The 72089-nt window shown below is 32.9% G+C and overlaps 4 protein-coding genes and 2 pseudogenes across 5 annotated transcripts; 4 read left to right on the top strand and 2 right to left on the bottom strand.

Moving 5' to 3' along the window:
- The first annotated feature begins 30664 nt into the window (after positions 1-30664).
- Positions 30665-32110, top strand: LOC120159920 (ABSCISIC ACID-INSENSITIVE 5-like protein 1). Its single transcript, XM_039170421.1, has 4 exons — positions 30665-31630; positions 31705-31776; positions 31868-31897; positions 32021-32110. The coding sequence occupies exons 1-4, from the start codon at positions 30665-30667 to the stop codon at positions 32108-32110; spliced, it is 1158 nt and encodes a 385-aa protein (XP_039026352.1).
- A 1010-nt stretch (positions 32111-33120) lies between these two features.
- LOC120159928 lies at positions 33121-41739 on the top strand. 2 transcript variants are annotated; one of them, XM_039170425.1, is made up of 16 exons: positions 33121-33217; positions 33997-34316; positions 34728-34968; positions 35277-35548; positions 36147-36314; positions 36480-37232; positions 37314-37408; positions 37858-37923; positions 38053-38141; positions 38233-38298; positions 38461-39042; positions 39209-39280; positions 39520-39588; positions 39663-39722; positions 40611-40878; positions 41074-41739. In XM_039170425.1, the coding sequence occupies exons 2-16, from the start codon at positions 34039-34041 to the stop codon at positions 41646-41648; spliced, it is 3654 nt and encodes a 1217-aa protein (XP_039026356.1). In that variant the 5' UTR covers positions 33121-33217; positions 33997-34038; the 3' UTR covers positions 41649-41739. The 2 variants fall into 2 exon arrangements, with proteins under 2 accessions (XP_039026356.1, XP_039026357.1); XM_039170426.1 differs by having other exon boundaries at positions 33158-33217; positions 33944-34316.
- A 10884-nt stretch (positions 41740-52623) lies between these two features.
- Positions 52624-57881, bottom strand: LOC120159919 (transcription factor TGA9-like). Its single transcript, XM_039170420.1, has 13 exons — positions 57380-57881; positions 57125-57279; positions 56945-57036; positions 56471-56550; positions 56108-56314; positions 55352-55390; positions 55219-55278; positions 55011-55088; positions 54872-54920; positions 54119-54390; positions 53594-53815; positions 52849-52991; positions 52624-52723 (listed from the first exon to the last, which is right to left on the bottom strand). Exons 2-13 carry the CDS (start codon positions 57235-57237, stop codon positions 52639-52641), a joined length of 1440 nt encoding a protein of 479 aa, XP_039026351.1. The 5' UTR covers positions 57238-57279; positions 57380-57881; the 3' UTR covers positions 52624-52638.
- A 5915-nt stretch (positions 57882-63796) lies between these two features.
- On the top strand, positions 63797-65615 carry LOC120159910 (60S ribosomal protein L10a-like). Its single transcript, XM_039170417.1, has 6 exons — positions 63797-63895; positions 63981-64029; positions 64397-64616; positions 64739-64904; positions 65067-65272; positions 65413-65615. Exons 2-6 carry the CDS (start codon positions 64025-64027, stop codon positions 65464-65466), a joined length of 651 nt encoding a protein of 216 aa, XP_039026348.1. The 5' UTR covers positions 63797-63895; positions 63981-64024; the 3' UTR covers positions 65467-65615.
- A 4002-nt stretch (positions 65616-69617) lies between these two features.
- On the top strand, positions 69618-70213 carry LOC120159911 (annotated as a pseudogene).
- A 17-nt stretch (positions 70214-70230) lies between these two features.
- The window catches only part of LOC120159932, a 5352-nt pseudogene continuing 3493 nt past the window's right edge, over positions 70231-72089 (bottom strand).

Here is a 72089-nt window from a genome sequence, read left to right as displayed (position 1 = left end):
ACTCAAGAATGAATACAATTGAGCAAAAATGGTGTTCTTGAAAGCAAAATGAATATTGAATGAAAATAGGCTTGAAAATGCTCAAACGATAAGTTCAAGACTTTCTCTTTGATTCTCTAGCTTCTCTTCTTAATTGTTGTTGATTAATGGGTCCTAAGCTTGTTTAAATACACCTTTAATTGATTCTGAACGTTAGGGATCATTGGTGAAGTCAATAGAGCAGTTATTGTGTAATTATCATTTAAAAATCTGGTTGGGAGCGTGGGTGCATCGGTGCACTCTCAAGGTGCATCAGTACACTGTGTGTAAAATTAAAATATTTTGACCGTTATAAGACCTAGTGCATCGATACACATAGGGTGCATTGGTACACAAAATACATTCGATGTTTCAAAAGAGCCAGGAGTGCATCGATGCATGGTCTGTGCATCGATACATGGTCTGTGCATCGGTACATAAAATGTATTCGATGTTTTAATAAAATCAGGAGTGCATCGATGCATGGCTGTGCATCGGTACACAAAATGCATTCGAATTAGGGTGTGCATCGATACATCAAATAGTGCATCGGTACATCCCTACATAAAATTGATTTTTAGCTCGATTTTGGTTCAAAATACTTTGTAAAAATTGTTTCAAAAATATTTTAAGTTTAAACACACAATTTTACACTTTAGTAAGGATTGAAATTGATATTTGAAAAACTTGGAGTAATATTTTTATATTCAAATAATTTAATCGAATATATTTAAAAATGATTATAAAATCTTAAAATTCAATAACACTTAACTTGTTATATCGAAACATCAAAATGTTTTCAACAATCTCTCCTTTTTTAATATAATAAAACATTTAAGAAATTTAAAAAAAAAAAAAATCATTTTTGAAAATTACTCCCCCTTACATATTCTCCCCCTTTTTGTTAAATCAAAAAGACTCTGAAAAACGTTTTTAAACAAGGTTTTGAAAATATAGCCAATTGATACTTAGATAAAGCTTAAGCTACTAAGATCACAAGCAAGAGAAAGGTTAGCCATTAGTTCCATAAATCAATATTCATAGATAATGTGTAATGGTAATTGGTCATAAATGATCTAAAATGTAAATGATGCAAAATTTAACATAAAAATTCAATTGAAGTTCAAAAGACTAATAATCATTCAAACAAACCAAATATCCAAAATATATTCAAAACAAACAATCCAAACCAAATATTCAAAATATTCAAAACAAACAATTCAAACCATATATTAGCCATATCTCGTGTAAGCGCTTCGAGTCTATCGTCCACGGTATTGAATCGATTATCCATTGCTTCGCGGTTAGCTCGAATCTCTCATTGATTCTCCAATTGTTGAGTCCCCATAACAGTCAAGTGGGACTCTAATAATGCAAACCTCATATCTAATGTCTCCATGAATGAGCTAAAGTATGGAGGCATCAAACTCTCTCTTGATGTGCCGGCTCATCCTCGGGTACGTGATCGTCGATATCTTGAAATAACTTTTGAAGTTCTGGATCATCATCAGCTACCGTTGCTGGAGGAGCTCGTGAAGAACTAGCTCTCGGTGTTTTCTCGATGGATATAACCCATTGGTCCTTTTCCTTCTTCCATCCCGATTTCTTTAAAGATGTGAGATTTATTTGGTTCTGGAGAAGGATAGAAATATCAAGCGAAACCTTAAACCCGAGTTTGATAAATAGATTACTAAGCAGACAACCGTAAACTAAAGTTTTGACATTTTTGGATGGGACAACGTTTACGGTATCTATTAATTCACAAAAAATGATCTATGGAAAATTTATTTTTCTTGTTATGTTGGATAAAATGATTCCACCATAAATCTAAGACTCTAAGGGAGGAGTACCTACCTCTGGATGGTCTAAACCACGAAGAGATCATCAAGTAAAGGAATCGCTCGTGATGACTTCTTAAGGTACTTACACTATCCTTAGCTTTATAGGGTGTAGCCATAAACTCTCTCTCATTATCTAGACCCACGTTATTTAATCCAAAGGCATTAGCGATTGTGTCCGAGTCGATATAAATGAATTCACCTAAGAGATAGGATTGAATCCCTATGGTTGCAGTTTAAAGCTCGTTTTGGACACAGACCACATTGGAGTAGAAAATACGGACTAGTTGATGATAGACAATCGGTTTAAGGTGAAAAAATTTATCAAATTTCTAGGATTTAAGGGTAGGAAGATGTTGAAAATTCATATCAACCATAGCTTGAAGTGAAGGGATACGCTCTTCCCGGATTTTATAAGATTGGAAAGAATTCATGTACCTATGGTAGATATCCTCTCAACGACGACCAGGTTGGTTAAAGCAAGAATTAAGAATGATCATTTTGAGTTCGTTTGGATTTGGATTGGGTAGAGGAATAAGAGATCGGTTTTGAATTGAACGACTCGATGATGGCCTAGGGCGTTTTGGATTAGACATGATTAAAGGTCGGAATGGGTAAGATTACCTGCAAATTTGAAACAAATGTATGCAATACAATCAATCCCAAAACTCAATATGAGTCCACAATATTCAAGGTTCTCTAAACCGAATCCTAATGGGCAAACTTTTGAAAACTATTTTTGAAATCAATGTTTGAAAAATTATGTATAGTTTTCACGAAAAACAACATAATTAAATCAAAAACATCAATTAAAACAAAAAAATTATTTCGAAATTTTCAAAAAATCTTGTGTTTTTGATTAAATTAGTTGTAGAATCTAATTTATAAACACTATATAATCAATGCCCGATATATAGTTTAACCTAGAACTAATCAAAACTAGTCCTAAGTTTAAAAATCAATAAAACATAGGGTTTTTGAAATATTACCTTGAAAATTCAGATTTTGTGAGAATGTGATATTGTTTGCACGGATTTAATGAATGTGACAAGTTTAGGAGTTGAAAATCGAGTAGATTCTGACTTGAAATCATTGAAAATTGATAAGAATAGAGATTTAGGGTTGAGGAAGCATACGACGTGAGATGTTTTGTTTTAGGGGTTTTGAAAGAATGAATAAATTAGGGATTTTAAGCCAAAACCCGATGAGTGTATCGATGCACTGCTTAGTGTATCGATGCAAATTCAAGGAATGCATCGGTGTACCTTCATATTGTATCGATGCATATTCAAGGGATACATCGATACACTTTCATAGTGTATCGATGCACAAAGCAAAAAAAATGCTAAAATCCGTTTTAAACACTTAAAATGCTAAATTTATTAGCTCTAGTGGTATTGGCAACTCAAAGATCAAAAATTAACAATGTTCAATCAATCAAATATATCCTTAAATTTTATTTGAACACATAATTAATTTTCACTAAAGATCATAAACCCCCCTAACTATTAGCAAAGAATGCAATCAAAAATATTATTTTTATAAGAATTTTTCAAAACTAATTAAAAGTGCTACAATTATTTTAAAGTCAAGTTAGGTTTGTTAAACCTAATTCTCTTTTAAGTGTCCAAAATCTTTCTTTATTTAAAGGTTTTGTAAAAATATCCGCTAATTGGTGCAAAGTATCAACATATTCTAGAAATATATCTCCTTTAGTGGCATGGTCTCTAATGAAATGATGTCTAATTTCAATGTGCTTAGTTCTAAAGTGTTGAATGAGATTTTTAGTGAGACAAATAACACTAGTATTGTCACACTTGATAGGTATGGTATCTACTTCAATTCCATAATCTAAAAGTTGTTGTTTTATCTATAAAACTTGTGCACAACAACTACCGGCTGAAATGTATTCCGCTTCAGTGGTAGATAATGTAACACAATTTTATTTCTTTGAAAACCATGAAATCAGCATATTTCCTAGGAATTGGCAAGTATCAGAGGTGCTTTTCCTATCTATTTTGCATCTTCCATAATCCGCATCAGAGAAGGCATGCAAGCTAAAACTAGAGTCTCTAGGATACCAAATTCCTAAACTAGGAGTGTCCTTAAAGTATCTAAAGATTCTCTTAACGGCTAGTATGTATGATTCTTTAGGGCATGATTGAAATCTAGCGCATAAGCAAACACTAAACATAATGTTCGGTCTACTTGCAGTTAGATAAAGCAAAGAGTCAATCATTTACCTATATAATTTAACATTCACACATTTACATCCTTCATCTTTGTCAAGCTTTGTTGATGAGCTCATTAGAGTGGTATGCGGTTTTCCATTTTCCAATCAAATTTCTTGAGAATATCCTTGACATATTTTGCTTGATTGATGAAGATGTCATCTTTCTTTGCTTGATTTGGAGTCCCAAGAAAAAATGAGAGCTCCCCCAAGAAAAATGAGAGCTCCCCCATAATGCTCATCCCGAATTCACTCTGCATTAGCTTAGAAAATCTTGGCAAAAAGTATCATTAGTAGAACCAAATATTATATCATCAACATAAATTTGAACTACTAATAAATATTACCTTTGCTTTTAAAACAATGTAGTGTCAACATTCCCTTTTAAAAACCTTTTTCAATTAAAAAAGTTTGACAATCTTTCATACCAAGCTCTAGGAGCTTGTTTTAAACCATAAAGCGCTTTTTTCAATTTAAAAACATGATCTGGAAATTTTGAATCTTCAAAACCAAGAGGTTGTTCCACATACACTTCTTTTTATAAAACCATTTAAAAATGCACTTTTAACATCCATTTGATATAATTTAAATTCATGAAAACATGCAAATGCTAATAACATTCTAATTGCTTCCATCCTAGCTACGGGAGCGTATGTTTCATCATAGTCTATGCCCTCTTCTTGAGTATAACCTTTAGCAACAAGTCTAGCCTTGTTCCTCACTATATTACCACTTTCATCGAGCTTATTCCTAAACACCCATCTAGTACCTACAATAGATTTATTACTAGGTCTTTCAACTAATGTCCATACTTTAATTCTCTCAAATTGATTTAACTCTTCTTGCATAGTCATTATCCAATTTTCATCATCTAATGCTTCTTTGATATTCTTAGGCTCTATGCATGAGATAAATGCAACATAATTACATATATTTCTAAGAGAATATCAAGTTATTACCCTTTGGATGGATCACTTATAATCTCACCATCCTTGACATAGTTGTACTCTCTTGGGTAAGAGACTTCCCTTTCTTCAATGGTTGGATTCTCAAGAACATCGTGAGTTTCCTCATTTTCGTTTCTTCCTTTGATGATGGTTCTCCAACGTCATGTCTAACATCATTTGTTTTTACAATACCTACGTCATCATCAACACAAGAATCCTTCCTAAGAAAGGGATTATCATCGAAAACAACATGTATAGACTCTTCTACAACTAAAGTTCTTTTATTAAATACTCAATAAGCTTTAGAATTTAAGGAATAACCCAGAAAAATTCATTCATCACTTTTAGCATCAAATTTGCCAAGATTGTTTTTACCGTTGTTTAAAACAAAACATTTACATCCAAAAGATGAAAATAACTAATTTTAGGCTTTTTATTTTTGAAAAGTTAATATGAAGTTTTCTTTAAAATTGACCTAATCATTACTCGGTTTATAACATAACAAGCAGTATTTGTGGCTTCAGCCTAAAAATATTTTAGCAAATTGTTTTCACAAAGCATGGTTCTAACCATTTCTTCTAAAGTTTGATTTTTTCTCTCAACAACCCCATTTTGTTGAGGGGTTCTAGGTTCTGAAAAATTATGGTTAATACCATTAGAATTACAAAAATTAGTAAATCCAAGATTTTCAAATTCAATACCATGATCACTCCTAACACTAGTTATGGAGTAACCTTTTTCTTTTTGGATTACTTTTGAAAACGTGATGAATTTTTCTAATGCTTCATCTTTAGTACTTAAGAATAAAACCCAAGTATATCTAGAATAGTCATCTACCAATACAAAACAATATTATTTTCCACCCAAGCTAACAGTCATAATTGGCCCAAAAATATCTATATGGATCAATTGTAATACTAGTTGATACATCATTAATGGACTTAAATAAAGCTCTTCTATATTTTCCTTTAGCACAAGCATCACAGATTTTATCATTATCAAATTTTAGCTTTGGCAACCCTCTTACTAAATCTCCTTGAATTAGTCTTTGTAAAACACTCATGCTAGTATGTCCTAGTCTCATATGTCATAACCAACTATCATGCTCATCCTTAGCAACTAGGCATAAATTAGTCATATTTATGGAATCTAAATGCACCATGTAAATGTTTTCTATTCTATGACCAACAAGCATAATCCGATTAGATGCAATGTCAATTACTTTACAACCATTAGTTTCAAATAAGACATTGTATCCTTTATCACATAATTGACTAATACACAATAGATTATGCTTTAACCCATTCACATATGACACATTTTTAATTTGTATGGAAGATGTATTACCTATTGTACTTATACCTTCAATGTGACCTTTTGAATTATCACCAAAAGTCACATCTCCTCCATTTTTTTCGTTAAGCTCTATGAACCGGCTCTTGTCTCCGGTCATATGTCTTGAGCATCCGCTATCAAGGTACCATGAGTTTGAACTTGTATTTTACGCCTTGTAGCAATGCTCCTTTTCCTATAAAGATAGATTAATTTTTTATTTTTGGTACCCAAATTCTTTTGGGTCCATATTCATTAGTCTCCAAAATTCTAGTCCACTTGGGTATCCATTTGTGTAGGATATCCTTATCTTTAGTAGCAATGAGTTCTTTAGGAACTCATATACTTCTAACGATTTTTCCATTAGAGGTTCTTCGGGGACCTCTATGATTGTAGTTTTTAAAACTTTTTCTAACAAAGTTAGATTTTGAACTTTCTCCATTTTCAAAACGTTTTGTTCTAACTTTATCAAAAGAAGCTTTAAGATCATCAATTTTATTTTGATGATCATCATTTACTCTTGAAAGTAAATTATGCAATCAGTATTTTTCTTTTCAAACTCATCTAGTTTGATTTACAAATCCTTAATTTTACTTTCAAGATCAACGTTGGTCTTGGATATGAGATTATTTTCATTTTTTAATTTTGAAATATCATTTTTATATTTTAAAAATAATTTCTCATAATCTGAAGTCAACCCTATATATTCCTCTAAAAGCTCATCAAAAAAATTGTAACACCCCCAACCCGTATCCGATCCGGATACGAGTCCGAAGTGTCACATTGACTTTTCAAACATTTATTCGTATAAAATAGTGAGTAATTTAAAAACTTTGATAACATTTAACTTATTCAAAACGTTTACAAAATATATATCAGAGTTCATACAATTTATGTCTTTAGACTACATGCCAACTACACTCTATATACAGTACATATATTTTCTGATCTGACAATTGGGTAAGGAGAATTGACCTGTCTTGCTCCTCTTAGCTCTTTACTCTTCTCACTTCTGTAACCTACGTGTGAAACAATCACACGCTAAGTCGTTGACTTAGTGAGGCATAAAACATATAATAAAACTCTAACTCGTAATCATGCTTGAACAATTTCTACTAACATATCACATACTAGCATCATACCCACATATACATGTAATGATTCCTACTATGCACCTTTCATATATATATATATATATATATACATATCCACGCATACATATAATTATCTTCTTTCCTATCATTATCATATTATCACCTTTCATATTTCTATTCTCTTGTTCATATAATCAATTAAGCTATATATATCTTATAGCATATACAATAATCACTAACACACATATATCATATACAGTACATTCCATGTTATCTCTTATTAGCCCATGTGCACCTGTGAGAACTGTAGATATGTGAGTCTATTGAGGTTGTGCACCACTATGCTGTCACCACAGCTCATATAAATGTCCCGAAGGACCTATCCAGAGGTCACAAAGACCCCGGTAACTGTCCAGAGGTCATAAAGATCCTCGGTAACTGTCCAGAGGTCATAAAGATCCTCGGTAACTGTCCAGAGGTCATAAAGATCCTCGGTAACTGTCCAGAGGTCATAAAGATCCTCGGTAACTGTCCAGAGGTCATAAAGATCCTCGGTAACTGTCCAGAGGTCATAAAGATCCTCGGTAACTGTCCATAGGTCCCGAAGAACCTAGGTAAACTTTCCATATGTCTCGAAAGACATAGGTAAACCCTCGACTCTTGGCATGCCAACTAGACCCCTAGCTCTCATGACACATAACATGGGCGTTATCATTAATTTCATTTCAAATATTCACATAAACTTGTAATTCACTTTCACATATCACGTATCGCATAGCTTCTTTTCATATCATCACATAGTCACATATATCATGTTTTCAGATAATTTCTATCATTTCTCACCCAATCACATTTATTCAGGTAAACATACTTATCATATCTTATTCACATAAAATCATATACTTCATATAACATATAGAAACACCTAGAACACTTTCACGTAGCTTATAGTCATGGGTCTTATCTCATAACATATCCTTGTTTTCACATATATATTTCATATCATTTCTTATACCATCACATAATTCCTTTAACATACATAACATATCATGTAACATTATAATAGAAATACCTATAAGTCATATCATGTAACATATAACACATAACATGTATAGGCTTACGGTTTTATCACCTATCATGTTATTTCACTTATACACTTTTATATCACATAAACTCATACATATAGATCATGTCACATAACTTATCTCATAACTTATTTGATATTCCTATATATTCTCATATTACCCTATATCAACCATACTTTGTTTATCTCACTTTTCATATCATTCATTCAAAAGCATGTTAAACATATAATCATGCATACATACAAATTATGTCATGCATATACATATAAATATATTCATGCATTAAACATAGGAAATAGACTTGTCACAAGTCTGTTTCCATGTAGCACCATAAATGAATTAATATGCACTCACCTGGCCTCACTAGTCCATTTCAATCTCTTATCTTCCCTTTTTATCGATCTTACTTGTCAATGATTCCGGAACTCGTTTAGGCTCTGAATCTACATAATTATACATTTTAAAACAATTATTAGATACCTACACCTTTTAATTGGATACTAGCAACTTAAACGAACTTATTAAACCAATATTAACATTTTCCTTTAGGGGGGAATCGGTTCCCTCCTGTGGGGGTATCGGTTCCCCTCTGGCATTCTGGAATTCTGTCGTTTGAAGGGGTATCGGTTCCCCTTGAATGGGTACCGATTCCCCTTGCCCAGAAATCATATTTCAACCCGAAAATTACTTCATTTTTCTCAAACACTTCATATATCATCCCCTTTTCATTCTTAACTCTAGTACACATACTTAAACCAATCTATATTCATTTATTTCATCTTAAACCTCAAAATCCTATCTTCCATATGAGATTCAAAAATCATACCAAATTTTCTATATGTTCTAAATCCAATTATATCACTCCAAATCTCTTAATTTAACTATTGACAAGTCAAATTTAACTTCAAATTCTACTTATCAATTCCTTTCCAAAATTTCATATAAAAACTCCAAATCTTTAATCTCTCTTAACCCCTCCATCCTTTGTTTTTAAGATGATTTAAGCTTTCCTTAAGCTTAGTTATCATCTAATAATCAAAACCCAACCTTAAAATCAACAATTCATTTACAAACAAAGAAACTTACCTTTGGCTTGCTCTCCCACGTATGAAGAAGAAGAAAGGAGAAGAGCACTCTGGAGAGTTCTCTCCCTTTTCACGTGTATATAATTCCTTGAATGATCAAATGACCATTTAACCCTTAATTTCCTTTAATAATTACTAAATAACCTTCAATATATATTCAAATAATCATTGAATTATTTCATTCTTCTACTTTAGTCATCAAATTCTGAAACTTTATAATTTGATCACTAACCCGGTATTGAGGATGTTACAAAAATAATCTTCGAAATTAAATGAGCTAGAGGTTACCTGAGAATCATCCCCGAAAGCCATCAAGCACAAGTTTGCTACTTCTTGTTCCTATTAATCGGAAGCTTCTTCATCGCTCCATTTAGCCACGTGTTCCTTATGTTTCTTCTTGGATTGACCATTTTTCTTTAATTTTGGGCAATCGTATTTGACATGCCCAGGCTTTTTGCATTCGTATCAAATGATATGGTCCTTCTATTTTGGTTCATTCTTGAAGCCTTCATTACGTTTGAATTTTCTTCCTCTATTAGGCTTCATCAATTTTCTGAACCTTTTGGCAAATAATGCCATTTCCTCGTCATCGTCATCTTCATCAGAATCACTCTTATTTTTTGTGGATTTGAGAGCAACTCCAACGTTTTTATTCTTCTCAGTCTCCTTCTTTGTCTCGTTCATCTTTTTGAGGTCTACCTCATTTTGAAGCATCATTTCATGCGTGAGGAGAGAACCAATTAGCTCATCAAGGGTCAAATATTTTAAGTTTTTAGCCTCGATGATCGTTGTATTATTTGATTGCCAAGATTTTAGAAAAGAGTAAACTAACTTCCTCACAAGCTTCTCGTTTGGAATGATCTCTCCATATGATTTGAGACCATTGACAATCATAGAAAATCTATCCGTCATAGCTTTGATATCTTCATTCGGTTTTATCCTGAAATTTTCATAACTATGAGTTAGAAGACTAATTTTAGATTCTTTTACCCCGTTAGTGCCTTCATGAGTGAATTGTAGTTTATCTCATATCTCATTGGCGGTTGTACAAGATGAAACTCTCTCGTATTCATCTGGTCCAAGAGCACAAAATATAATATGGATAGCCTTTGAGTTGAGCTGGAACATTCTTGTCTCTCCTTCACTCCACAATATTGAATGAGTAGAAGGTATGATGTATACGTCTTCTATGATATTTCATGCTCTCATGTCACTTGCTTGAATGAATTACCTCATTCTATTCTTCCAATAAGCGTAATTAGCTCCATTAAAGAAAGGAGGATTGTTGACGGACATTGAATCAAAACCAAGATCGAAGTTTGAAGTGGAGGCCATTGATGACTTGAATATCTATATAACTCTTCCCGAATCAACTCAAGAGGCAATTAAACCTTCAAATAAGTGAGGCTCTGATACCAATTGTTGAGTTAATCGATCGACGAAATAGCCAAGAGAGAGCTGAATTGGCAATTAAAATTTTAGTGGAAGCTTTTGTAGAAAATAGAAAATAATTTGCACAACGATTTAGAGTGGTTCGACTTTCTCAACCAAAGGCTATGTTCACTACCCTAGCTATCCACACTAAGGATTTTCCAGTAAATTCACTAATTTGTTCTTTCTTTTGTGGACAAAGAGTAACCTTACAACTCCCTCAAGAATTATACCTCAAATTCTTGAGAACACTCTCTCCCAAAGAGAAATACACAAATTTGCAAACTTACAGAAAAAACCTCACTAGGCAATATGTTTGCACAATTTTAGAACAAAGAAAGAATACTCAAGAATGAATACAATTGAGCACAAATGGTGTTCTTGAAAGCAAAATGAATATTGAATGAAAATAGGCTTGAAAATGCTCAAACGATAAGTTCAAGGCTTTCTCTTTGATTCTCTAGCTTCTCTTCTTAATTGTTGTTGATCAATGGCTCCTAAGCTTGTTTAAATGCACCTTCAATTGATTCTAAACGTTGGGGATCACTGGTGAAGTTAATAGAGTCGTTATTATGTAATTATCATTTAAAAATCTGGTTGTGAGCGTGGGTGCATCGGTGCACTCTCAAGGTGCATCGGTACACTATGTGTAAAATTCAAATATTTCGGCCATTATAAGATCTAGTGCATCGGTACACATGGGGTGCATCGGTACACTAAATACATTTGATATTTCAAAAGAGCCAGGAGTGCATCGGTACATAAAATGTATTCGATGTTTCAATAAAATCAAGAGTGCATCGATGCATGGTTGTGCATCGGTACACAAAATGCATTCGAATTAGGGTGTGCATCGATACATCAAATAGTGCATCGGTACATCCCTACATAAAATTGATTTTTGGCTCGATTTTGGCTCAAAATACTTTGTAAAAATTGTTTCAAAAATATTTTTTAAGTTTTAAACACAATTTTACACTTTAGTAAGGATTGAAATTGATCTTTGAAAAACTTGGAGTAATATTTTTTATATTCGAATATATTTAAAAATGATTATAAAATCTTAAAATTCAATAACACTTAATTTGTTATATCGAAACATCAAAATGTTTTCAACACAATACTTATGTTGGACAAAGGGTGGTTGCCACATTGGACCCAAAGACTCCATTGATGCTTTGATCTCAGCTCCGTGATCTGAAATGACACAAATTTTTCCCTCGTGATAACATGTGAACGTAAGTTTCAGAGGAAAAAAACCCAAAAATCTGTATCTTCTCATTCAACAAGGGCAAAAGCAACTGGAAGAATGTTGTGATTACCATCTTGGACAACTGCCAATAGTAAAACGTGTTTGCATTTTCCCTACAAGAAAATTCTGTCGATCTAGACCACATGCTTGCAGTATTTTACAGTATTAATGCACAATGGGTAAGTCTAAAAAACCGGTAAAATTGGCATCGATCGCGAAGAACTCGATCATTATGGTATGCATGGCAAGTTTCGAAGTCCACAATTGTCCCTTGATTCAACCTCCGCACCACCCTAAACAAACTTGGAAGTTCGTTGTAAGATGCATCCCATTCACCGTGAAGTTTTTTAATAACATTCTACTTTTTCTTCCATGCTCTTTTGTATGAGAAATACACATACTGCTATTATATAGCTGAAATCAACACAGCAATAGCTATATGGGAGTTTGCTTTTACCATGGGCATGATGGCTTGGAAGATCACTTCAGAGTCCAAGTTGGGATGATCTTGGTTGATCCCTCCAGCACAACATGTGTGAGGACTGTTGTATACCGTTAGTTCCCATCTATTGTTTTTCCTCTTCCTATTTGATATGCGAATCATCCAATTGCATTCGTTTCCACGTCGAACACAGTGACAGACATAATTTTCTGTCGTAGAGCGGTCGACTCTGGACTGAATAGAATTACATATATTGTAATTTTTTATAGCCATCATCGCTTCTTCTTTGTTTGAAACTCCATGCCTAAATATAACTCACCATTAATTATTGATGAGTAAAATCCATAGTCACCAAAATTAGGCATATCCGTAAATTCTGGCTTGTACATTGCACCATAGTCAGTTTCATACATGTGTGTTGGAGGTTCATTTTGTTCCACATTTGTGGGAACTTCATTTACATCATCATCATCATCGGAGTTATACTGCGGTGATTCTGGGTAAATGAATAGTCCAGTCTCAACACCATCCGCACCTGGCTCACGAAGCGGTTCTTCTAGTGGAGATGATGGTTCCTCCATGCTCTCCACATTTAGGTCGAATAACCTACTACTTGCATGTCTTCCCCTTGAACTATAAGGCATATCGACATTGAGATCGAAAAAGCTCGTAGTAGAATGCCTCCACCTGGAGCTTGAAGCCATCGTGTCAAATGAAAACTGCACAGAATGTTGCATCGAGGTCATCTTCTTATTTAGGTCAAAGAAATTGGTAGATGAATGTATTCCCCTTGAACTGGACGCGATGTTGCCATACAGATTGCTCGTGGACCCACCTTGGTACAGATCGTAAGGAGTTGTTGATAAATGTCTCACAATTGAAGTTGATGGGATTACACCATGATGCAGATTTCCCATTATGGCATTAAAATCATTACACATTATTGTAGTTGTGCTGTCAACTTAATCAGCTTGTTCGGCCAGCCTATAGTGGGAGTTTAATGACAGACCCCGAACAACATGCACTTCAACAAACTTTTCATACATCTCAGTATCGGCGTCTGAATAATTATTTTGAGAATCAACCATCATTTCAACATCATCATTGTTCGATAGTTCGAACGTTGTATAAGTTAACGGAAAAAATAATGTTGGAAATCTGTATTGAAGCGACGACATTCTTCTGGTACTTCCAACATGAACCTTTCTTGAAATCTTCGTTATCAGCTCCTCAAGAGTTATGTTTCTCTTTAAGGATATTTTAACATAATGATTTGATACGAAAACAACGTCGGTTTCATCTTCCTGAATTTCTCCATCATAATAAACAATAGAGTTTGAAAGTGAGACAGCCTTATATCTGCAAAAAAAACTGAAACAAACCTAATTAATTAAATAATATATGAATTAAAATATAACGCAATAAAATTTTTACACATAAATATAAATAATTTAAATAATATAATTTTATATTATTATTGTATCGGTAAAAATATTTCTACGTATGCTCCGGTTTTCCAATTTTACAACTACAAAAATTAATTGAAAACATTTAGTCCAATATTTTTTTCAAATAATCATATATAATTATAAAAAATATTATAAAAAATTACCTTACAACGAAAGATCGAACGAACTTCTGAATCAAAGATAAGAGGATTGTCGGGTGATATTTACGGGTTGAGAGAATTGTCGTGTGATGTTTTCGGTTGAGAGGATTGTTGTGTGAATGTTTACGGGGTGAGAGCGTTTTATTTATAACCGAGAGGAAAAGCTTTAGGGCCGAGAAATACGGATATAATTATACAAGACGCGACCCATGCACTGCGCCTATCTGGCGCGTGTGTCAGACGACAGTAAGGCGCGACCTATGTACCGTGCCTTACCCTACGTGGAATAAGGTGCGACTCATGTACCACGCATTACCCAACGTAGCCCCACGTCAACATAAGACGCGATGTATGGGCCACATCTTTCTACAAAGAATGTTAGATCATAAATATATATAATAGGGTGTATGACAGAAAAATAAAAAAAGGTAAAGGTGATTTTTGGGGAAATTCGCCCCCAAGATAGATGGGAGACAAGTAAGGGTTACAAAGGCAAGATTCCCTGCCAAGAAAGGAAAAACCCGGCTAGACACTCAACAACCATGCGGGTCTAAGGAAGAGAATAGAAGGACAATCCAAAAGGAGTTACCAGCAGAGAAGAAGATATGAAGGGTCAAAGATCACATAACATACGAGGTCATACTGGAAGACAAAAGGTGGCTGGAGATTGAGAAGGGCGAGGAACTTGACATAGGAGACTCTAACATAATGGAATCTGATTATACAATGCCTAGATTCAACATTTCCAAGAGTCAGACCGAATAGATTGCTTTATCCATGGCGGGTATGTTGAAATGTACGTTCGACTTAGATTTCGTTCAGAACGCGCTACGCATAGATGGGATTAGGGTGAAAATGGCAAAATGAGGTAATGTTCCCACGTCGTCATGTATGATCACTTTTGATATGGTGGAGGATAAGGAGATGGTTAGGGTGGTGTTTGTTTTTGCAGAGGTAAAATGTCTACAGTCTGCGAATTACATTTGCAGGCATCTGCAGCATAAGAGGTGGACCAAAAGTCTGCAGTCTGCAAGAAGAAAACTGTTTGTTTTTTAACGTCTGCAGACTGCTAAAATGAACTGAAATATAAATAAACTGATTTTTTAAACTTAAAAGAGTTTTGCAATACTGAGATTTAAATAATTTTAGTTTTACAATACTGAAATTTAAATAATCCATACAACTACAATAATAAATTATTTAAAATAAATCAATCGATATTTTAAAATAAATCAATCCATACTAATAAATTATTTAAAATAAATCAATCCATACAACTACAATAATAAATCAATCCATATTTTAAAATAAATCAATCCATACTAATAAATTATTTAAAATAAATCAATCCATACAACTACAATAATAAACCAATCCATATTTTAAAATAAATCAATCTATACAAATAAATTATTTAAAATAAATCAATCTATACTAATAAATTATTTAAAATAAATCAATTCATATTTTAAAATAAATCAATACATACTAATAAATTATTTAAAATAAATCAATCCATATTTTAAAATAAATCAATCCATACTAATAAATTATTTAAAATAAATCAATACATACAACTACAATAATAAATCAATCCATATTTTAAAATAAATCAATACATACTAATAAATTATTTAAAATAAATCAATCCATACAACTACAATAATAAATCAATCCATATTTTAAAATAAATCAATCCATACAAATAAATTATTTAAATAAATCAATCCATACAAATAAATTATTTAAAACAAATCAATCCATATTTTAAAATAAATCAATCCATATTTTAAAATAAATCAATTCATATTAATAAATTATTTAAAATAAATCAATCCATATTTTAAAATAAATCAATTGATACTAATAAATTATTTAAAATAAATCAATCCATACAACTACAATAATAAATCAATCCATATTTTAAAATAAATCAATCCATACTAATAAATTATTTAAAATAAATCAATCCATATTTTGAAATAAATCAATCCATATTAATAAATTATTTAAAATAAATCAATATATATTTTAAAATAAATCAATCCATACTAATAAATTATTTAAAATAAATAAACTCATACAAATACAATAATAAATCAATCCATATTTTAAAATAAATCAATCCATACTAATAAATTATTTAAAATAAATCAATCCATACTAATAAATTATTTAAAATAAATCAATCCATATTTTAAAATAAATCAATTCATACTAATAAATTATTTAAAATAAATTATTTTAAAATAAATCAATCCATATTTTATAATAATTTATTTTAAAGTAAATTATTTTATACTAAATTATTTTATAATAAATTATTTTAAAATAAATTATTTTAAAATAAATTATTTTATAATAAATTATTTTAAAATAAATAACCTTATTAAATTATTTAAAATTATTTTAATAAATAATTATATTTTATAATTGTTCTTGAAGAGGTTTGAAGACCTTTGAAGACATAAAACCAAGTCTGCATCAAGAAGAGCTCGCACAGACGTTTGAAGAGCTTATGTCTTCTAAAAAACAAACAGTCTGCGAAGTCTAATGTCTTAATGTCTGCGCGTGATCTGCTCGACGCAGACATAGGTGGTTTGAAGAACTTGCACAGTTAAAACAAACACCACCTTAGTCTTTAAAGAAGAAAGATCTACTTTATTGGTTCGATCATATTGCTCCTATATATGGTAAGGATGGTATTCGCTTAGCCTTTTATTCAATCAATCTTACCAGAGTCCCTCTTTGTTGTTGGCATGTCAACTTCTTCTCAACATTAGGAAATAGATGGGGTTCTTTTATCGGTATAATCGAATCTTCATCTAGAAAAAAAGATTTCTCTGTGACAAAAATGTTAATTAGATCAGCCAGTCCGTTTGACATACCAAAGTCAATTAGAGTTCGTTCTTTTGGACGCTCGTTTGTGGTTAAAATTTCAGTTAAAATCGATCAACAATTATATGATAATGAGGGGAGATTTTGTGAAGTTGGTAAGTTTGCTGATGATTGATCAGGTGATGTTGAGGAAAAAGGGAGGAGGTGAACGATAGTTCTTCCCTTGACTAGTAGGGTAATTTGGAGAATTCGATACAGCGATTAGACGGTACTGATCAGAGGAATTCAGAAGATCGAGGAAAAGTCTAAGAGACAAAGGATTGAGTCCCGAGAACTCTCCCAAGGATACACCTAAAGAGAGAGGTAGTGGATGTACATGGGGTAAATGACTACATTAATTTCTCGACAGATGGTCATAGGCAAGCTGGCAAGCTACAAGGCCAGGTGGATCAGCATTTGTCCCCCCAAAGTGGTGCTCTAGATGACAACAACTTAGAGGTAATGGATCAACCAGATGGACCAGATCTCAAAAGAGGTCCAGTTAACAATAGGAGAAGCACTTAAAGGACATGTTTGGTTCACAGAATGTAAGATTACTAGTAAGAATGTAAGATTACTATAGAATAAGATTACTACGAATATTGTATTTTGTGTTTGATTGGTTTAGCAAGAATGTAAGATTATTGTATTTAGTTAAATGAATAAAAGATTATTAGAATGTATATTTGACCAAATTATCCTTATTATATATTTATTTTTTTAACAACTTGAAAATATTTATATATTTAAAAAAAAATTATATAATTTATATAATTTTTTTACAAAATTAAAAATATAAAAAGGTTTAATGAAATAGTAAAATTTTATTTTAACTTCTGAACTTCATATAAAATTTTAATTATAAATTTTTTTTTGTAAATTTAAAATTATTTAAGGATAAATTTGTAATTTATCCATCCTTCGTAGAATTTTTATAATTCAATGACAGAAGAAGAATATTTTTGAGAAACAAATTAAGAGTATTTTAGTTCAAAATGTCGGTAATCCAACAATGCCTAAGGAAAGGGAAGTAATGACATTCCCGGTAATATACCCCAAAAAAATCTACTATTAATAATCTTATATTACCGATAATGAGATTCTCAGGCTAACCAAACGGAGGAATGTGGATTTCATTCTATGAGAATCTCACATTCCTCCATCCAAACTCCCACTAAAGGTAATCAAGTAAAATGGGACTCTTATCTACCATTCATTTGGTGGTAGGGGATATTACTCCCCGTAATAACTCCCAGGGCTGTTGGGTTTAAGGAATGTGGGATTCCAATGAGAATGAAATCCACATTCACATGTTTGGTTGGCCGGGAATCTCATTCCCGGTAATGTTTTATTACAAATAGTAGATTTTTGGAGGTATATTATTGGGAATGTCATTACCTCACTTTCCTTAGGTATTGTTAGATTATCGACGTTTTGGACTAAAATGCCCTTAATTTTTTTATAAAAAATATCTTTATTCTGTCATTGAATAATAAAAATTCTACGAAGGTTAAATTATAAATTTATCCTTAAACTATTTTAGATTTACAAAAAATCTATAATTAAAATTTTATATAAAGTTCAGGGGTTAAAATAAAATTTTACCTTTTCATTAAACTTTTTTATATTTTCAATTTTGTAAAAAAATATAAATTTTATGAATTTAAAATTTTTAAAGAAAAATATATAAATATTTTCCAACTTTTTAAAAAACAAATATATAATAAGGACAATCTAGTCAAATATACATTCCAATAATCTTTTATTCCTTTAATCAAACACGATAATCTTACATTCATGCCAAACCAACCAAACACAAATTACAAAATTCACAGTAATCCTATTCCCTGGTAATCTTACATTCACATTGGTAATCTTACATTCCGTGAACCAAACGTACCCCAAAGTAACCCTTGCTTAGTTGAGTTAGTGTCTGATACATTTGAAGGTATTGGATACCAGGAAGAAGGAAACATACAGATGAAGTCTAGTCTAGAAAAATCGACGGCCACGCCTGGTTCTTCTGAAGAGAGAGTTGGTCAGATACCTCTTAATTATGGGCAGGGATGGATGTACGGGGCTCCTTAGGGGAGCCACTGTACATTCGTTATTTTAAAAAAAGTATAAAATTTAATTTAATTTGTTAATAAAAATAGAAAAAATAAGAAAATTTATGTACCCAAAATTTTTAAGTTTAAGTCAAGTGGTCGAGTCTCCTTGATTGTCTGGGACTTGCATGTTGAGGGTAAGGTTTGTTTTGGGAGTTTAGAGTAGAGAAGAGGTCTATTTAAGTTTAAGTTAGGTCATATATTAGGATGACCACCGTCGGTGGTGATCGGGGTTCGGAGCAGTGCCAACTTATGTCATAAAGATGGTCGTTTTAGGCTTCTATGGGTTCGTTCGAAGAGAACGTAAGGGTTTTAAGGGGAAAGTTGGTTTTAGGTTATGTTTATGTAACATCCGCAATACCGGGTTAGTGATCAAATTGTAAAGTTTCAGAATTTGGTGACTAAAATAGAAGAATGAAAGAATTCAATGATTATTTGAATATATATATTGAAGGTTATTTGGTAATTATTAAAGGAAATTAAGGGTATTATGGTCATTTGACCAGAAAGATTTTTATAATTTTTTTAAGGTAATATAAACGTGGGAAATGAGAAACATCCAGAGTTCTCTTCTCCTTTCTTCTTCTTCATACGTGGGAGAGCCAAGCTAAAGGTGAGTTTTCTTGTGGATCAAATTCTTGATGAATTTAAGGTTGCTTATTGATCCTTAGATAATAACTAAGCTTAAGGAAAGCTTAGATTATCTTAAAACTATAAGATGAGGAGTAGATGAAGAATTAAAGAAAGGAAGTAGAAAAGTGAAATCTTGAAGTAGAGTTCATTTCTTAAATTGGAAGTTAAATTTGACTTGTCAATGGTTAAATTAAGAGATTTGGAGTGATAGAATTGGATTTAGAACATATAGAAAATTTGGTATGATTCTTGAATCTCATAAAGAAGATAGGATTTTGAGGTTAAAGATGATTTACATAGATATAAGTTGGTTCAAGTAATGGTAATTGAGTTTAATGTCAAAATAGGGGCTTAGAATAGAAGAATTAAGGGAAGAGTTGACGATTTACGTGCTAAAATGTCAGTTCTGGGCAATGTGCATCGATGCACATTCATTGTGCACCGATGCACCGATGATAAATACCCGAAATTTGTTTAAGGTGCATCGATGCACATGCAGTGCATCGATGCATGAATTTAAATAGAAAACATCGAATAGGATTTATGCATCGATGCATAAGGAGTGCATCCCCATTAAATACAAACATCGAATAGGATTTATGCATCGATGCATGGTGTAGTGCATCGATGCATACCTTCATTAAAAGATGAAATTGGCTTTTCTTTGAGACTAAGGAGTGATAGTTTCGAATATATCAATCAGTATACTGATAAGTATTAATGTATTATTATGTAGATATAGAATGAAAGCTTGTTCCGGAACAAACTAAGGATTAGAATTGATTCAAACAACGAGGCCCAGGTGAGTGCATATTTAATAGTATATGATGTGCGATGGGAATAAGACTTGCGATGAGTCTATTTCCTGAAGTGTTACACATGAATGCATGATTAAAGGCATGAATTGAATATGCATGTATGTATGCTTGATTATATGGATTGATCTGTTCTTTTATGTGTTAGGTGAGAAAGTATAAGTGATTACATAAGAAAGGTTATAAATTATATGAGATATAAACTATGTGATCATAGTAAAATAGAATTATTATTATATGATAAGTGAAATAAGCTTGATAATATTGATCTATAGGATGAAGTGAGAATAGTACACTAACTAGGAGATTTGAACATAAATGATAAGATGAACATATAAGATAAGCTAGATGGGAAAGATTCATATGTTTAAATAAAACTATAACACAGGGGTTGTATGATAGAAATTTATGAAGCTATATGAGAAGATTATAAGAGTTATATGAAATTGAATTAAGTAAACAAATTAGATTATATATATATATATAAAGAAATAATAGAAGTGAGATATGTTTATAAGTCTGCCCTAGATGAATATGAATATGAATTATAAGAGTGTTATATGATTTATATAAGATAAATCTTGAGGATATATATATATAGATAGACATGAAATGAAATGAGTTATATGAATACATAATTATGTGATGAAATGGTGGATTACCTGAACATGTGGATATATATATGTCTAAGAGAAAGCATAAGATTAAGATATAAGCAATGTGACTATAAGTATATATGTGTGCTCTAAGTGATATGACTTATAGGTATTTCTATTATAATGTTACATAATATGTTATGTATGTTAAATGAATTATGTGATGGTATAAGAAATGATATGAAATATATATGTGAAAACAAGTATATGTTATGAGATAAGACCTATGACTATAAGCTACGTGAAAGTGTTCTAGGTGTTTCGATATATTATGAAGTATATGATCTTATGTGAACAAGATATGATAAGTATGTTTACATGAATAAGGTGATTGGGTGAGAAATGATAGAAATTATATGAAAACATGACATATGTGACATGTGAATTATATGGAAATGATCTACGTGTAAGTAAACTACGTGACTATGTGATAATATGAAAAGAAGCTACGTGATACGTGATATGTGAAAGTGAATTACAAGTTTATGTGAATATCTGAAATGAAATAAATGATAACGCCCATGTTATGTGTCATGAGAGCTAGGGGTATAGTTGGCATGCCAAGAGTCGAGGGTCTACGCGGTCCTTCGGGATATATATATTCTTTGGAACATGTGTGAAGTCTGGTGAGACACATATATGATCCCTAGCATATGTATATGATTCTTAAGGAATTCTATGTGGTCCTTATGGACATCATTATATGGCATTACGGTGCAATTCTACGCAGTTCTTCGGGATATATATATCTGTGGAACATGTGTGAAGTCTTGAAAGACATACTTGATCCCTAGCATATGTATATGATTCTTAAGGAATTCTATGTGGTCCTTATGGACATTATTATATGGCACTACGGTGCAATTCTACGCGGCACTTCGGTGCAATTATACGAGCTGTGGTGATAGCATTAGTGCACAACCTCTATAGACTCACATATCGATAGTTCTCACATACGTACATGGGCTAATCCAGAGATATGAACAAATATAAGTTAGTGGTATGATAAATGCTATAGAAATGATATGATGTTGTGTGTGTATAGTGTTTGATTGAAAAAGTATGTGATTATATGATAAACTGTTAATGATGAATTATGTGTATGTATGTATTTACTGCAATTAATCTGATATGATTTTATACGATATGAAAAATGCATGGAATTGCTATAACATGATAGAACAGAACATGCATGTATCGATATATGTTTTAAAGTGCATTATAAGTTGTTATGCCTCACTAAGTCTTCGACTTAGCGTGTGATTGTTTCACACGTAGGTTTCGAGAAGAGTAAAGAGTGATGCGGAGCAAGACAGGTCAGTTTTCCTTACCAAAAGATCAGATCAGAAATATTTGACAAAGTATGTATTTGGTTATGTATAAAGTGTTGGCATGTAATAAGTCATTAAGTTCGAGCACTCTGATAAAGTCTGTATTTTGTTTTAAATTTCCCGGGATTTTTCTTAAGAGTCAAGGTTTGAAAAGTCAATGTGACACTTCGGACTCGTATCCGGGTCGGATACGGGTTGGGGTGTTACAGTTTAGGTGAACGATCACCTACTTACGGTGATCGGTGAGAAATGTTGAAACTCTTAGGATGTCTCGGTCGTAAAGGGACATTTTGGGATGATTTTTCGAAAAAGAGAGAGGAGATTTCATGGTTTAGAAAATTATGATTAAAATTTAACATTTATACTTTAGATTTTATGGTAAATCCTCCTTAGATCCCTAAATTTCACATGCGTATTTATATTTTGATCACTAGTTTTTTTAATTTACTTCAAACAATTGTGCAATGTTTTCATTTTTACCACTTTTTTTTTAACTTATTGCGAAAAATTACTTGATTTGATCATGCGGTGACCCGTTTCGAGGTATGACTTGCATTATTATGATATGAATTTAATTTTTTAACTTGCTAACTTTTACTTTATCGCATCAAACTAATTCTACGACCTCGCGATGATCTGTCTTAGGGTATGACTTGCGTTATTACGGTTCGGGTAAAATTTAAAAATTAACTACTAATTTTAATTTTATTCGATTTTAATTTCTGTTATTTATATTTCTACCCTTTCATTTTGTACTTTTAATTTGGGTCTTTTAATTTCCAGCATTTACATTTCAGTCTTTAAATTTCCAATAACTTAATTTTCTCTGTTTTTTTAATTTATGCCTTACATTCTGCTTTCTTTCTTTTAATCCCATTACATGATTTGTTTAATTTCAGTTATTTGTTTTAATTTAGTCCTTTTATGTGTTTAGGTAATTATAGATTTAGTCCTAGTTTATTTACTTAGTTTTTTGGGTTAATGGCTTAAATTTAGTTACCTTTTAATTTAGTCCTACACTTTTTGACTTACATGAATATTCAATTTGATCTTCACTTTTATGCTTGAGGTTTCATTTTGATTATTTGACTCAATAATTTGCTTAAATTGATTAAGATTAACAATTAGACCTTTCATTTACATTAATTTCATTTTAGTCCTTAAATTAGGAGAATTTTTTATTTGGTCCTCTCATTTATGCCTAAGGTTCTATTTTAGTTATTCGAACCAATAAATTGCTAAAATTGGTTATGATTAATATTAGAGCCTCCGTTTTAGGTTTAATTTCACTTTACTCCTTAAATGAGAAGAATTTTTGATTTAGTCCTCGTATTTGCCTAATGTTTCATTTTAATTATTTGATCCAATAAGTTGTTAAAATTAGTTAGGTTTTAATATTAGACACTTCATTTTAGGTTTAATCCTTTAAGCTCACTAACTTCATAATTTGACACTTTAGTTAGAGGGTAGCCTTAAGTATTTCACCTAGTATAATTAGGTTCAATAAGTGGTTGTTTGATTGCATAATTCGATTTCAAAATAAGACAATGTTTATTTATTAGGGGATTAATAGTGTATTTTTGCCTATTGCTCGAGATGATCACTATTGATTCCCAAAGTAAATCAATACCCTTTTAAAACCACACATCATAATTTTTAAAATTATTAATGCAGTGTTTATTTATTGGGATTAATAATGAAACTCCCATTTTTGCTCGGGTAGTTGTTATTAGTCCTAATAAATTGACATTTTTTAAAAAAAAATTACATACATAATAAATTGTAAATTAAATAAAACATTAAACTCAAAATTTTTAATTTTAAAACATAGGGTAATCAATTAGTTATCGATTTATGGGCATTGTGGGGCGTAAATCCTTCAGCACGTGTAACTGACTCTCGAACATGTTTTCAAATTTCGCAAACCAAAATGCTGATTTTTTATAAAATAAAATATTTTATTAAAATTATATATTTTTATGTATTATAATCTAAGTTTAAAAATAATTGATGGTGACTCTTATCTTTTCAAAACCTTTTTAAAAACCCTCCACGATATCGACCCTAAAGCCAATTATGCCAATTAAAAAAAGGCTTAAGTATAAAATAAATGTCTAAACTATACTTGTTTTCATGAGCAAGTGCCTAAAGTATTTGTTAGCCCATCCAGGTGTCTAACGTTACTACTTTAGGTGCTCATGTCGTCAACGAAGTTAATTTCATTCGTTAAGTGACACGTGTTACGATGTGATAATTTTGAAATTTTTGTATAAAATTTAAAAAATAAAAGTATACATTTTTTTTAAAAATAAAACATAAATTTTGAAATAAACCCAAAACTTTAAAAATATTTATTTCAACCCCCAAACCCACACCAACCACCACCCTTTCCTGTTGACGAAGCTCCACCCGACCTCGTTTCCCCCTGGCGATCAAAACCCCTATGAAATTGTGACCGATCGACGGTCAATCGAAAATGAATCGATGTTTTATACTCCTCAAACTCTAGGTTGAAAATCGCGATCCCATGTGATTCCTACGGCCAATCGACAACAAATACGATGACGTATGACTAGGAGGATAGCAGGGACTACGCCGATGGAGATTTTAAATATGAGGTGGTCGTGGTTGGAAAGGGCGGCGGCAGCGTATTAAGTGTAAGATTTGGAGATTTTGGGGTTATTTTATAATTTAAGAGAAATTAGGTTTTTTTAATATTTTTTTTATAAAAAATAAATTTCAAAATCATTCGATTGTGACGTGTCACTTTACGGGAAAAAATAACGTCCTTGACAGTCTTAGTACCTAAATAAGTAACGTTTGTAAAGTTAGGCAGTTAGATGAGCCGAAAAATACTTTATGCACCTATTCATGAAAATAGGTATAGATTGATCACTTATTTTATACTTAAGCCTTGAAAAATAAGGTTCAAGAGTTATTGATGAATACAGTTGATGGCAAGCAACAATAATGATAAAATGATGAGAGATATTAATCGAATTATGAAATTAAACTAATGTCTTATTTAAAATAAAGTGATAAAAATAAAAAGAGTAAACGTATTCTTACAAAAAAAATTGGAAGAAAGAAAAATGGAACCCACGATCGTATGTTTGTTCAACTTCATGAAATGGAAAACACATTTGACTCCACTCTAACGTTGCCCTTACCTAAGACAAAATTTTCACGTCCACCTCAGCCTTTTAACTTTATTAACATGATGTCATTAAATATTATATTATTTTGCTTTATATATTTGATAAATTATTAATTTTCTTTATAATAGGAAATTCTTGATTTGGAATTTGATTCGTCTTGATTAAATATTAAAGTAGATTTATAATGAAAAAATTAAATAAAATTACATTTACAATAAAATATTAATTCTTCTTTATATTCTTCATATATATTCTAACATATTAGATTAAATTAGTTTCGGAATAAAAATTATGTAATATTTTTTAATATTCCAATCCTAAATATGCTTACTCATCAAATCATCATGATTTTGTAAGCCTTGCGTCGATATACGGAGATAATCAGATGAAAATTGAATCTATAAATAACTGAAAATAAATTTAGAGTACAAACAGATTGAAAATGAATCAATATAGAATTGAGTTTAAAATAATTTAAACGTATATAGGCACAGCAAGGTAAAACTGATTCCATTTATACAAATATATATATTTTTAATTTTATATAGATTTTAGACTTTAATGAGTAAAAATAGACATATGAGATTTATTCATTTTTTCTTCCGTGTATATTCTCATTTTCTAATGTTAATTTCAATTATCTATTTCCACTTGTAAAACTATTAAATTTCAAATTGTATAATTAAATTTTATCTCGTATGTATAAGAACAAACATATGATTTTATGTTAAGATAGAGAAATTTATTAAATTTCAAGGAGACAATAATAGATTATTAATAAAAATATAAAAAAATATAGAATAATTTAAAGACAAAAAGACATTAGAGGTCTTTGTATATATATTTTTTAAAATAATGTAGCATTCGTATTATTTCTCTCTCTCAATGTAGTCCTCTAACTCATAAAACAAACCTAATGTGACCCTTTGACCAATATATTTTTTATTGTTTGACCATTACGGTATTGACATGGCAATTTATAATGTTGACATGACGGTCCATCTTCCCATACTCGAGTTAATAATTTAACTCATCTATCATGTTATTCGTCACATTATCAACCACCTTAGATTGTTACGTCTACACCATGAACCATCAAGTCAAAACTATGAACTGTTATACCAGCACCGTAATGGTCAAACGACGAAAAATATTGGTTAAAAATTATATTGAACTTATTTTCTGAATTAGAAAATCATATTAAGAGAACAATAATACAATATCATATTAATTTTTAATTTTTTTTAAAGTACAAAAACCTATATTTCTATCCCATTTCCTTATAGTCAACTTCATTGACTTTCTTCTCCTTTTATCAAATTAAGATTATTTCTTCAAACACGGCGGTTTATGTTTTTCCTGCAATTTCATAATTAGTAGCTACCATCTCAATTTTATTTCTTCCTAGTTTTTAAGGTTTCGTCTTATTAATATGAATCGATTTAGATCGGACATTTAATTTTGGTTAATACATATCTCAACATAAATTTTTTATACACACAAAAACTTAAACTCGAGACTTGCTTAAACGATATTAAACAATCAATCTCGTTGATAACTACCGTCTCGATTTACTTTTTCTTTTCTTATCTATCATATAAAATTTTGAAATATTTGTATGAGACGATCATGCTATTGGTCCAACAAGAAAATTTTCAAATATTCTTCAAAAACCCTTGTAATTATGGAAGGAGGAATTCGTATCGAGCAAAGACGGTCTGGTATCCAATCGACTTGGACTTGAGGTCTACCCTAAACATAAAGGTCGATAGGTTGTCCTAAATGGGAATATACCAAACTTTGTTGCCTACAATTCCACAAAAATAAAAAGAATTTACCAAGTCTCTCGATTATACCATTTTATTATGTGTATAAATAAATATGATCAAAACCATTTGAATCTTAATTTAATTAATAATATTTTTGTTATCGTAATAATTTATATAAATTTAAATATGTAATTTATCATCAGTCCAGGTTTTGGGGCTTGGCTTTTATACCAAGGCTCCAGTCCAGGTTCAGCCCAGTACATGTTGCTATGAAATTATTATTCTTTAAATTAATTATTTAATTCAGCAATATACATTTTATTTGTTTTGTTTTCTTCAAATAATTATGATCAGATTGAAATTATTGGCGTTGCAGTTGATTGTTGAAGTAGAATTTGGAGTTTATTCAAAATGTTTTCCTAAACAATAAAAAAATAAAATGCTAATTAATTAATTAATTATCATTTGGTATAAACTATAATGATATCCTAATTAATTGATTAACACCATTGAACATATTATTTGTTAGATTAAGTGATTATAAAGTAATATCTATTCATATTTTTTTTCAATCATTTAACAATATACGCACACTATTGTTAGTCAGTTACTTGAATTTAAAAAATATAATTCCTTCTTTTGTTAATGAATTGTTTAATAAATTCAGATCACTAGATATTTGAAACTGAAATTTATTAACATCAATTGACTCTAGTATTTAGGGTAAAGAATACAAATTATTCCCGATTATGAGAGATCATTTTATTGAGTACATTGATTATTTAAAGTTACAAAATGATTCCTCGATTGTAGGGAATTTCTTTGTTGAGTCCCTCAACTATTAAAAGTTACAAATTGGTCACCCGACTATTCATTATGTTTCAAATTCATCACTTTCTGTTAAAAATTTGATGGCAGTCTGAGCTATACGTTACATATTGATTGAGATATAATAAAATATAATATCATAATCTCAAATGAATACCACATCCCAGTCAACATGTTAATGTCCAGCTCAGACGACAATTAATTTTTAACAGTAATGGACGAATTTAGAAAATAATGAATAGTCGAGTGATCATTTTGTAACTTTTAATAGTCAAAGGACTCAACAAAATAACTCCATATAGTTAAGGGACTATTTTATAATTTTTAATAGTCAAGTGACTCAATAAAACAATATCTTATAGTCGAAGGACCATTTATGTACATCCTATTACTTATTAGTTTGAGTGATTAATAAAATAATATCTATCTATAAATTTTTAATCAATTAACAACGAAATCACACTACATCTACTTAAATCTAAAACCTCTAAAAAAAATAATTCCTTATTTTATTAATAAATCGTTTAATAAATTCGGAGCACCTAAATATTTAAAACTGAGTTCAGAGTTAAAACATGCATTAACCCTAAATTCCCCAAAGTTTAAATGGTTAAATGTGGATGAGGCAGCTAAAGAGAATTTGACTGATTAAGAGGGAATTCATGTGGCACAAACGAGACAAAAACTGTGCCAAGTAGTGGCCCCCACAGTCATCCCCCTCCATTGGTCATTGCAGCGGTTACAGTGCTCACCAGTTTGTTCTTCTTCCTCTTTCTCTTCTTAAGACTACAAATTACAAAAAGAAGAGAATTTTCTGGTTTTCCTTTCTCCCCAAGTTTCTCCTATGCTTGCAGAACACATTCAGGTATAATTTCTATACATTTTCATGGTTTCTTTTTTTATAATTAATCTCTACATGCATTACTTCCTCTAATTCTCGTATCTTAGATTAATGCTTCTCTTCGACTCTTCCTCCTTGGATAGTTGACCGGCGCTCTTGCATGTCGATGCCTGGTTTTCTCAATGCCACAAAAGCTTTATCTCATGCTCTCCATTTTCTTCCTTTATAAATCAAATCCATGCATGATATAATTTTCCTTAAATTTATTACTTCTTATCTTTAACCAGACCTTAACTTATTTTATATAATTTTTTTTTGTTGAATGAAAGTGTAGATTTCATAGATTGAATCTAATACACATTATAGATATTGTGTTGTTTTTCTCAAGTATGTTTGCTTTACTGAACAAATTGTTTTGCAGTGGTTGTTTTAGGCTTTTACCTTGAACGTATTTATTTTGGTAATTATATTTTAATTTCTGTTTTGGGGAAGTAAAAATTTTGCTACTCAAGTTGTACTGAATAAGAAAGGAAGAAAGAAAAACACTTCAGAGAGGAAGATTTTAGGGAAAAAGAAATTAGAGGTCCTGGACTTTTAAAAAAAATCAATATGACCGTCGTGTTATTATTATTTTTCTTTTAACGTGGCTCTCCAACTCAGAAAACAAACCTAATATGTCCTTTTGACTAACGTTTTTGTCATTGACCGTTATGGTGCAGCCGTGACAGTCCACGATGTCGACGTCCATAATGGTTGATAATATGGCGGATAACATGATAGTTGATAGATAAAATAAATTGGTAAATCAAACATGACAAATGGATTGAAACGTCAGTACCGTGGACTTTCACATCAGTACTGTAATGGTCAAACGATCTAAAACATTGGTCAAAGAGTCATGTTGGGTTTGTTTTCTGAGTTGGAGTGCCACGTTGAGACAAAAAATAATACGAGTTCCACATTGGTCTTTTTTCAAAAGTACAGGGACCTCTCATGCCTTTTCGCCAAGATTTTATTGGCTAAATTGATGCTGAGAAGAAGATAGTTACTGAAATTATAAATTTCATGGCACTTTTCTGGTCTCTTGAAGTCCTATTGTTATTTATCTGCAATTTTTCATTAATTTAATGTGTGTTATATGAGAAATTTAACTGTTGCTATGAACTATATATGATATGTGTTTTTCTTATTGCAGGAACTTGTTTTTTTTTCTTTGCTTTGTTTTAGCTTAGTGCCTGTACCATTATCGAAAACGTGTCGGTAGTCTCCAAATTGTGGTAAAATAATGACACTCTTTGAATCAGAAAGTGTTGCCTACGGTGGCATCAACACAGCAGCACTGGCACAAGCACCGCAATCGCCGCAGCAGCACGAGGAGTTAACACAGGATCAATCCGGTTTGTCCTTGAACAAACAGAGTTCCATTTTCTCGCTTACTCTTGACGAGATTCAACTAAAGAGTGGAAAGACTTTCGGGTCCATGAACATGGATGAATTCCTTGCAAACTTATGGAATGTGGAGGAAAACCAGGCTACACCACAAGTTAACCAAAACGAACCTTGCAATGACAAAGGTAACAGCAACAATAAAGGCCAACCGACATTAGCACGGCAAGGCTCTTTCTCAATCCCTACCCCATTTTGCAAGAAAACAGTGGATGAGGTTTGGTTTGAGATTCAGAAAGACCTACCGCAGCTGCAAGAAGTGAATCACGAACCTCCTCAGCGCCAAAAAACATTCGGAGAGATGACATTGGAGGATTTTCTCGTCAAGGCTGGAGTAGTTCAAGAATCAGCATTAGCATCTTCCCAACAAAACAAGGCGACCCCGATGCAGACCAACGGCACAAGTTTAGCTGGGAGCTATGGAATGGGGCATGGGATCAGATCTTCACAACAAAAAATGTTGACATCTATTCAAAATAACAGTGGAAACATGGATGCAAACTTCGGAACGGGACATGTAATGGGGCTAGGATTCCCAGGCCACCAAATAGTTCCCAGCAACTTGGCAGCACCAGCCAATGGTTACTCAACCGCATACCCGATTTTCACACCGAGTAAAACCGTAATGGGGGAATCTTCTAATGCTGCTGAAAACGGAAACGGAATCTATCATCTGTTAGAGCCAGTCATTATACAGAACAAGAAGAGGATTATAGATAGTACACTGGAGGTGGTAGTGGAAAGGAGACAACGCCGAATGATTAAGAATCGAGAGTCTGCAGCAAGATCTCGAGCGAGGAAACAGGTGAATACATACTTCACATAAGTCGAAATACCAATAACTATTAAATTTCGACTCTCATCTTTCTTCAACTGTAGGCGTATACAGTGGAGCTGGAATTAGAGTTGAACCAACTCAAACAGGAGAATGCAAAGCTTAAGCAGCTTGTGGTAAACAAATACCATCTTCTGGAAAAGTTCAAATTACTGTTATGTGTTCTTTAACGGCCTAAACTCTTTCTGGTTTTTTAACTACGTGCAGGAGAAAAATGAGCAAAGAAGAAAGCAAGAGGTAACTCTTAAACATGTTGCTGCCATGCATTTGGCATACTTATGTTCTAAGAAAATTATCAGAACTCAATGTTTTCTTCATATAATCCATTATTGTTTGCATATATGATGAACACGTTAACAGGTTCTGAAAAGGAAGCAGTCGAAATTACCAGCACAAAGGAAGGTTGTTGATAAGATGAGGACGCTAAGGAGGACAGTGAGTTTGGGATGATGATCTGTCGAGAAATAGAGAAATAGACATTCACAATATGCTTAGCTTAAGCAGGCATACCTTAGTTTAGCTTATAAATGAAGTGTATATCTAAATAATTAGGAATATCTCCATATATTAGTCACTTTTTCTGAAATTTTCTTTCTTGAAAGGACCATGTAAGTATATATACGAGTGTGTAATAAGGCAAAACTTTCGAGATAATGTTCTGAAAGAAATTAATTCACGAGTTAAAGCACTCCCAAGATTAATTGCTCAAATAAGGTGAAATCCACAGTGTTGGTCGTAGGTCGCCATGTCTTCCCGGCGAGCTACAAGAGATTGCATGTGCCATGCACGTCCCAACACGCTGGGCATCCGAGGCCATCCGACCGAGGCCATCCGAGAGCATCCGAGGCCATTCGTCCGAGGCCATCCGAATGAGCTATGCGAGGGCATCCGAGGGCAACCGAGTGAGCTATGCGAGGGAATCCGATCGAGGGTAGGTCGCCCGGAGGGCATGGCGACCTATGTATTCTCTCAAGGGTAGGTCGCCCGGAGTGCATGACGACCTATAAGGTCGCCCGGAGTGTATGGCGACCTACAAGGTCGCTCGGAGTGCATGGCGACCTACGGCCAACACTGTGGATTTCACCCTATTTGAGCTATTAATCTTGGGAGTGCATTAGCTCGTGAATTAATTTCTTTCAGAACATTATCTCGAAAGTTTTGCCGTGTAATAATGAATTGAATTAAAATTCTTTTTATTATTGAAATTTTAAAGTTTTTAAATAATTATTAAAACTTTCAAATAATTTTAAATGATAATTAAATTTATTAATTTTATAATAATTTGAAAATAATGATAATTTTTAAATTTTAATAATTAAAATTTTATTTTTACATAATTTAACAAATAATTAATCTAATAATAAAAATAAATACATAATAGAGTTGAAAATGACGAGGACGTATTAGACTATTTAGTCTACGCCTGATAGAAACCTTATACTTTTATATACACTGTACACATTATTATTACATAATAACCACTCCCGCTTTTCCTTTTTCCTTTCGCCCTAGATATGTTCCCGATTTTGATCTTCGTTTTACTGCGTTGATTCTCAGGTAATTCAATCTATAAACGCTCTAATTTTTTTCTCTCTTTTTCCTTAATTTGACTTCAATTTCACTTGTTCTTTCCTCGATTATCCCTTTATCATGTTAGGGTTTTAATCTTAGTTTCTAAAATTTTCATTCAAACCCTTTAAATCTTACTTTCCCTAGTTGCTAGTTGGAGAAGGTGAAGGAAGAGAAGCCGAATTTCTTTTTCGTTTCAATTTTTGCTCTTCTATTTGTAATTTCGGTTCAAAGGTAATTTAGATAGTCATTGTTGTTCCTCTCTTCATCTTTATTTGAACTTAAAAGAAGGGTTTTGGCTTTTGACGTAAAATAAACGAAGTTTATTGCTTTAGTTGTTGAAGAAAGTGGCAAAATGGGGGAAAATAAATAAATTGGTATTTCTTGACATTATTTGGCATATATTTCTGGTTTAAATTATGGTTTTGCTTGTGCGTAGTAAAATTCTGTTATAACTTATATGTTTTAAAAGGATGGTTGATACAATTTGCTAAGCCTCTGTTTGCTTGATGCTTTTGCTCAAAAAATGCCAAAAAGCTAAATCAAATGGTAAAAAACTAAAAGAAAATTTTAATTGAATTAAGAATGATTGAAGGAAAGTGTAACGCTACACTTAATTTAATTGTTCTGTATAAAAGTAATTGCAGCTATTAATTTTCATGCTTTCAAATTCCAAAGGCAAGGCAAGAGTTAAACAGTATGCAAGGGGGATAGGATAATGAGTTACTTGGCTTTTGTGGGTAAGAGTCTTGGGTTCATGTGTGCAGATTTGAAAGTTCAAAGTCAGGAGATTGACATAGAGGAAGAAAATGTTAAGTTCTGGGAATAATTTAAGCCGAGGGAATGCAGGACTGCCCTCTGATATGCCACCATTGCTTCAGTATTTGCCTTTGGAGCCGATTACATTGGGGAGTCAGAAATATACACGGACTGGAGAACTAAGCCGGGTTCTAGGTGTTCCTCTTCGAAGTAGTACATCAGAGGATCACTCTTTTGGAGTTTCACACTCCAAACTTTCCCCTCCTGTGGCAACTGAGGAGTTTAAGAACTTTAAGGAAAGTGTTCAAGATAGTTTAAGAAAGGCCAGGTATAGTTTTTTTCTCTGTTATTATGACCATCCAGCAAAATTTTTGAATGTTTTATGGAGCATGGTTTCCTTCATGAGTTAGTGTAGTGACTTCTTATTGTAATTGTGGTGACAATGGAATCTGAGGTAGTTACTTTCACTGGAAACAGAATGGGCAAATAACAGCAACATGGTACCTGATTTTTATGATGCATGCAATGCACATATAACATGGTGCACATGCGACTTATTTTCTCTATGGGTGATGTAGATGTCCCATCTTCAAATTTACTTGCAACTTGAGTATTTGTCTCTGGTGGACGATATCAACTTGCTATTAATTCTAGTGCTTCTTCTTGCAGTTCATCTTTCTGAGCTTGTACTTTTGCATGTTTTATCTGTGTTTTTAAATATACATTTTCTTTCTATCAGGGATAGAGTGAAGAAGTTTCAGGAGTCTATTTCTAAATTGGAAAGGTATAGAGAAGCCTTAGCCTCAAAGAAGCAGCAACACAGTGATATTTTGAATGAAAGAACTAGTGGAGTAACCATTGCAAAGATGGGAAGCCAGATTAATAGAAACACTCATGAAATAATGAACCGAAGATCAGAGGATAGGCCAAAAGGTGTGGGGCTCAACAAGCGTGTGCGCACGTCATTTGCCGATTTAAGGGTATTTCTCTATGATTGCTGAATATAATTATGCTTCAGCCTATTTAGTCTTGGCATATATTCTTGAACAAAGAAAAATCAGTTGATCTTTCTTCAGCACCGAATAAAGTTTCCTGTTGTCTATCAGTCATTTTATTTTGGTTGTAACCATAATTGAATGTGCTATTTAATTTCTCAAAAATAGGAAAATAAGCCAGAAACATAACACATAGTTTGACTAGACCCTTTTTTCTCTTATATTTTAGCTTATGATTCACTAATTTTATTTCCCTTGTTTTCTCTGCCTTTATTTTTTTTACATGAGAACAGGCTGATAACAGAACTGCTGTGAATCCAAAGCAGCAGGGGGTAGTAGAAAAGGATGGTGATGTGCTTCCAGCTGTTAATGGGGGTTTTGCTCAAACTGAAGAAAAGATCCGCCGATTGCCAGGTGAAGGGTGGGAGGCAAAGATGAAAAGGAAACGGTCTGTTGCAGCTGTAGGAAATAGAATTGCCAATTCTGGTCGAGATATAAAACGAGCTACTCAACCGAAGCTGAGCTCTGAGTCAAAGTTGCAGTCATGTGATACACTGTGTTTCAGGTGATTGTATAGGATTGATCTTTTTTTCCTAGTTGCTGATTTAATTGCGGATACATTGATGATGAGGAAAAAGTGGCTTTTGTGGTTGTCTCTGGATGTGCTTTAATTTTTATTGATCAAAATTTGTTTTACTATTTAATGCTTATAGATTTTGTGGTTGCAGTGGTCATTCATAATGTGGAACTTGTGATCTTGTTTAGCATATGAAAGAAATATGGATGGTTTTAGATAAAATTGGTACACCATGTAGCATTATGATAGCCGATCATGCAAAATTTCTGCTTAATAAATTGTATTATATTTTGGATTGACAGATCCCCTTGCTCACAAGTTTTTTTTGGCATTTCAATAATAATTGACTTGGTGTTTCTATTTACCGCCTTTTAGTTCTAATATAGAGCGTATGATTGTGATTGCTCGTTTGCTGGTATGACATTTTAAATGTTTCATAAGGCATTAATGAAAATGAAGACATTTTTGCGCATGTATCCTAAGATATTGTTTGTGGAAATGGTTATCAAATTTAGACTTGATGTTTATAAGATACAATTTTCGCTGTTTCATAAGGCTCACAAGTTTCATTGTTCTATGCATGCAGATCGAAATCTTCCCCTGGAGTTGGTGGAATTAACAGGTCACATGGTTCATTTGAAGGTGCAGGCTCAGAGGCTAATACAGTACTCAGGAATGAATTGGAGAGTACATCTATTCCACGGGATCGTGCAACTATGTTGGAACAGAGGGTTGTAGTAAAAACAAATAATAAGTATGTTCCTTTACCATTTAGTCGCTAGCAATCTGTACTGTGTGCGGGAACCTTGCATTATTAATATTCATGAAAATTTGCATTTTACTTCTACGATGTATGATTTTCTTTTAATGTTTTTTTTTCTCATTTATTATTGATATTTTTAATGGAAATGTTTGTTAGGGCAAGTCTTCAGGAGGACAATCAAGCCATTGGCTCGAGTACAATGCTAAAAGGAAAGGTTTCTAGGGCATCAAGAACTGGGTCCATCATGGTGTTAGACTCATCTTCTAAAGTACACCTCTCATCAGGAGCTTTGCAGGGTTGGGAACAGCCAAATCTAAATAAGATCCAAGCTTCAGGTGTTGTGAACAATAAAAAACGTCCAATGTCGACAAGTTCATCATCACATGCTATATCCCAGTGGGGTGGTCAGAGACCACATAAAATCTCACGAACAAGGAGAACAAATTTAGTGTCCCCCGTGGCTAATGCTGAAGCTCAGATTTCATCTCAAGGCTTTGCAACACCTAATTTTGGTAGGGCATCAATTGGAGCTGATGGATCTCTTCTGGGCAGCAGTGTAGGCAATGCTCCTCCAAATATTAAGCGGGAACTTCAGAATGTCTCTTCTCCATTTGGGTTATCTGAGAGTGAAGAATCAGGAGCCGGAGATAACAAATCAAAAGAAAAAGGAATTGATACTTGTGAGGTTACTCTTCCTGCATCTCAGAAAGCTGAGGTTTTCTTTTTACCCACAAGGAAGAATAAAATTACAAATGAAATTGGAGATGGAATTCGAAGGCAAGGAAGGAATGGAAGCAGTGCATCACCCTTGACAAAACCAGATGTACATCCTATAACGGAGAAGTCAGACAATCTTACAACGACCAAGCTAATTCAAAGTACGAGATCTGCTTCTGATAAAAATAGAAGGTTCTTATCCGGCTCTTAGTATTAAGTTGTTCATATGTCCTGTGGAAATCTGATGAATGAATCACGAATTCTCCGGTTCAGTAAAACAGGTCGCCCACCTTCCAAAAAACTGAAAGATCGCAAGGCCTCAACTCGTGTTGGTTCAATGCTAAATAATGTTTCTTCAGATTTCACAGGTATGTGACTTCTTATTAGGTTGATGATACTCGCTTCATATATGTCAAACATAGAAGATTATTGAATCTGTTGCAGCTGATGGAAATCTAAATCGAATAATTTTGTATGGTTGTTACCTATCTTAGAGCTGTGCATCAATGATGACTTTGATACCTCATCTCTTCTACCTGACATTATTGTTTTGACAAATATTTTGCTCTCAGTTTTACTGTGTTTAGCTATCAACAAGTTATATGTGTGTTCTTGCATGGGTTTAATATTTCTTTTTTTCTTTGAGATATCTTGTTTAATTTTCAAGTTTGGAAGGAACTGTACTACGACACTTATCTACATGCATATGTATTTGCACCTTTTGTGATCTGCCAAACAAGCTGAAACGTGGTTGAAAATCCCTGAAAATTTCTAGTGTGTACACTTGATGACAATGTATTTGGGATGCCATTTTCAGGTGAATCTGATGATGACGACCGTGATGAACTATTTGCAGCTGCCACTTCTGCACGGAAAGCTAGTGGTTTGCATCTTTTCCGATGATTCAACTCCCCCTCCCCCCAAAATAAACTAATAAATGAATGAAATCAAATGCCTTATGTCAATTGAGCTTTTATTAGGGTATATTCTTATTTATTTCTTGTTTCTGTAGGTCTTACTTGTTCTGGTCCTTTCTGGAAGAAAATGGGATCTATTTTTAATTCACTGAGCTCAGAGGACACTTCTTATGTCGGCAAACAGGTACTATATGGCCAAGCATTTTTATTATTCATTGAAACTTTGGGGTTAGTTCATCACAGTTTCCTAAACTGCTGTTTTGATGTTGCATCAGCTAAGTTTGGCAGAAGAACTTGATGAGAGTTTGTCTCAAATTTTTGGCGATGGCGTTAATGTTTTGGTAAGCTCCATCATCTTATGTTTCTAGTCCTAAAACCAGATCTATTTAATCAGCTATAAATATGAGCGTGTTAATAATAGATGTAAGAAGAGAAGGAAATGTAACTGGAAATTAAGTTGAACTTTGTTGGTTAATGTTGATATGAATTCCTCCATTACTCAGGGTGTTGCAGTGCAGAAAGATGTGCCTGATGCCAAAACTAATGCTGCAAGTGAAAGATTTGATATAAAAAAGTTTGACAAGGTTACTCCTCTATATCAAAGAGTTCTTTCTGCTTTGATTGAAGAAGATGAGAGTGAAGAAATTTACCACTGCAATGAAGCGAAGAACATGTCGCTTCACTATGCAAGTGATGATTCCCATTGTGGTTCATGCAACCTGATGGATGTTGAATTTAGAGATAGAGACAGAATTGAATCTGAAGTAGAGTCAAAACCAGATTTTCAGTGTCAGAAGAACTCTCTGTTAGACAGGATGTCTGGTAATGCGAGTGTTGCATCAAACACGTTTAGAAACTGCAGCATGTCTAATTCATTACATAGCAGTGAGCGGTGGTTGGGATATGATGATTTAACACATATGGATACGGCCCCCATAAGTGAAATATGTTCAACTGACATGGGTCAGCTCCAACATAAGGAAATAAATGTTTCTGACAGTTTTGACTGCCAGTATCAGTTGATGTGTATGGATGACAAGCTTTTGCTGGAGTTGAATAGTATTGGTATCTATCCCGATTCTTTGGTGAGTTTTTATGTCATGCTAAGGTTGATTGGTTAATCTAAATAACTTTCCTTCTTTCAGTTCCAGGAATACACACACACACAAAAACCTGTATGTTGGATGTCAAATTTTTGTGCTGCTATCTTATATGATTAATTTTTATTTATTTGCTTTTGCCTTTTTGCAGCCTGATTTAGCAGAGGGGGAGGAAGCAATAAATAAAAATGTTGTTGAACTTAATGAATGTCTCTATCAACAGGTTGTCACAAGTATCTTCAGTTTGGATTATTTGAAGAATATTTGACATTAGCCTACTGCTATTTACTAGCCCAAAATCTATTTCTCTATGTGATAAAATAAAACTCCTTTTGATATTAAATAACATATTAACATTTTATTTACCATCCTTTTGTTTTTACATATTTTTTAGTTTTTTTATTTCTTTTGCATATTTGAACACTTCCTTTTTTTTCTTTTCTTTTTTGTATTGATTCTCAGATTCGGAAGAAGAAGAAGAAGATGGGGAAGATTGATAAAGCTATTGAGAATGGGAGAGATGTAGAAAAAAAGGTAGGATAAACAGATGATCTTGTTATTGATAATCTAATGAATTGTGCTTCAACTAATGTGATTTGCTTTGCAGGGACATTGAGAATGTTGCAATGGACCAATTAATTGAGATGGCTTACAGGAGACGTTTGGTATTTCTCAGATCCATTGTGAATTTGCTGTTTCTAATTATTATCTTTGGAGCTTTTGAGGCGTAGTTCTTTTCCAATTATCCTTTCATATGATTACCTTTTTTAATCCAAATTTCTACTTTTTACAAGTTTCTCTATGATAAATAAAGGTGCGAGAGTCATCGCATGCAAGAACTGTCAACAAGTTGATGGCATTTTAGTCATTTTTTAAATCAAGTATCAATAAAATTAGTATTTTATATGGAAAGCAAACTGTCAAACATTTATTTGTTCGCTATATATTTAGGTTGATAATCTAGTTCTATGGTGACAATGCTCTGCAGTTTTTAAAGGGAATCTGTTCAATTTTTTTGCAATGTCAGACACAGTACACAAGTATGGTGAAGAGACTTAATATTGACAAGTACAATGCTAATGTGCTGTTTTTTAGAAAATCAAGCGAACTGACAGCTAAATTAGTTGAATTGTTTTTTAATCCTTGACCCACTATTGTAGACTAGTTCTCTTTTTGTATATTTTCTACCGTCTTCATGATAATGGAAATATTATGGCTCTTTTTTTTTTTTTTTGAGGAAAAATATTATGGCTCTTGATTGTAAGAATCTAAGGCACTTTCTCCAGTGCATTTGCTACTAAGCATGTCTTCTTTTTAAAATTGCATTGCATGGAACTTTTTCTTGCTATGTAGTCAATTCATTATTAGTCTGGTATTTGGATATTTATTGGTATGTTTTATAGATGCAGGCCTTTGGCATACTTTATTGTTGATTTAGATGAGAATGGTTGTAACATCTCGTTTTATGGTGTTGAATGGTTTATCGTTTTCTGAAGTGGTTTGGAGCATGATGTTTATTATAATTGATTTAATTTTGCAAACAATTATTGCAGGCATGTCGTAGGAGTAATTCGTCAAAAAGTGCTGTTCGTAAGGTTTCAAAACAAGTTGCATTAGCTTTCGTGAAGCGAACTGTAGAGAGATGTCGAAAATTTGAACAGACGGGCAATAGTTGCTTTAGCGAACCTGCTTTGCAAGATATCATGTTTTCTGTACCTCCATGCAGCAATGAAACAAAATCTGTTGATTGCATTGGCTCCGGAACTGCTAGTAATATTTGTAATGAAACTTCCAACCACCAAGCAGAAGCCAGGGGCTCAGGTATAGCAATTTGTACCTTTTCTAATGGCATTGTTTTCCAATAAGCTGGGATTTTATTAGGTTTTGATAGCATTATCCTCAATAATAAAAGAAAAAATGTTACCATGTCTCGTTTGCCATCGAGTTAAATGCTTGGATACTAACCTCATATAACTTTCGAGCAGCTTACTCATATTCATTTCACTTTTGCCACAGGTGCTGTTTCTAGTACTTATGAGAGGAATGATTCGTCGGAGGCTCTTCCAGCCATCCAATCGTCTGAGCACGCTGTTTCCAAGTATGGGTCTATGTTGAACAAAGGGAGGAAGAGGGAAGTACTTATCGATGATGTTGTCGGTAGTGCTTCGTCTAGGGTAACATCGACTCTTGATGGCAGTGTCGGAAGAGTAAATGGAAGTGAGCAAAGCAGAGAGAATATAAGAAATACTAGTTCAAAGGACGAACGGCAAATGAAGGCAAAAGCCAAGCAAAAGAATAGTCATCTATCGAGTTCTGGAAATGGATTCAACGGAAGGCTTACAGAAACTTTGAAACCTACGGATAAGAATCATCAGAAATCAACCAAAGAAACAGAGGAGCCAATGGATTTTGGAAACTTGCAACTAAACGAGTTGGATACGATGGAAGAATTGGGTGTTCCGAATGAGCTTGGTGGTCCTCAAGATCTGAGCTCGTGGCTAAACTTCGATGAGGAGGGCTTGCAAGACCATGATTCAATAGGTCTGGAGATTCCAATGGATGATCTCTCTGATTTGAAATTTGCTTTCTAAATATTGCGTTAAGCTAATTTAGCATCCTATCTGAACAGAGAAAGTGTAATTATGATTCATTCTGTATGTATAAAACCAATTATTCAACCGATCTTGACCGGTCTATGTAACAACCTCATATTTATGTAGGTGATTCGATTGATTTGATGTGTCACATTAAGGCTACTTGAGCGACCTATAATAAAAATTTGAAAAAAAATTAAAATTTTTATTAAAACTTGTAAAATCATAAAATAATTTATAAATAAATACAAGTTTAGAAAATCATTCATATATTACAAATATAATTAAAATCATACAAGTTTTAGACTCGATATAAAAAGTCAAATGTAATTTACATGCCTACTAATTACACATTGTGACGTACAATGCAAGCAAAGCCGAATGGAAATTCCAAAATTGAAATTGATAGTTGCATTGGATCTATTCTTTTAGCCTGAAATGGAGAGTAAGAAACGAGTTTTGGGAAGCTCAGTAATACAGAAGTACCACATGAATGCAATATGACATGTATAAGTAAAGCATGAATTTTTATAACGATACAAACATCGTCATATTCCAGTGACAAGCTCCAATTTCCTTAATTAATTTATGTAACAATCAGGAAATTAAAATTCGATGAAAATATTCAGAAAGACAGATTCAACAGATTGAGATAAGGAGTCTAGTGTGTTCCAACTAAAACCAGTGAAAATGTATAAAAAAAAATTAAAACAGTAACAATTTAAAACATATTTTTTAAGATCATAGTAAAACCCTCCAACCGAACACCAATATGCAGTTCCTCAGAACTTTCCCCAAGTCTATTGGGCATAGGTGCCAATCTAAGGGAGCACATTGGGTCCATAAAGTCTTACATAGCCAAAGCGTAGGTGTCCACCTAAGGGGTGTGCCCTCCGGTCCATAAGGACTTACCCAAAGCACATGGCAGAGGTGCCACCATAAGGCAGTACCTTAGGGTCCATAAGGTCTTACCACTAGGCCCATTGGGCCTAGGAGCCCACCCAAGGGTCGCCTTAGATCCATAAGGAATTACCAGCTGATCGATGTCGAACCTATCTAAGGAATTACTAATCGATCAGTGATGAACATGTATAAGGAATTACCAGCTTGAGTAGAGCTGAACCTATATAAGGAATTACTCCGAACAAATTAGTTTTCAGACAATCTATTACGGTAGCAGAGAAATCAGAGTTCAAACATATCAATTCAGTAGAACAATATCCAAAGATCATGAATAAGACAGGCAAACTTAAAACTTTAGTAACTTAGAAATCTCGATAAAATACATTTCAAAACAGATAAAACAATCATATAACATATAGGGAACACAATAGAGGACCCAGTTATTTTCCAAAGGTACTTGGTAATTATCAAGTGAGGTAAACATGAACTTCTTCAACTGATCGAACTTGAGGAATGAGATCCCTTTTTAAAAAGTTAGATTACTAGCAGACTAATCAGTCATTAGGAAAGCGATACATTAGTATCGTATAATATTCGGATATAACCCTAAGATGTGTCAGAAACTGCTACATCCGAATTATTTTAAGATTCGAATATTCCTGTGGTGATTTCGTAAATCATACACACACGTAAGGGCATTATAATCATTTAAATTCCTGAGATTTTTTGGTAATTCAGTTTAATAAAGGCAAGCAGTGATTTACAATATTTCAGATTTCAAGTGTTTTATCCAGCTTCCAAATCCAACCGAACTGATCAGATCTAAATAATGCAGTACTTACCGAGTTTGCGGGTAGAGTAGTCTCATGAATATTCACTTCTTAGTACTAATTGCACCATATAGGTGAGTTGAGCTAAGCTGAGCTTTTTCATAATTTTCATCAAACGAACCTCGAGGAGACGAACATATATACAATCATTCCATGACTTGGGGGTATCTTAGGTAATTTACACTTCAGGGGCATTTTGGTTATTTTAAAATTCAAGGGTATTCCAATCCTTTCATTCTGTCCAGTCTTTCCATTTAATTTAATTTTTTTGAATAATTCAAACATGAATACTTCTTCTGATGTTTTAGTATTTAGGTGCTTACTGATAAATCAATAATTATAGGTCTTGTACCTTGTCGAATGGTAGGATCTGATTATCAGTGATTATCCGAGCAAATCATGAATTTAACAGGTAAATCAGTAGTTTATCGAATTAATTACAGATTATCAGGGTACTTTCACTATCAGGGTCAGTGTAACACCCTCAACCCGTATTCGACCCAGATACAAGTCTGAGGTGTCACATTGACTTTTCAAACTTTAATCTTTTAACGAAAACCGATGAAATTTAAAACTTTTATTAAAATAACATTGTCACTGTACACGAGTTAACCAAAACAAGACAAAACTAATCAGAGCATTTGTAACTAACACTTTTCTTACATGCCAACACACTACATACAACAAAATACATACTGTGACTTTACTTCTGATCTGATCGCTGAGTAGAGATATGTTGATCTGCAAATTCCTATTCTTGATTCTCCTGCTCTTCAAAACCTACGTGTAAAAATATTTACACGCTAAGTCATAGACTTAGTGAGGCATAATTACATAATAAAGAATTACTAAAATATAAACATGTCGTCTACTATCCAAACACAATTATACTATCATAGCATCATTTATTATACCACATATGAGCCAATATAAATCATAATAATACCATATTAAGATACAATTATATACATCCTCGTTATGTCTTATTTAAGCCCATATACACTATTGAGAACCCAAGGTATACGAGTATTATGAGGTTGTGCACACGTATGCTGTCACCACAGCTCAATGAATATTCCGAAGGACCTATCCAGAGGTCATAAAGATCTTCGGTAACTATCCAGAGGTCATAAAGATCCTCGGTAACTATCCAGAGGTCATAAAGATCCTCGGTAACTATCCAGAGGTCATAAAGATCCTCGGTAACTGTCCATAGGTCCCGAAGAACCTAGGTAAACTATCCATATGTTCCTTAGAACATAGGTATACTATCCATATGTCTCGAAAGACATAGGTAGTTCTTTGACTCTTGGCATGCCAACTATACTTACAGTTCTCATAACTCATATCATGGGCATTGTCTTTTAACTTATTACATATTCACATATCATATCACATTTTTCTTTTTCTATAGCTCTTTATCACATGTTCATATGATCATCTTATTACCTATACCTTTTCATATAACCCTTACATATATACATACATACATACATGTCATCATTTATGTTTTTATCATACTCCTATAGTATTATCCTTCATCTCTTGTTCATTTTTCATCCAATAACTTATAAATGTATATATATCACGTATACTAGTTCCTAGGTCCCATCAAACTAGCATATTTTCATATATTTGTAATCATGTAGTTTATTTTTCATATAATTCATGTCACCCCTCATATGATTTCATATTCATATGATATATATACTTCATATTCTTTCTTATGTCCTTTCCATACTTCTTATTTCATATTCTTATGAAATCATATTAATCATTTTAACTATTTCACCTATTTAACACATTTATCTACCTATTTACACAACTCATATAATATATATATATACTGTAACATGTCAATAAATATGCTCATTCATACCTATAAACCATAACAAACACATCATACACACTTCATATACCTAATATAGATATCTCGTAACTCATTCAATCCCATATGACACATACATTCATATATAAGCTCTAATCTGGAAAATAGACTTACCACAATCTGCATAGTATATCCCATAATGCATATGGTATGAATTCATATCATATTTAATAATATTGAATGAATCATGTATCAAGATATTAAATCTAGACTTATCGCAAGTCTAGAACTGAATATACTAACATAATCATATTATGCATATGCACTCACCTTAGCCTTGTTTGAATTGAATCAATTCTAACCCTTCGATTACTTTGAAGCAAAGTCACGTTCAATATCTACATAAGCATAATTTTCAAGATGATTATCAGATGCCTAAGTCTTGAAATTAACCTCTAATAGCCTACCAATTCAAGGGATTAATAGTTTAGTATCTCTTCTTTCTTCTTCTTCTTCTTTTCATTATGGGGGAATCGGTTCCCCCCTGGGGGTATCGATTCCCCTCTAGCATTCTGGAAATTCATATTCGTTTGAGGGGGGATCGATTCCCCTTGAATGGGTACCGATTCCCCTAGCCCATAAATCCCATTTTGAGCTCGAAAATCACCTTATTTCAGCTCAAACCTTCCTATTTCACTTCCTTTAATACTCCTAACTTTAATACACATACTTAAACTTATTTTTATTCCATAATCACTTTTTTAACTTCAAATCTAGTCATTCCTATGTAATTGCAAAAATTATACTAGTTTTGCAACATGTTCAAATTCCTATTCTAACACTTCCTATCCCTTAATTAACTTAATGACAAGTCAAATTCAACTTCCAATTCTCAATATAAACTTTATTTCGATATTTCATTCAAAAACTCCAAATCTTTAAATCCTCATAAACTCTTCATCTTGTTGTTTTGAAGCAAATTAATCTTTCCTTAATCTTACTTAGCATCTAATAATCAAAACTAAACTTAAATTTCAGCACATAATCAGCTCAAGAGAAAACTCACCTTTGCTTGGCTTCACACGTGAAGAAGAAGAAGAAAAAAATAGAAGAGAACTCTGGAAACCTCTAAACTTTGTTTCTTTCCTTCCACGTATATCTATATAAACCATATATTATTATTATATTTTTTTCTTTTCTTTACAAATGACCATACTATCCTTTCATTCCTCATTCTTTTCAATTTGATCTTACACCTCATTTCTCATATAAGTCTTTAAACCACTCAATTATTTTAATTTAAATCACCAAATTTTGAAACCTTACAATTTAGTCACTAACCCGGTATTGAGGATGTTACAGTCAGTCCAGACTATTTTTACCTCATAGGGGAAAATTTCATAATTTATAACAAGATAATTATTGTATTAAAGTTTTAACAAGGACAAGTATAATTTAGAGATTCTGAGGTTATTTCCTTTTCAGGATAATCACCAAACTTGAAATCATTTCTTATTAGTGTTCTTGTGTTTATGCATGTAGTCTGAGCCTTATTCAGTTTAATTTACTTTATTTCACATTCGGATTGAGTTTATAAATTTTAACTACATGCAAGTAACTATATATATATTCAACCATGCATTTATCAATACCAACATGTTCCATTAAACATGCATAAGGTAGTAATGTATTACCTCCATTTTTGAGCTACATCAATCGAAACATTTAGACTTCGTTCGATTGCTTTCGAACTTGAATCCAACGTCCAATAATATCTCGGATATATACCAAATGAATTACATCATAAACGGATCGAATCGGAAGGTAAAACACTAAAAATAGCTTGCCAGGTTCGAATTTGACAAAACTGACTTCAGATTTGGAGTCAGGACGTCGAAAAACATAAAATATGCCTTTTCAAAAAAATTTGCTTTTTTGTCAAAGTCAACGGTCAAATTGGTCAAAGGTCAAAGTTAATGGGTCTGATCAACAGTCAACGGTCAGGTCAAAGTCAACGGTTCGAGTCAAGGTTAACGGTTCAGACCAGTTCGTGTTGACTCGGTTTTGTCTGAGTCAACTCAGACCGATTCAAACCAGCTCAGGCCGGTCCAGACCGACTGGATCGGTCTAGAAGCTTTCCCGGAACATGGAAGAGCCCCATGCGCACTGCCAGCGTGTGCCGCAGCGACGAAGGTTGGGGTGATCGGCCAACTATTCAGGCAATATCAACGCTCAAAACCAATTAAATCCATCGGAAATAAACAAATAAGGTTGAAACACCTACCCACATCGAGGACAGGGAAAACACTGACGATTGAGTGACCTAAGGGCTGGGTTTTGATCGTAAATGGCCGATGAACATAGTGGCAACAGTGGTGAGGCACGACGATGGCTGAGGCATCCGGAATCGCCGGAAAACCAAGAGATTGGGTGAGTGATTTTGATGGTGATTCAAGATTTAATTCGTGCTGATTGATACCGAATAACACTACGGGATGCTTGGGCTATGGTCATCGATCGACGACAAGTCAGGTGAGGGTGACAAATTACTCTAACGGTTGTTGGACAATGCTGATTTGATGGGGGTTATGATGGTTAGGGTAAATAATTTGGGGGTTAGATCATGAAAACACAGAGGGTTTGGTTTTGGGTACATAATTCTGGCCAAAATATAATAAAACATATATTTATTAATTAAAACTCAAACAATAGCATAGCCTAGTGGCTAAGGCATAGGCACCCATTACCCTAGGGTCACGGGTTTAAGCCCCCTTTGCCATAAAAACCCTATTTTTTTCAACTGACCAAAAAAATAGGTTGATTCAATGTTAAGTCCCTAAACTTTCCAGATTTTTAAAATTAACCCAATATTTTTCTAATATGTCTATTTTGGTTCCTTAACTAAATTAATTATATTTTAAAATTAACATTGAGGGTTAACAATTCTCCTCCCCATAAAAGAATTTCATTCTCGAAATTCATTCAAGTCACAAAAATGCATAAGTGAAGCTTTCAACAATTCTTCAATATCTTAAGGTAGCTTTTACAAAAGTACTGATCCTCTAATAATCCATAACCAACTGAATATACATTATCGTCAGAACTCTCATTCATCATAATAAAATAATCTGAACATAACTATCCTTATGGAAACAATTCGACATTGGCTACGAGGTTAGGTTTATATAGCAGTAACATATTTCAATTTCATTTCTGGAGTCAAGTCAGAATTTCTCAGATAATTAACTCTCACATTACTCGTGAGACATTTTACAGAATTTGGATAAACATTACTGACATTCCTTGATGCACTGGTCGAGCCCTAAGAGATAGAAAACTTAGGTTAGCTCATTACAAAGAGAAACTCGACCTTAGAGTTCTGGCTTAGAGAAGTACGATTTTAGTCTAGAGGCATGTACTAACCAGGCATCCTATGACAGTCGACCGACCGATCTATCCAAAAAAACTCGACTCAACCTAAGCTCTGATACCACTAAATATAACACCCTAAGACCGATGAGGTGACCCGTTCTAATCTGAGGTGTCACATTAGGGCTACAGGAGCTACCCATAATAAAAATCCGGGAAAAAATATTTTTTTTTGTTAAAACGTGTAAAATCGTAAAATAATTTATAAATAAATATTACAAACAAAATTAAAATCATACAAGTTCTAGACTCGGTATAAAAAAGTCAAATGTGACTTACATGCCCCTAATTACACATTGTGACGTGCTCTGCAAGCAAAGTCGAATGGAAATCCCAAAACTGAAGTTGATTGCTGCATTGGATCTATTCTTTTAACCTGAAATGGAGAATAAGAAACGAGTTTTGGGAAGCTCAGTAATACAGAACTATAAGATGAATGCAATAGGGCATCATGTATAAGTAAAGCATGAATTTTCTTAACGATACAAACATCGTCATATTCTGGCGACGAGCTCCAATTTCCTTAATTATTTCAGGTAACAGTCAGGAAATTGAAATTCGATGAAAATATTCAGAATGACAAATTCAACATATCGAGATAAGGAGTCTAGTGTGTTCCAACCAAAACCAATGAAAATGTACAAATCTTTTTAAAAGATTAACAGTTTAAAACATATTTTTAATACCATAGTAAAACCCTCCAACCGAATACCAATATGGAGTTCCTCAGAACTACATCCATAAGGACTTACCCTAGGCTAATTGGGCATAAGTGTCAATCTAAGGGAGCACATTGGGTCCATAAGGTCTTACCTAGCCAAAGCGTAGGTGCCCACCTGAGGGGTGTGCCCTCCAGTCCATAAGGACTTACCCAAAGCACATAACAGAGGTGCCACCATAAGGGAGTACCTTAGTGTCCATAAGGTCTTACCACTAGGCCTATTGGGCCTAGGAGCCCACCCAAGGGTCACCTTAGATCCATAAGGAATTACCAGTTGATCGATGTTGAACCTATATAAGGAATTACCAACTGATCGGTGTTGAACCTATATGAGGAATTACCAGCTTGAGAAAAGCTGAACATATATAAGGAATTACTAGCTTGATTAGATCTGAAACTATAGAGACTTTATATCAGATCCCAGAGTACCCCAAAGAAATTATTTCTCATACAATATATTATGGTAGCAGAGAAATCAAAGTTCAGACATGTCAATTCAATAGAACAATATCTAGAGATCATGAATCAGACAAACATGCTTAAAACTTTAGTAAATTAGAAATCTCGGTAAAACACATTTCAAAACAGATACAACAATCATATAACACATAGGGAACACACTAGAGGATTCAATTATTTTCCGAATATACTTGATAATTATCAAGCGAGGTAAGCATGAAACTTCTTCAACTGATCGAACTTGAGGAATGAGATCCATTTTTTAAAAAAAGTTGGATTACTAGCAGACTAATCAATCATTAGGAAAATGATACATTAGTATCGTATAATATTCGGATATACCCCTAAGATGTGTCAGAAACTGCTACATCCGAATTATTTTAAGATTCGAATATTCCTGTGGTGATTCAGTAAATCATATACACGTAAGGGCATTCTAATCACTTAAATTCCTGAGAAATTTGGTAATTCAGTTTAATAAAAGCAAGCAGTGATTTACAGTATTTCAGATTTCAAGTGTCTTATCTAGCTTCCAAATCCAGTCGAACTGATCAGATCCCAATAATACAGTACTTACAGAGTTTGCGGGTAAAGTGGTCTCATGAATATTCACTTCTTAGTACTAATTGCGCCATAATGGTGAGTTGAGATGAGCTGAGCACTTTCAGAATTATCATCAAATGAACCTCGAGGAGACGAACATGTATTCAGTCATTCCATGACTTGAGGGTATCTTAGGTAATTTACACTCCAGGGGCATTTTGGTCATTTTATAATTCAAGGGTATTACAGTCCTTTCCTTCCGTCCAGTCTTTCCATTTAATTCAATTTTTTTCGAATAGTTCAAACATGAATAGTACTTTTAATGTTTTATTCTTTAGGTGTTTACTGATAAATCAATATTTATAGGTCTTGTTATAAAGGTGTTAAGATTCAGAACATGTATGGATATATTTTTAGATGTTTATTGTTCTAATTTTTGTTATAAAGGTGAGAATTTGATAATCTTTCTACACTTTGATTACTAACACATATTATAATCTGATTGATTAAAATTGTGAGAGAATAAAATATTAAATATATACATATGAAACCATCCATCTCTCAATCACTACAACAAAGTGTGCATTTGATACAGGGTTGACAATACATATATTATAACTGTGACTAGAGTTTGATTAAAATAAAAAATATATTTTTTATTTTAGAAAATTTTTTAAAGTGGGATTGATCAAATAAAACATCATCAACAACAATTTGTCATATACATACTGGACTAATATATTTATGACTATCATAAGCAAAATATAATAGTGAGCAAGCAGTGACAGTCTGATGAGTAAGAATATGAACAATTGAAACAACAATATACAGAGACGGATCACTTCGATGTTCCCAAGCACCAAACATAAAGGGAAAATTTTGGAAAATATCTAAAACGGATAAATGAAAAACAAATCATCCCATAATTACAGTCTCATCTGACACATATATCCAAAAATCAACAAAATGTAACATACATACGAACGAATAAATCAAACATCAAGAAAGTAAACAACTAATAAATCTCATAGAATCACAAACCAATGAATATGTATATGTATATGTATATGCGTATGCGTATGCGTATGCGTATGCGTATGCGTATGCGTATGCGTATGCGTATGCGTATGCGTATGCGTATGCGTGCGTATGCGTATGCGTATGCGTATGCGTATGCGTATGCGTATGCGTATGCGTATGCGTATGCGTATGCGTATGCGTATGCGTATGCGTATGCGTATGCGTATGCGTATGCGTATGCGTATGCGTATGCGTATGCGTATGCGTATGCGTATGCGTATGCGTATGCGTATGCGTATGCGTATGCGTATGCGTATGCGTATGCGTATATGTATATGTATATGTATATGTATATGTATATGTATATGTATATGTATAAAGGCGAGCTGATTTGAATGGATTGGTATCATTTTGTTTAGTCGGCTACTTTTAGATTTCAACAAAATTCAAATGAGATTATAATTAGATTAGTTTCAACTTTGACTCTTCTTTGATGATAATTTCAAACAAGAGAAAATTAGTTCCAGCCTCCAACAGGGGCAGAGCTTAATGAGGGCCCAAAGGATCCCCGACCCTGTTAAAATTTATATATTTGATATAATTTTAGTCTAATTATATTTTGATTCATATAAAAATAAATATTTAAATTAAAAAATATAAGAATTTATTAAGTATTTAATCAAGTGAAGAACGAACTAAAAAGGATAATCTCGTGTTCTCAAAATTTTTGGTCTAATAACAATTTAAGTCATTGTAAGTTTAAATATTAGACAAATTGAGTGTTATCTTGTGAATTTTGAATTTTTTTATTTACCTTTTTTATTTTATAAATCTATGGTGAATACAAAATAATATTTATACAAAAACTCTAAATTATTTGACAACGAACTCATACCTCTACATGCATAATGCTCAAACTCGATACCTCAATGATAATAACAATCTCTTAATCACTAAAGTCACTTGATTCGTGCTGAATTTTGAGTTTAAATACCTAATAAATCCTTATATTTTTTTAAAATATTCTAATATTTCCACCTCTATCAATATTTAATTCTGACTCCGTCCTTGGCTTCCAAGGTGCACATTAAAATTGATATATTTTTTCATTTACAGGGATAAACCTAATGATAAAAAGAAAAGACTCAACATACCCTCTAACTTAAGCAGCTTCATCAAATCCAGTGTATAATATTATTATATTGCATGGCAGCGTCATCGTGGAAAATACATGATTTTGTGAATTGTTCTTTATCAAAAGTTTGAGAAATGATTCTGTGAGGGTTGAACCATTTGCAAGTCTGTTGTTTGACACGAATGATCATCGCTCATCATGCTCCTACATCAATCCAAATTCTATCATCAATAATTACAAAAGGAAGAGCGAGTGAGTAGAAAATTATGTATATTCTTTTCCATTAGGGTTTCTTTGTTTTAATGTAATAAAAGTTGAAGACATCTTACTCTAGAGGACGGGACGCCCAAAGGGAACTAAGTGCTCGTAAACGCCCATAGTACTCTCCGATCATCAGAAAACACCGTGCCGCCTGTCGAACCGACAGTATCCTGGACAACTGGTGAAGGGTTTGCTGTCTTAAATTGTCACCCTACATCACAATTGCAACTTTGAGAAAAGAAGAAAATAAAGAAAAGTTTGATATATATATATATATATATATATCTGCACATGAATATACACGATATTTCATATGTTAGGGAATAACTTATATAATTTTTAAGAGGATAAAAATAAATTATCAATAAAAATACATAAATTATATCAAAGTTTAAAGTTTTTCAGAGACGATGTTCTCACCACCGCCAACTCTCTCGGTTCATATCTATGTATATATTTCAAAAGATTTGAAGTTTATCTTAACATTGTGTCTATTATATATATATGATTTATTATAATTAATCTCTTTCCATTGATAGTTTGAAGTTAGGGTTTTTTATTTCAGAAGATATCACTATTAAACCAGCGTTATGATAGGAACTTTTATAGATAAAGATACCCAATCAATGCTGCAGTTTTCAACATTGCAATGGACTCCTTACAGATAAAGCAATATATAATTTCCCACATTAAATTTATTTTTATTTGATCAACAAATTCAACCTATCATTTTCAAAATCTCAAAATACACTTGTTTTTATTTTATAACCATTTCTGTGTGTTTTAATTAGAGTGTTGTAACTCCGATGGTACCTGGCGAACGAAGCCCTCAAGGTTGGCAAGCTTGCCTAAGGCAACAGCCATTTGTTGCATTCCGTCGATGATCGGACCGCCAGCAACGGTGTCGATCAGCGACTGCTGGAGCTGTTCGAGGCCTTGGGTGAGTGCTTCTTCTGACTGTTGTGAAGAATGCTGGAGGCTGTAAATCCCCATCACTTGCTGTTCAGTTAGTGGATCTAATTGTGATATTAGCATCTGAAAAATAAATCAGAATTGGTTTAAACATAAATGACAGCAAAATGTAGTAAATACTTTCAGTTCATTTTAAAATTTCACCATCTAAATCTAGAAGATGAAACTTTTCCTCCAGTCCAGGAACTAACAGTAATGCTAAGTTGACAAGTAAAAATCAATGGTAAAACCACGGCTCCTTACAATTTACATGAATTATTAACTTTTTAAAACTATTGTACCAAAAACAATTAAATTAAATCACCATCCATGTTTAGCATACTTTTTTTGTTAATAGACAAATGAAGGTATTTGAGGAGTTCAAACCTTGATGAGTTCGGAGGGCCTGAAACCTCCCATCCAAAGGAAGCAGCGTTCCGCCGGAGTCGTCCACATGCCAGTTATAAGGTGAAAAACATCGGCCTTTGCAGCGGCGGCCTTCAACCGGAAAAACTCATCGTAATGTGAGATGTAACTGTCCACGGCTATTCGAAAGTCGCTGTCGGGAAGGTGTGCATTTAAACCAGTTCTTAGCTCCGACATGTGCCTCTGATCATCTTCTAACCATCTCGAGTATTCCATGTCAAATATTGCAGCCCCTAAAGTGAAACAAGCAGAACAATAACGGTAATGAAACAACACACACATTAAAAAAAAATTAAGTAATAAAGAAGAACTTGTGTAGAAGTTTAGAACATATATCCTTCAAAATTGAGTAAAAGTTGCAGTGAATTAATGAAAGAAACAGTGTAGGTGAAGGTTGAAGTAGCAATTATTATAAAAGAAAACTAAAGACAACCATTTAATTAAGCAACTTAATAAAGAATAAATATGAACAGAAAAGGATTCTTTGTATCTAAGTATTGAATTGACTTGAAATTAATGTTGAATATGTCAAAGTTTTCAAATTTTCAGAAGAAAAGAAATATAAACAAGCTACACATGTTTTCCACCGTTCTTCCAAGACTACCCATTATTGAAAAATGCATTTCCCATTTTAATGATTCATAATTGTTGGAAAATACAAATAATAAGAGCCCATTTAAAAATGCAAGTTTTTTTCTTTTTTGTCAGACTTACCAGAGCTGATATTTCCACCAGCACCAGCACAACCTCCCAAGAAAAGTCCCTATTACATTCAAAAGTAAAATAGTTTCTTATACTGGTAAAATTATTTATCTGTAAAGGGGAAGAATAAGAATAAGAAACAAACGAAAACCTGAGATCGTGCTCTCTGAAGATCTTGTTCAAGTTGAGTTAGCTTTATTCTACTTGATTCTAGTTGTTGAACATAAGCCTATTTTAAGACAAGTGAACCAGTTTCTCCTAAGACAAATACTCCAGCCAGCAAACTCCATGCAAATGTTCTTTTTTGCATGTCTGATACAAAAATATTATATCCAAAAGATATGAAAAAATCTTCAAACCTTCTTTCTAAGACGACTTTTCCTTGCAGCTTCTCTGTTTTGGGCTAAACGTCTCAGTGTCTGAAAAAAGGAACAATTTTTAAACAGAAACAAAAATAATAGTACCAAGAAATAAAATGCTTTATTTTTGTACCTTAGCATCAAGCTGTTTCTCAGAAGTTGAACCCCTTCTCTGCAACATCATAGAAAAGTGTATGTGTGCATTAACAGGTGTATAATTAGAGGGAATAATATCCATTTAATATTTGATTATAATAAATCATGAAAAAAAGGATAAAAGAGGAATAACAACGCAGTGGTTGGTGATTTAAAAGATTCTTATCAAACACAGACAAGAAGTTGGTCAGGAAAATGAGAGCCTTTGTCTGTTTGGTAGGCTAGAAAAAGATTAGGAATGTGTTTATAAAAATATATTAAAAAAACTTTTGGTTATTTTACTGGCAGTTAAACTATCTAGCTTAAGCAGCTAAGTCAGAATAAAAAATCCGATCTTGGGGGTTTATTTTCTCACTTCCGAAACTGATTTCTACAGTTCAAAGAACTGAAGCTCATCTGTGAGTTATAGGGATCGAGTAAAGTGGGGTCATGGTTTTACCGTAAAAGAAAAATACAAAGGTAATATATAATACACATTCCCTCTTTGCTTTCCAATGTGTAATTGGCGTCTGTCTCTCTCTCTCTCTTCATGCCAGACATTCATCAGGAAATCGTCCAGGGATCAGGAAAAAACTCTGAACCCTTTGATTTTCTGAGGGTTTGTTGGGATCTGTTTACCCCTTTGAATAGACGAAGAGAGAGAAGGATCAAAACAGTAATAATAACAAAAAAAAAGGTACAACTTTTACTTCAGTTGTTGGGATATAGTAAGGAAAGAGAGAGATTTAAGGACCTTTTCATGGGGTAGTTCTGCAATTGATTGATTCTGTGATGTTCCAGTTCTTGAGATATCACTTGCCATCTTTTGTTGATGATCCAAAGGAGTTGTCTTTTTAGTACTGCTGGGAGAATCCTGTTCAAGCTGGATCTCGGTCTTGCTGGAGATTGTATTCACTGCAGAACCTGAATCAGTGCTTTCCCCTCCTGATTTTGAACTTCCCTGTATAAAATCAAAGTTTAAAACAAGTTTCTGAAACATATAATATAAAGATCAACTGTAGTTTGTCAACTCTTTCAACATAAGAAACCTAAAAAAAAAACAGAAACTGTTCGACCGTGAAAGAAATGGTCAAACGATGGTTAAAAAGAGAACTACTCTAGGGGTTTGCTGGAATCTCATTGGCCAAGAAGGAAACATCTCCAGGGTAGCTGCTGGTCTGCCTGTTGTGAATAAAGCTGCCACAGAATCACAAAAGAAAGCAAAAAACTCTATCTCAGAAGATTACCCAAGATTTTTTTCAACTCAGAAAGTTTTCAAAACCAAAGAGAGGTTGAAGATATAAAGCAAATCTACCTAATAAATCAGCCTGCTTTGCTATTTTATAATTTTTTACAGTTCAATGTTTCTATGTTTGTATCTTCACGCCATTCAAGTGTCTTCCCTTTGTATCATTACAGTGTTGGAAATGGTAAACCCCCCATCTCTTTTACTTTTTTTTTTCTCTCTCCTTTTAGCTATAGGATGGTCATGGTAGGTTAAGTTTTTGAGTTGGTTTTGCTGACATATGTAGAATATCGATGACGAAAAACAACTGAAATAATACGACTTAATGATGAGGAAAGAGCATACGTGCTTTAGCTTCATCGTTTCGAGTTTTCACTCCTTGCAGCACCATTGCTTCTTCTAGCTCTCCAAAACCAAACGCAGGTCCTTCTTGATGGCTGAGAGACAAAAATTGGTAACTTGTTATTAAGAAGAAATATAACAGAAACACTAAAACGAACACCTTTGAAAAACAAAAGAACATACATGAAACTTGTGGGAACATTCATTCCATGAAGAACTGCATAAGAGATATCATGGTGGTGATTCGAAGGTCCCGAGTCAGTCAAACCGGTCTCCCCAACTCTATGGTTTGCCATGCAAGACTTGGTTCACTAGACCATTCTTCAAACCAGAAACAGCTAAACCAAAAACACGTTGCGCCACAATGAAAACCAGTGGCTTTAAAAGCAAACAAACAAAAACAAAAAAACACCCAAAGTTGGTATTGGTTTAGTTTACCTTAGCTTGTTGCTGAAGAAGGAGAGGCACAAGGGAGAAGAAGATAAGATGAAAAGCTTGCAACTTTTGTTCCTTTGATCGGGTGTGTCTCTTTCTTTTTGGCTTTAATCTATCTGATCTTTTTTCTTCTTCTTTTCGAAATGGGAAGAGAGAGAGTTTTGCTTTTATTACAGCACCTTGTTGTCTTGTAAAAGTGTAGGAAATTGAATCAGACTTTGGACATCTCCCTTTTCTTTTATCATGGTACTACACAAAATCTTGTCCTTGCTTGCCGTCTCCCCAGAGTTTCTGCCTTTTTGAGTTCAAAAAACAATATTCAAGCAAAAAATATTGCAGAGACGAATCCACTAGAATCACCGACTCCTACTCCACTCTGTCTCTCTCTTTAACCGCCTGTTCTTTCTCATTGGTTCTTTTTATGGACCTCTTCAGCTCTGCAAAGTACTAATCTAAATCTAATAAAATAATATATTATCATAATAATATATGTTTTATTGTTAGAATGAGACATTTTTATAAAAAAATAATATAATAAATGATAGCACTTATTTCATCATTGAATATTAGATAACACAAGGTTTTCTTTCTTAATAAAAAGGAAAGAGATGGTGATAAAAAAAAAAAAAAAAAGAGCACCATAAAGGAGGAAAAGGTTACGAAAGAAAAGTGGTGGTTTTCTTGATCCTTTTAGTATATATGTCTCAATTGTTTTTAATTATGGTATCTATCAAATCGATTATTTTAGGTTAGATTTTATAAAGGTTTATTATGTGATATTTTCTTAACTCAATCTATTTTATTCATAAATCTTAAGATTTGAACTCTTAATCTTATTTAAAGGAATAAATGGTTTATTATATTAAACCAATTATAAGATATTATTTGTTTGAAATACTCTAAATTATTTAACGATAAACACTCAAATATTCCTACAAATAATGTGTTCGAACTTGAAGCCTTTAAAGATAAGATCATTTGGTTCATGCATGATCAAACTATTATGATTAATTTGAGATAAGTATAAAATAGTATTTGTTTAAATATAACTCTTACATTTTTAGTGTTCGAATCCAAAACTTCAAAAACCAATAATAATTTTTTTCCACCGAGATCGCTCGATTCGTGTAACAAACTATATTAAGCCGTCTAAAAAGGGGCACATGGGATTATAAGAGTTTACTTTTGACAAATAATGGCACTTACCATCCCAACGGCAGACATTAAAATAATGAGGAACAAGGCAAAAACCCCACTTGTGTATTTATAAATCCTTTGATCTTTGGGATGGATTTATTTGGAATTATGCCCTTTTGTTGATGGGTCAACATCCATTTCCTTTTCATCACCTAAACCCCTTCTCAATGCCACATTTTTAGATTCTTTTCCCTTAATTAGAAAATTTGTTTTTCTTTTGTGTTGTTGGCGGGGGGGGGGGGGCTCTCAAACTATAATTACATGATAATTTGAGGACTTGAAAGAGAAAAAAATGCCCTCTTTAAGGGCTTACTCCTCCATTATTAGGTGAGGATTCTTTGTTGGCAGTGTCCCAAACTTTGTATCTAGACATTCAAATCTGGTTTGCATGTATATCCCCAAAGCTACCCTTAAATTGCAGACTGTCTAACCCAAAAAGAAAAGGAAAACAAATTAAAAAAAAAAAGATGATAAAGATAAAGAATGCCACAAATTTAAATATGCTAGTTTTATATGTAAATATGCCTTTTCTACCAATTATTCCCTTAATGATGCCAATTATTGGTCTAAAAAACTAGTGGAAAAAACAATAAAGAAACAGTTGATGGATTAGTTGAGTTTAGTATAATTAAGAAGATAATTTTGTTCCCAATGAACCTTACAACATGTTTTTCATAAGGAACATTTTGAACAGATGCACAGATATCAACAAAACTAAAACTCCCTGTAGGAGAAAGGTGATTGGTCCATATCAAATCCTACCCTTAATTAGGGATGACAAACGGGCGGGTCGGGTGTGGATACCCCCTCCCCCATCCCCATACCCCACCTAATATTTTTCAGTCCACCACCCATGATGGGTACAAATTTTTAAATCCACACCCGCCCACGCGGGTACATTTTCAAATCTATCCCCACACCCACTACCTACTAGCGACATACCCATCTAGACCCGCCTTACAGCAAACTAATGGGATGTTGGAGTTGGTTCCCAGACAGTTCGTGATGGGCTAGCAACGCATGGTTCAATTTTTCAGAGGAGTGGCTCTACGAATGTTATGGAGACAGATTGTAGGGAGCATGTAGTCGCAGAGCTGGATTGTTGAGTTGCTTTCGATGTTAATGCTCATAGTGCGCTTAATATAGGTTTTGAGGGGCTAAAGAACATGAAAACTTCTGCTTTTGATGTTAATGCATATAGTACGGCTAATTTGTGTTTTGATGGGCAGCATGGGCTAAAGAACATGGAAAGTGACGTGGTTAGTGGGATTATGAGTTTAATCAAAGAGCCGAATATTTCCCTAATTAAAGACCAGATTAAAGACTAAATATCCTTAATATTTGGTTAAATTATATGTTATATATTATACAATATTAAAATTTATAAATTAGTCTCTAAAATTACACCTAAATTCATAATGGTCCAAAATTTAATAGATATTTAGCTGGGCGGGCGGATGTGGGGCGGGTAATGTCTCAAACCCATTACCCGCCCACCACCCACGATGGGTACCACTTTATAAATCCACACCCGCCCACTACCCGCTAAAATTATACCCATCCCCCGCTCCAATTGAAGCGGATGCGGTGCGGAATCCACGAAACTAGACCTGTTTGCCATCCCTACCCTTAATTATAGAATCAGTAGATTTTGTTGACCTATACACATAAAAAGGGTTAAGGTCATAATTGCTTGTGATTTAAGCATGGGAAAGTGAATTATATTGTATTGCTTAGTTAATTTGCACAAGATAATGATAGCTTAAAACAAAACTAAACCCCAACTTGCTTCAGGTTCTTTGATTGGAATCATTCCTTGAGTTGCTTGACAAAATGTCATGTGTATGGGTTATTAGGAAGCTGCCATGGATGTCTCCAACAGGTGAAGCTTTAATGGATGATGGGATGCCATGGGGAGAAGCCGTCATTCAGATGTATATATGCCCATTGATCTTAACCTTTCATCACAGGGGAATGTAATCATGTTTACCAATCATTGGCATTGGACCCCATCAACTCATTGTTCTTCCATTTATGGTGGCAAAGGGAAAACATCGAATGCTTAATTATTGAAGCTAGATCTTTGGTGGAATAAAAAAATATTAAAAATGCATATATCATCAATTAAATGAGGTATTAATTCTTAACTAAGGCTAAATATTTAAATCTTCACATTATAGATATAAAAATTTGATTTGAAGAATCGATTTTAAAATATCTTATCAACAATAATCAATCATTGAATTAAACATTATTGATTATATAAATAAACGTTCACACACTTTATTTGTATATGTTGGAGTTCGAACTCGAAATCTCTATGTACAACAATCATTCTTTTAGATATTGAGATAATTTTGTTCGTGTTAAAATTAAGATATTAATTTAGTTAAAAACTTAAATCGTAATTTATATTTGTTTTTTCAATTATAATTCATTACTTTATTAAAAGAAATGATCACATTATCTAATATAACTAATATGAATAATTAGACGGTGAAATGTAGCTTTGCTTATCCTAACCCCCCCCCCCCCAAATTATGGTAGTTAAGAATTTGTTGAATAATTTTCCCAGGCCAGCTATTTAAGTGATCAACTTGGCCTTGGTTTTTTATATGTAATTTTGTATATTTCAATTAATAAATACTTTTGTATTATTTTTTATTTTTTGTGTAATCACCGGTATCCGATCTATTGATAAACTAATCTGGATCGAGTAATACAGAGGTAAGGGGACCCTCCTAACTCAATTTACTCCAATCGCGATCGTCAAGATTCGGGTCATTGACCTTGCTTAAAGGATCTAGGACCCCATTGGTTTCATATTTATTTATTTTATTAAGTATTGGTGTTTGAAGTTTATTATCAATACATATATATTAAGTATATAGTATGAAAATATAACTTTTGCGACTTTTTAAATGCATAAAATAAACTAAAACCACGTATAACTATTTTAATATTTAAATTTATATAATTTTTTTCGTTTTCCTCCTGGTTTCAAGGTTTTATCTTGATTAATCCGGACTGATCCGCGTCACACATCTGATTTTGGTGGATGAGTCTCCCAGCAGAGATTTTTTGCATACACAACGACTCGAACTCGAAACATTGCTTAAGCGATATCAAACTGCTTACCGCTTGAACCAACACTTGTTTATTAAATTTAAATAACTTAATAATTAAAGAAGAAAATAGGGGGAGAATTCGTTCCCAATCGAGGTGTAGAGTTTTGACCTTATGCTAACAAATTTTATTTTGTTTATTCTAATACATTGACTGTGGGAGGTCTAAAAGAAAAACATCTTTTTATTTTCTTCTAAATTGTAGCCCTAAATTATGGCCTGCCCTTGAATTACCACATGCATCCCAATAATAACATTGGAACACCTTGGATTGCCTTTTCTGCAAAGAAATTCAAAGGTACACAACAAGATCCAAAAGCTGAACGCCATTTCAACTTAGGAACATTACTATTGGTAGTCAAATAAAGTCCGCCATGAATCCAAAACTTATTCTACTTAATGAACTTAGAAAATTACACTATAAAACAAATACAGAATTATAAAAGCTCGAAACATATAAAATTAAATTATCAATAGAAAATCCACGATAATATACTTCAAATAAAGCCGACCATGAACCCGAAGCTAATTCTACTTGGTTCACGCAGTTAATAACTTCTGAAAAAGTAATGCATTTGCAACTTTCCTCCCTTTAATATACATTCACGCCTGCAGGTGTGTTTTCAATTTGAATTTCACAACAGCAATAGCGTCTTTCATTAGTCATATATTAAAACCGTCGTACTTGAGTCATTCTAGTAGGAAAATGGAAAGCTCATTCAGATTTTCAACATAGTTCATTTCTTCACATGAACCAAAAATGTACTAGGAAGCCACACGCTAATAATCTCTCTTTTTATGATGACAAGTGAATTTTATTAATGAAATAACAGAAGGAAACATAATTACAATACATCCAAATAAAGAGAGAAAATAGGACAATAATAACCAAAAAATTTATACAAAAACAAAATATTAAGTATAAAGATACGAAGAAAACTGAAATATTGTATTTGAGATGTAACACCTACGACCCACATATTTATACCAATACATGTTATAGATGTCACATGATTTTCTTAAAACATTTCCCAATTCAAAAGTGGCTTGAAATTTCTCTGATCTAAAATATTAAAAAAATATTTCCTATCATTTTATAACATCCTTCAAATTTTCGTAAAATTCCAATTTGATCCGAATATTCTATTTCAATACCGAACTTTACTGCTTGATAGCTTTTAACATAATTCTCTTACCAAAATTTGATTTCCCACTAAAATTTTTGTTTTAATCCAAACTTTTCATTTACAGGCTAAAATATATAACTTTTAAAAATTACAATTTCGGTCCCTAAACCTTTTAAAGTTTATACTTTATCTACTAAACTTTCAAAACTTACACTTTAGTCAATAGACAAAATTTGGGATATTACATGAGAATGGCGATCAATATGAAAAGAACCCAGTAACATTGTATTTTATTGATCGAATGTATACAAAACGAGATAAAAAAATCTGTATTCGTTAAAAAAAACCTTCATAGACCAAGATGGAGGAAAAAGAGTGTCATGTCGGTGTCGGGAACAGAGGCATTGTACATAGCAAGGGAATTCTACACAATTCAGCCCTTTTACATCATTTAGGGCTTTTATGGTGTATTCAAAATTGGTCATTTGAATATTAGAGTTATGAACGTTCAATCTCAAATAATTGAGAGTTATTTTTTAACAGATATTTTCTTAACTTATCCTATATTAATAATAAAAAGATTATTTTTAAATGAAGTGACAATATTTCACTTGAAATATTTATTTTTTGTTACATTACCGAAATTGTTGATTATCTATCCAAATTAATTATTTGACATTGAATAGTCACATTTTTTTAGTATTTTTTATGCTCGAACTCGGGATCTTAAAAAATAATAATAATTTCTTTACTAATAAATTCGCTTGGTTCGTTGTTATCTTAGTTATTTAATTTAAAGAAAATTAATTTTCATAATGCGTTCGCAAATTGGAATACAATTATTCATTAAAAAATAGAATTCAATCTATTTGCTATTTTGGGCTGTTGAAAATAATTTGAGTAGACCTAATCCACACCAAAACAAGTCTCAGCCCAAACGAATTCGGTCTAGACCGGTAGTGGGCCCGGTTTCAGTTTATTACAACAGCTAGGGTTTTATCACTGATCCTGCTGTATATTTTATCTCCTGCCTCTAATCTCAAATCGCGGCTAGGGTTTTCTCTCATCTGGTATCGACTTTGTACTCCAACCCTCATTTATTCTCAGATATAATTTTGTTTCCTCAATTTTTTGTATGAATTGATAATTTTACAGGTAAATTTTATAGTTTTGTTCGTGGAAAGAACAGATACTCGGAAATGAGGTAATTTTGATCGTCATTTTCTGGCTAATTTTGTTAGCTTGGTGTCTGTTCTTCTGAATGATGCTGAATTTAAATTACCCAAATTTATACATGTCTTCTTGATATATTCCTTTTATCCCTTGATGTTTCTTAGGATTTTTCTGTTGTTTTTTTTATTTACTGGACTTGAATTAGAAGAGTTTGGATCCGTTCATTGATTTCTGTTTTATGGAATGATCTGTTTGGTGTTCATTTTATGATTATGAGCTGTTTATGTTTCCTTGGATCATTGATCCTTCGTTATTCGAACCTATGAAGCATGTTGTTGGATCTTATCTACTAGTTTATGGTTCTATTTCCTAAACGGTATTTGGTTTTTTATTTACAGTAAGCTTCAGAGTGACGCCCTCAGGGAAGCTATTTCAACCATAGTAGCTCAGTCCAAGGAGAAGCAACGTAAGTTTACCGAGACCATTGAGCTCCAGATTGGGTTGAAAAACTATGATCCCCAAAAAGACAAGCGTTTCAGTGGCTCCGTTAAGCTGCCACACATTCCTCGCCCTAAAATGAAGATCTGCATGCTTGGAGATGCTCAACATGTTGAAGAGGTAGTTTTGCACCATTCAAAGATGAGCTTGTTTGCTTACCTTGCTTTGAAGACTCGGCTTTTACATTTGGGTAATGGTTTATGCTTTGAGGGTTGTTTCAAATTTATTAATTTGTACTGCAGGCAGAGAAAATAGGTTTGGATTATATGGATGTTGAAGCACTTAAGAAGCTTAACAAGAACAAGAAGTTGGTGAAGAAGCTTGCCAAGAAGTATCATGCTTTTTTGGCTTCTGAATCTGTCATCAAGCAGATCCCTCGTCTCTTGGGTCCTGGTCTCAACAAAGCAGGCAAGCGTTCTTTATGAGCATCATTATTATTGTATCCGTTTTCATAAATTTCCAGTTGTACTCGCTTATTAAATTGTAGGTTGACAATATATGGAATTTTGCATTTTGTCGGTCGTGGTGTTTGAACTGGGTTCTATTGCTGATTTTGTTGACAAATGCCAGGAAAATTCCCCACCCTTGTCACTCACCAGGAATCACTCGAGTCCAAGGTGAATGAGACCAAGGCAATGGTTAAGTTCCAGTTGAAGAAGGTGCTTTGCATGGGTGTCGCCGTTGGGAATGTAGCCATGGAGGAGAAGCAGATATTCCAAAATGTGCAAATGAGCGTCAATTTCCTTGTTTCATTGTTGAAGAAAAACTGGCAAAATGTGAGTTTCCTTGGCTTTTGTTCGTTTAGTCTGCTTTGCTACTTCCACACAGTATCTTCCTTGATAGTGTTTGTGTATGGGATTTTGATGTTATTTTGAAGTTAATTAACATAATCTGAATGAGTTTATGGTGATTGCAGGTGAGGTGCCTCTACTTGAAGAGTACAATGGGCCCATCAAACAGGATCTTTTGAATTCACATTTACCTTTCTGATAAGAGTTTTAATCAGAATGCTTAAAGTTTCTGTTATGTTTTTTTTTGTTGGATCTTAAAGCAGCTTTGAGCTTGAGACATCGGAAGTTTTTTATTTTTATTTTGCATATGAACATAAATGTTGATTCACTTGTTAATGTCTCATTTAGACGATAAGGCAAAGGCTCAACAATTTTATTTACTCAGTTTAGTTTAGCATTGAATTAAATAAAACAAAATTAATTAATTTAAATATATTTATAGAAATTTAAAATTAATATAAAATATGTTTCTAAATTATATATAAATTTTAATCGTAAAACGGGTCTTCTAATATTATATGAAATTTTACACGTAAATAATTTGTTTCCAGTGTATCTATTATCTAGGATGAGTTTATAACGAGTGATATTATTGTACCACGAACAACATTAATGCACTACTAATATAAAATAGAATAAAATTCATAAATAGTCACAAAAATTTTTAAATTAATTTTATTTAGTATTAAATTTTTAAAAGTTACAAAATAGACATTAACCTTTAAGCTTTGTTAAAAATAAATAACAATGCTTAAATGTTATTAAGGGATGACATAACATACTAAATTAATGAAAAATATCTTATTTAGTCCCTCAATTATAACTAAAATTTCATTTTAATATTTTCAACGTTTTTAAGTAATAATTGTAAAAAATATTTTTTATAAAATATATGAAAATAAATTATTTGTAAAATTAAAAAAAAATCTTATTTAGTCACTCAATTATAACTAAAATTTCATTTTAATATTTTCAATGTTTTTAAGTAATAATTCTATATATATATATATATATATTTTAAAATATATAAAAATAAATTGTTTTTAAAAATAAAAAAATATTTTCAGAAAATTCACATATCAAACGATGAAATTAATTTTTTATTAAGAAAAACATTTTATAACTAATTATTTATTTAATTATTGTTGTATTTGTAAAATAAAAAAATTATGATATTCGATGTCCAAAAATTTATATTATCAAATAATAAAATTATTTTTTTATTAATGATATGATTTAAACATTTAAATTTTATTTAACAATTTTAAATGTAATTTAAAATTCATACATCCATAATATTATAATATCATATCAAATAATTTTAATTTATATGGTTCACATTTAATATTTATAATATAAAATTAAAAGATGATATTTATTTTATCTATATCTATTTTATTTTCAATTCAATAAACTTAATAAAAAATATTAAAATTAAGAATAAAATTAAATTTTAGTTATAACTGAAGGGTCAATTGAGATATTTTTCAATGGTTTTATACTCATTTTGTAACATAATTAAATTTTAATATTCATTATGTAACTTTTAAAAGTTAAATATTTTAAAAGATAATTTTAACATAATTTCATGATTTTTTCCTATTATCTATCGTTCTCTCTCATCAAAAGCTAATCTAATTGCAGTTTTAATAAGTCAGAAGAAATGTTCGTTTCTTTATGAGGAGTTTCAAAAGAGCAATATTTTTTCGTCTCTGACAGCGTTCATCAGTTATTAAAACCAAAACTAATAATCCAAGCATTAGAGGGAGTTTGAGTGTTGATGATCGTTGTTTTAGGATATATTCAACAGTTAATTAGGATCCTGATCAAATCGAATTTTATTAATTAAATTAATTTGAACATTTTTTTATAATATTAATCTAACCGAACAAAATTCGATTAATTAACTAATATTTTTTTTATAATTTTTTAATTAGAGTAATTTTAGTTTAATAGAGATTTTTTATTTGGGTTAAAATTTAATTAGATATTGATAATTTAATGGGTTTGAATTTAGAATATGTATTTAATATATTTAATATATTTAATATTTAATACGTTCGATTCATTCGGTTAATAAATCGATTAATCGAATTAACCGCTATTGATTATTGAAAAAAAATCATTCCATAACCGAACTAATTCGATAGCGACTAAATTAATCATACTAGTTCTGTCACACCCCAAAATGAGGTCAAATGTTAAGTATCAAAAAGTTGTGAGTCATTTGTGGAATTCCCTATAAGTTTAGGGACTTAACCCTAAGTTTAAGTAATTTCATATACCCATTTTTTTCAGTTTTGGGATTTCTTTCTCTCCTTTTTTTTTCTAATAGAAAAGTTTACCCGTATCATTCAATCACTCTCTCTTGAAGTTTAAAGACCTCTCCTGTGCTGTCTTTAGACCGTCAATGCCAGGCCGCCGTGTGGTGCATCGTCGGCACCAAAGCTCTGCCCACCTCATTCCAATCGTTAAACAACGACTATGACACATGAAAATTGGATAGAACCCATGGGAGGAGCCTTTGGGGCTCAAACTCTCCCAACACATCACGAAAGCTCAAGAACACCATAGATGGCGAGCTTTTCATGAAATTCAAGAACTCTTGGCTATGAATCTTACCTCTAATTTTTCGGATAATGGAGATGAAGAAAGATGAAGCCTTTGACTATATCTCTTGCTTGGGGGGAGAATGAGAAAAGAAGAAGATAAAGTAGAAGACAAAGTCGTAGGCGTGGTTCAGTTGGTAAAGTAAGGGTTTTTAGGATTATGAGTTGATTTATGTCTTAGAGTCGAATTGTGCTAACTGAGAATCTTAGAAAAAAAATAAGGGAATAAAGTGGTGAATTCTTTGAACCTCTTCGATAGTTGTCTTGTAAGATCGGGTTCTTTAACCTGGTCTTAGAAGATCCTACGTTATCAAAAAAAAAAAAGTGAAGAGAAAGATAATGAGTTTCCAACTTAACCCCACGGTGAACTCATCACAAATAAATGAGATTAAGCCTTTTTGTTAACTAAGGGTCTAATTACACATCTAGTCTTTCCTCTTTTCTCTCAACTTAAAAATCTCAATTTTATCTTAAATTTAACTAAATTCTCACCCGATTGAACTCAATTTCGAACTAATGAACCTCCATGCTATAGCAAGTGTATTGAATAAGTTATTAGGCCAATACAAAACTACTAGACTGATATTCTGGGTGTTGCAAAACTATTTTAAAATTAAATAAAAATTTTAAGTACTAAATTGAATGAAAAAGAAAATATGAGTTTTAAAATGTAGCTTTTCATTAAAATCAATCACAATTCTTTTTTAAACATGTGTCACATGATATAATTTTATTAGTCAATAAAATTTAAAAGTGTTAAAAACTAGAGTAAAAATAAATATTATGAGTAGGAGTAAAGAAAATTTTAAAGACAACTCGATGAAACAAATATAATTTAAAGAAATATTATGACATAACACATTTGGTAATCCAACTAGCAAAAGTTTTTTTTTGATCACTCAAATTGAAAAACTTGCAACATAATAACTAAAGTTATATTCCATTTTTTTTTTCATTTTGCAAAATTTTTTGTTATAGTTAGATGACACAATTGTATAGTTTACCCTTATTTATTCTTTCTATTTAAAATACGGGTAAAGGTAGGTGCAGAGTTACTTATAAAACATTTGCCAAAATGTGCAGTGTTGACCCATAGTTACCACCGGCTAGTAGCTATTTACCAGTAGGTTGTCCCGATTCATAAACTTATAACACAACTCTCGTTTTCTCCATCCAAAAATCTAAAGGTAATTCGTCTCCTTTTGCTCCTCTTTGGTCTTTTATATTTTGTGTTGATCATCTGTTTCATGTATTTTTCCACGGTATTTTGATTTTTCTTTTACATGCTACCTTGAAATCTTCAGTTCGTTGTGTGGAAAAGTTCAAACCTTGAAACCCAAAGGAAGTTAAAAAGAATAGCTTTTGTTCTTGGGTTGGTTTGTTTGTTTTGATGAAACCAAGGATCTGTACTCACCCTAGACGATAAAGTGGGCGATCCCCCATGTTCTGCAAATGTGATTAAAAAAAATAGTTGATTTGTGATGATATTATGTGCTTGATCATTTTCCCAGAAGATTGTTGGTTATTTCAATGTTTTTCGTTCTCTTGATTCTAAGCTCAGCTATTACTGGTCTCACTCGGTAAAGAAAAAAAAATAGTTATTTCCCTAAAAAATCTTCGAGTTCGAGCAGTTGGATATAGCAAGCGAATGTATTGTCTAGAATAAGCAATGATCTTAACTCACTTGCCTCTCCCGTCTTTCCTTTATTATTGTTATCTGTTCAGTTGCTATTCATTTAAAATTGACAAATCTTATTTTGATCATTTAGGAGTAAAGATGGCAACTATGAGCCTCACATCTCCTTGCATTGTTAAAGCTGCAATCCCCAACCGATTCACGAGTGCGCTTCTCAAGGCCCCGGGATCTCTTGGATTTGTTAAGAGCATCTCAAAATGTATTGGCTTGAAATGTTCCTCCAACTACAGAACATCCATGACCGTGTACAAGGTAAAGCTCGTGGTATCAAATGGCGAGGTGTGTCAGATATAAGTCGCCAATGATAAATACATTTTGGAAGCAGCCGAGGAGGCTGGACTAGACCTGCCTTATTCCTGCAAGGCTGGAGCTTGCTCCACCTGTACTGGGAAGATGGTTTTGGGTTCCGTCGATCAATCCGGCAGTTCCTTCCTCGACGGAGGAAGAAGGTTATTTGCTGACTTGTTTCGTACCCTACCTCAGATTTAGAAGATTCGCACTCGCAAGGAACAAGATCTCTACCAAGTGACAAAAAACAAAATAAAACAATGTTATCTTGTCCAATTTGAGTCCACCGAAATGTGGTGTATAATTTCTCAAAAGAAAGAAGGTGCTGTATAAGGAAGATACAAGGATGTCATTGCCAGGTTAACGTTAAACTCTCCTACAAAGTATGGCAATCAATAATGCATTATGATTCATGTTACAATACATTGCTTCTATTAGATCATCTGTTGATGAACATCAGCTGCCAGCTGAGCCAGCTACACCACCATAGCCTCATCAAAGAACTTGTTGATGCTCACATCTTCACTCATTCCCAGGGAAGTTCAACATAAAATTCACTCGATCATTTGTGATTGCCTTTTTTCCTTTTTAAGACTTTTTTGTCGAGTTTTAGAAATGAAATTCGTGTGTTTGTGTGTGCATGTGAATAGAAGTAGTGATACCTTTCTACGCCTTGTCTTCACCATGAACTCCTGAGCAAGGTGCTGTATTGGTGCAGGTTCGAGGGGCCGTAAAACTATGCTCTTGTCTAAGGGATCTCCAGGAACTATTGCCCAGTGGTAGAATACTGAGAGACAAAAGGCTTGCCCTTGTGTGTGGTACCTTAGATCTGTCTCGAATCCAAATGATTCTATCACAGGTAAAAATGCCTAAATGGGAAAAAGAACCAGATGAAAATTGTAAGCACATAGATCAGGGTGATTAGTAGCTATTAGGCAATCACGTGAACATTAGCTTCTGGTCAATAAAATTAGGCAAGCAAATTCTGCAATTCATATTCTCACTACAGTTAACCAACATTAATAAATAAATAAATCCACCAGTTAGACAAATATTTCTAAAAGGAATTCAACCTTAGCTTCCTCACCTTCACAATATAAGCTGGGGTTCCTGGCTGAGGTAAGTCAGCTGTAACATGGCCACGTCTACGAGACAATACTGTGTAGATGGCAGAGACACAGTCGATTGGTGTTTGTATCTGAAACAAAAATATGAATTTAGCCACACATTGTGAGTAGTAGATTCATTAGAGCAAGTTGCATATTAAAAACGATGCCTAAATGAGGAAAATTATGTTCAACTTTCCCCTTTATAGGGAAAGGGAGGCTTGCTCCAAGGTTGGACTGAAACCTCCACATAGCTCACCCTCATTCTAGCATGAAACGGATGCCATGGGGTCAAGAGAAATAGCAACCGTAAAGATTGAGAATATTTTCAGCTTTCATACGCCGAGGCTATTACATTAGGTTTATCATTCCTTTTTTCATTAGAAGAACGAGCCACTGCATCCAGTCTACCTTGATTTGCAATATTATCTCGTATGTTTTTTCTTGCATATTTAATGCAGATAAACCCATAGGTAGAAAAGTGTTGGATGGTGGGAATATAATCAGAGTAACATACCTCCACATAATATACAGGTTCCATAAGCCGTGGGGTAGCCATAAGGAAAGCCGAATAGGCTACACGTCGAGATGTGGGGATGATCTGTCCAGATCCTCGATGCAATGATTCAGATGCAATCCTTGCATCCACTATTTTGAACTTTACGTTTCTTATTGGTTCATCACAGAGGGGTCCTTCTCTAGCACCCCACTGAAACCTGCCCAGCGAAGCATGGAAATTTTAGTCACAGACAATAGATTAAGTGGCTAACTAAATGAAAATTCGGAAAAGAAGATATATTCTTACCCTTGCACAATAGAGTCCCTGACAGAACCCAACAATGCCTTGTCAACCTCAGTAGGGAGCGTATCATCTAATAAAATATTAGGTCCCTACAAAACAAGATTCATAACGGCCAGAGATACTTATAAAAAAAATAACGGCCAGAGACGCCGATTATTAGAACTTGAATTCCATTTTCTTCTCTTTAAACAAGCAGAAACAAGATAAAATCACCGAGTCAAGGATAAGTTAGAAAATAACAGTGTTGCACTTCTGTTACCTGCTTATCAGGGCCAAATGCCCAGATGGAACGTGCAGCAAG

Source organism: Hibiscus syriacus, unplaced genomic scaffold (genome assembly GCF_006381635.1).
Source record: "Hibiscus syriacus cultivar Baekdansim isolate YM2019G1 unplaced genomic scaffold, ASM638163v2 tig00111387_pilon, whole genome shotgun sequence".
Classification (NCBI taxonomy): Eukaryota; Viridiplantae; Streptophyta; class Magnoliopsida; order Malvales; family Malvaceae; genus Hibiscus; species Hibiscus syriacus.
The sequence above is the reverse complement of the archived record's forward strand: the minus strand, read 5'-3'. Positions and strand labels throughout refer to the sequence as shown.

Coding starts and splice junctions, on each gene's coding strand:
- LOC120159910 (XM_039170417.1), top strand. Junction 64,905..65,066: donor TCCTGGTCTCAACAAAGCAG/GCAAGCGTTCTT, acceptor GACAAATGCCAG/GAAAATTCCCCACCCTTGTC. Junction 65,273..65,412: donor TGAAGAAAAACTGGCAAAAT/GTGAGTTTCCTT, acceptor TGGTGATTGCAG/GTGAGGTGCCTCTACTTGAA.
- LOC120159920 (XM_039170421.1), top strand. CDS start 30,665: ATGACACTCTTTGAATCAGAAAGTGTTGCCTACGGTGGCATCAACACA. Junction 31,777..31,867: donor CAAAGCTTAAGCAGCTTGTG/GTAAACAAATAC, acceptor AACTACGTGCAG/GAGAAAAATGAGCAAAGAAG. Junction 31,898..32,020: donor AGCAAAGAAGAAAGCAAGAG/GTAACTCTTAAA, acceptor ACACGTTAACAG/GTTCTGAAAAGGAAGCAGTC.
- LOC120159928 (XM_039170425.1), top strand. CDS start 34,039: ATGTTAAGTTCTGGGAATAATTTAAGCCGAGGGAATGCAGGACTGCCC. Junction 39,281..39,519: donor ATGAATGTCTCTATCAACAG/GTTGTCACAAGT, acceptor ATTGATTCTCAG/ATTCGGAAGAAGAAGAAGAA. Junction 40,879..41,073: donor AGCAGAAGCCAGGGGCTCAG/GTATAGCAATTT, acceptor CTTTTGCCACAG/GTGCTGTTTCTAGTACTTAT.
- LOC120159919 (XM_039170420.1), bottom strand. CDS start 57,237: ATGGCAAACCATAGAGTTGGGGAGACCGGTTTGACTGACTCGGGACCT. Junction 56,315..56,470: donor GATTCCAGCAAACCCCTAGA/GTAGTTCTCTTT, acceptor GATTTTATACAG/GGAAGTTCAAAATCAGGAGG. Junction 54,921..55,010: donor TTCAGAGAGCACGATCTCAG/GTTTTCGTTTGT, acceptor TGAATGTAATAG/GGACTTTTCTTGGGAGGTTG.